General features: G+C 38.3%; 4 protein-coding genes across 9 annotated transcripts in view; 3 read left to right on the top strand and 1 right to left on the bottom strand.

Annotated features, from left to right (window-relative positions):
• The window catches only part of si:ch211-236l14.4 (SITS-binding protein), a 29,489-nt gene extending 5,958 nt beyond the window's left edge, over window positions 1-23,531 (top strand). The window contains exons 3-10 of one of the 2 annotated variants that reach the window (XM_057330479.1): window positions 4,039-4,246; window positions 5,441-5,591; window positions 10,996-11,190; window positions 11,272-11,537; window positions 12,442-12,578; window positions 18,293-18,414; window positions 21,288-21,467; window positions 21,690-23,531. In XM_057330479.1, coding sequence (XP_057186462.1) covers window positions 4,039-4,246; window positions 5,441-5,591; window positions 10,996-11,190; window positions 11,272-11,537; window positions 12,442-12,578; window positions 18,293-18,414; window positions 21,288-21,467; window positions 21,690-21,866 — 1,436 coding nt within the window. In that variant the 3' untranslated portion in view covers window positions 21,867-23,531. Of the gene's footprint in view, window positions 1-4,038; window positions 4,247-5,440; window positions 5,592-10,995; window positions 11,191-11,271; window positions 11,538-12,441; window positions 12,579-18,292; window positions 18,415-21,287; window positions 21,468-21,689 lie in introns of those variants that run through there. The other variant, XM_057330480.1, reaches the window with a different exon arrangement.
• Window positions 23,532-28,163: 4,632 nt separating this feature from the next.
• On the bottom strand, window positions 28,164-45,022 carry cpt1ab (carnitine palmitoyltransferase 1Ab (liver)). Of its 2 annotated transcripts, none has more exons than XM_057329215.1 (19): window positions 44,902-45,022; window positions 42,499-42,660; window positions 41,298-41,440; window positions 39,535-39,706; window positions 39,204-39,305; window positions 38,974-39,111; window positions 38,690-38,767; window positions 37,885-37,992; window positions 36,435-36,522; window positions 34,084-34,279; window positions 33,064-33,252; window positions 32,713-32,818; window positions 32,241-32,357; window positions 31,392-31,556; window positions 30,767-30,901; window positions 30,451-30,603; window positions 30,157-30,270; window positions 29,850-29,942; window positions 28,164-29,501 (listed from the first exon to the last, which is right to left on the bottom strand). In XM_057329215.1, exons 2-19 carry the CDS (start codon window positions 42,637-42,639, stop codon window positions 29,412-29,414), a joined length of 2,328 nt encoding a protein of 775 aa, XP_057185198.1. In that variant the 5' UTR covers window positions 42,640-42,660; window positions 44,902-45,022; the 3' UTR covers window positions 28,164-29,411. The 2 variants fall into 2 exon arrangements, with proteins under 2 accessions (XP_057185198.1, XP_057185199.1); XM_057329216.1 differs by lacking the exon at window positions 36,435-36,522 and adding an exon at window positions 35,132-35,216.
• A 1,364-nt stretch (window positions 45,023-46,386) lies between these two features.
• Window positions 46,387-59,534, top strand: nap1l4a (nucleosome assembly protein 1-like 4a). Of its 4 annotated transcripts, none has more exons than XR_008962627.1 (15): window positions 46,387-46,502; window positions 47,057-47,104; window positions 47,229-47,289; window positions 47,633-47,792; window positions 48,162-48,245; window positions 48,380-48,511; window positions 48,937-49,008; window positions 49,103-49,242; window positions 49,380-49,525; window positions 55,229-55,245; window positions 55,511-55,630; window positions 57,011-57,040; window positions 57,116-57,194; window positions 57,951-57,983; window positions 58,579-59,534. XR_008962627.1 is itself a non-coding variant. In XM_057329218.1 (15 exons), the coding sequence occupies exons 2-14, from the start codon at window positions 47,071-47,073 to the stop codon at window positions 57,954-57,956; spliced, it is 1,053 nt and encodes a 350-aa protein (XP_057185201.1). In that variant the 5' UTR covers window positions 46,387-46,502; window positions 47,057-47,070; the 3' UTR covers window positions 57,957-57,983; window positions 58,579-59,534. The 4 variants fall into 4 exon arrangements, 3 of the variants coding, with proteins under 3 accessions (XP_057185201.1, XP_057185200.1, XP_057185203.1); XM_057329218.1 differs by having other exon boundaries at window positions 57,144-57,194; XM_057329217.1 differs by lacking the exon at window positions 57,951-57,983 and having other exon boundaries at window positions 57,144-57,194.
• A 10,955-nt stretch (window positions 59,535-70,489) lies between these two features.
• Window positions 70,490-71,703, top strand: phlda2 (pleckstrin homology-like domain, family A, member 2). Its single transcript, XM_057329933.1, has 2 exons — window positions 70,490-71,051; window positions 71,392-71,703. Exon 1 carries the CDS (start codon window positions 70,525-70,527, stop codon window positions 71,026-71,028), a length of 504 nt encoding a protein of 167 aa, XP_057185916.1. The 5' UTR covers window positions 70,490-70,524; the 3' UTR covers window positions 71,029-71,051; window positions 71,392-71,703.
• Window positions 71,704-72,089: the final 386 nt, after the last annotated feature.

The raw sequence follows: 72,089 nt of genomic DNA, 5'->3' as shown, positions 1-72,089 counted from the left end.
ATATTTTTTTACAGTGTAGAGATTTTCCATGTTTTATCCATGAAATAGCCTCCAAACGCTATGCACATTTCATATATAAATTTAGTGTCATTTTATGCATCTGTGCTTTAAAAATATAATAGGTCCCCAACCGGAGTTCCCCTTGGTGAATGTCGGCTATTTCCATCACTGTTCATAATCATAAGGTTTTGTACAATTCACATAAATTCATAGAAAAAAGTTAGGCCTACAGATTCCTATGAAAGCAGGGGTAATTTTTTATAAAATGAAAAAAAAAACATGAATGCACATTTCTAAGCATGAACCTGTAAAAAAGGAACAATTCAATAAGTAATATAAGTAACATTTTAATAAATCATAGTAAGTGAATATTTTTGTACAATATATTGATTACTGTTTGCTTAATCCTGCAAATAAAGGAATGTTTGTACAGTGATACAAACATTACACAGTATTTCACCATTAATGTGCTGCTTACATTATTGTTGCCCTGCATTAATTTCTGTCGCAAAGAAATCACAAACTTGTATTTCAGGACGTTTTGATGTGTTTATATTTAAGTTTTGGAAAGTTTGCCAGTATTTTTCCAAAGTGTCAGCATGATTCTTCAGTGCACCTTATTTCAAGAAATAAAAGGTAATCATTTTCTTTTGCATTGTATATCAAGTTCTGCCTCCATTTTTGGGCTGTATACCCTATGTCAGCATTTCCCACCTGAAATTCTTTGAATAGTTTGAAATAAAAAAATTGGAACATTTAATAAAAAATAAAAACTGATGCCAATTAAAAATGTTTATTTACAACCTTACACATGACCAGAATTAGACAGAGATGTGCGATTGCTCTCCTTTAATTCCTCTCTCATCATGCTGATTAATAAAAATCAGCCCAAATTAAAATCCATATTTTATTAGATTTTTTTCTCCTGTCCGTGTTTATCTTTTCCCGTTTATAAATAAATATGTCATAATTTAGAGATTTTTTGTTTTCAATTGTAAGAAATTATTCTCTTTGCAGCCCATATTAGGTGAAAAGAATGAGATGGGATGCTGTTATTCATCTTTGCTTTAAAGACAGAGTGGAAAATATTTCAGGAAAGCTGGTAGTAGTTACTGTGGGGAATGATTCTAAAAATAAGAGTCCCCCCTCTTTAAACTTCTGTAGAACCCACCTTGCTCATAACTCAAGCCAAAGTCTCTTAAACTTCAGCAAATGACAGTTATTTATTTCCCCTTCTGCAGATTCCTGTATACACACCTTAACAAAGAGGCCTCTGAGCTTTTGAAAGCACATTGGGAAAAATCACAGAAGTGTTTGACCCAACAGATACTGCAAATTACCTTATTGTTCTGTTTTTTTTTTGTGATTTGTGGTTATATTACTATAATGCACCTTGCTCATTTTGCAAAATGTTTTTTTTTGTCTTTAACTATTGACCAGTTTTGGGTTAAAGTCAATGTAGTTTACTTTACATGGTATTATTTCCTAAATTTGATTAGCTTCTATTTTGATTCATAATACACTGAAATTTATGTTCGAAACATGACCCAACAGAACCTACCAGGCTTCATATTTTAAAATCTAGATTGAATTATTTGCAGTCATTCACTGAAGTATTTCAGCGGTTTGATGGTGATTTCCGTAATTTGGCCTGTGTAAGGGGACTTGTGTTTGAAGGTTTGTTAGGCCTAACACGATTCAGACAGAAAATCATGTTGACCTAACTTATCAGAAAAAGCCAAAATATGAATCTTTCACAATATGCTCAAAATATTGTATTTGTAAAGGCACACTCTTAAAAAACATAAAGGTGCTTAAAAAGGTTATTTACAGCGATGCCATTAAAGAACCTTTTTTTGGTTCCACAAAGAACCATTCAGTCAAAAGTTCTTTAAAGAACCATCTCTTTCCTACCTTTACCTTTATCTGAAGAACCTTTTTTTACCAAGAAGAACTTTTTGTGAAACAGAAAGGTTTTCGGATGTTAGAGGTTCTCTATAGAACCATTTTGACAAGAAAGGTTCTATGGCATCCTGAAGCACATTAATTTTTAAGAATGCAGGTCCAATGTGACAAAAAAGTCAAATGTTCGCTTTTAACAATTCTTGTATTCTTTGAATTTAGTGAATCGCATTTCAATTATATCATATTGAACTGACTTGAAGTGAATATTTTTAATTATCCGAAATGCAACTAGATTTTTAATTCAGGTTAATGTAAATTAATTTCACTTGACTTGTAAAGCCAATTTGATTTAACTTAAAATGTTAAGGCAGCTTCTGAATTTTAAAGTTATAAGTATATAAGTATGTAAATAAGTGATTCTTTTACAGTATATGTCAATGATGTGTTACACAGTATGAATGTGGCCATAGAGGTAGATTTAGGGGTTTGACTGTGAGTTATGTGAGAGGGGTTAGTTTAGTGGGAGTTGATGTGTGTGTCTGCACCGGGGTACACTGACACGCTGGTGAAATCCGAGAAGCAGGAAGAATTCCAGGGAGGGAAGCTACATCTGCGGACACAATTATCCCGTTCACATAATCTCAATTTTTCAGGTGCATAAAGACGCTAGACGCAGCAACCGAGTACCACACACTTTTCTTCTCTGACACTTACTGGGAACTATGTGAAATACAGAGATTCACATATGACCCTGTGGTTCCTCTTCCAGACGGTGCAGGCTTGGAATTTCCCTGATGCATCAGGCTGTAAAGGCTAGTTTACCGAAGCAGGTCGAAAGATGGTATTTGGTTTCCATCATGCTGTTTCTGCCATTCACACAGAGTCACTGTTGGAGTTAGCATGTGATCTGACGTGTGACTTCTCAGTAGCGGATGAGAAGATTAACATTTTGGCAATATGAAATTTCGCAATATAAAAAAACAGAACGAGACTTGATTTTAATTGGAGGTTCAGCTGGTGGTAGAAGGGGAGGGATTAAAAAGGGTTTGGTGATGTCAGCCAAAAAAATTTCGAAGGTGGTGAAAATGATAACATTTTGTAGAAGGATTATGAAGACAAACATTTCTTTTGGAATGTGTGTTGATGAATGCAAAGAGATTCATATACTGTATATATAGGGAGATATTCATCTGAGATTCAATTTTGCTAAATGCTTATCAGCTAAAATAGTTTTGTCAATCTTTAAAATTATTTGATGCGTTGTCGTAATTTTAACTGAAACGGAATCTCTAGGTGCGACATATTAAGTGGCCCCTCCCCCTTTTGAAATAGCCAATAGGGTTTACCTAACATCACAGTAAACATCACAGTATAGAATCTTATGAGAATTTGAAGTGCAGAATGATGTCATAAAAATCGTTGATCTGTATTGGTGGAAGTTAGGGACTGAACGGTTTGAATGTTTATATCTTCTAAATGTGAATTTTGTCATGTTTTGAAGCACAGTTAGTAGAAAGTCTAACCCTAACATATTTATTCCATTTAGATTGCAAGGGGAATTAAAAGCTAAAAGACATACGTCTAAAAACCACACAATTTCAAATATGATGTTAACAGAGCTGGGTAGATTACTTTGGAACTACATGGCAAAATTTGTAGTCAGTAACGTAATCCCTTATGTAAAACATTTCTTGTAACGTAATCTGACTACTTTTTGATTACATTTAGATTACATTTGTTGACATGTGTCTGTTTTATCTTTACCTGGTGTATCTATGTGTCCACAACACTTTTCTTGTACATAGCGAACATAAATGCTTGTAAACAAAAACATGTTAGTCTCGCTATTGTGGGTTGGTTGGTTGTTTTAATAAAATAAATAAATTTAAAAGTAATATGTAATGTAATGTATGTAATGTAATCTGTAACAATAAAATAGTAATTGTACTCTGATTACGAGTATTTTAAAATGTAACGTAATTCAGTTACAAGTACTTGATTTTTTGGAATCTGATTACGTAATCCAGATTACAAGTAATCAGTTACTACCCACAACTCTGGATGTTAATATGCTGTTTAAAACGTGCAGCCACGAGTAACCCAGTGGACGTTGTTGTTCTTCTGTTTTTAAAGGTGTGTCAGTTCTGGTGGCTCCTAACATCCCTCTACACGTAGGCATGGAAAGCAGACAGCAGTTCTGTTTGCAAACACCGCCCAGTATGGAGCGCATGCCTCTGCAGTACACCGTGTGTGTTGGACACAACATTAAAGCCGTCCATCAGGAGTCAATGCAGCAGCTCTCCAGAGCCACACGAGAACTGCCAAACATGGATGCCTTACGGTACACGGCAACAACTTTGTCTAAACAATTCCAATTTATAGGAATATATGATTTACTACACTGTATATTGGTCAGCATATTGACCAGGCTTAGTATTTGGTCCTTGTTGTGGGATATAGTTTCACATGAAGCATGTACATATTAGTGTTTGAAGTTTGTGAAAATTATTTATACCATATTATAAATATCCAGAACATTTAAAATATCGATTGTTGAACTTCTGAAAATTGGTTTGCTGGTCTTACCTGGTTTAGCTGATCTTCTGGCCTGACCATGGGTGCGTTTTCCGAACAACGACGTAACTCTTTGGTTAACCCATAGGACGATGCATCGTTTGGGAAATTAACAATGTAGTTACGTCTGTTTCCCAAAACCGTAGTAACTCTGTCGGAGATTAATTGTTTGAACCAAGTTGGTTCAGCAGTCTAGTTTATGAAGCCACACAGGTGGTGGAGTAATTTTGTCTACTAATAAATACGTTCAGATCTAATTAATGTCAAATTCTTGCTGTAAATAACATACATTGCATTTAAGGACTACTTTTGTTCTTCTATTTTTATTATCTGTTGTTTTATTTCACAATATTTCATTCATTTATAAGTGTCCTCCTATGTCAATTCGCCCAGGGCTTCCCCAGGGTCATAGTGCATGCAGGTCATGCGCATGTGCACATTTCAAACAACAGCGCTTCTATTTTCTTGACAAATAAAAAGATGTAAAATTGAATTTGTACATATTTAGAATGATGGATATGGAATGCACTGCATGTTACTTGCTTACTTTCATCAAAAACTTGCTGCATGCAAATCTACATATCATAATAATAAGGAACGATGCTTCTAACCACAGCTCTAGACCTGTAGTTCAACCATGCAACTTTGCGATGCTGCTTGCGATTGATCGTTGGAGTGATGGTTTTGGGAAACAATTAAATCGTTGAACTATGCTGGAAGGACGGAACTTGCGACCATAGTTGGCTAACGGTGCTTTTGGGAAACGCACTCCAGGTTGGTGGTTTCCCAACTTGACAAGCTGAAAAGTGCACCTTTAAAACCATCACTACTGAACTGCATAACCACTCTGGAAGACCACCAAACCAAATTGAGCTTTTATTTTTGTATGAATTCATTATTAGTGTTTTAGTTTGAGTCTATACAAGACCTCCATCCTAACAACTTCAACACTTTTGTTAAGGCTGCCTTTCTGGAAGCTTTTGGCAAATGTGGACTCTGGGGCCAAGCTGGAGCGAGAGCTGAGAACCTTCTCAAACCGGCTGAAGAGGCATCACTTAGGGGAGGGAGTTATCAGCCTCGATGAACATTCCACAGCTCTCCTCTCCAACATGGTGGGTGACACATTCCACTTTCTATCCTTATTGAAAATGATCCCCCTGTCTCTTTCCATACTAAACTCTGGCTTGAAGCAAGTGCAATTCTAGTCTGAAACTTTCCTATGCTTTCTTACAAGCAAATCAAGCAAAACAATAAATAATGACAAAAAAAAGTTTTGCCTTCCAACGTGTCTACACAAGACACGAAGACGCAATACATGAGAAAATGTTTTCCATTTATTTTAACACTCTTTTTCTGCAATTCTTAAATCTCATTCTCCCTCACGCATGTTAAAGTTAATGCACCTTGTTTACTTGTGTTTACACTTGTAAAAATAAAGGTGCTTAAAAGGTTCTTCACAGCCATGCCATAGAAGAACCATTTATGGTTCCTCAAAGAACCATTCAGTCGAAGGTTCTTTAAAGAACCATTCTCTTTCTCACAGTGTAATAGTACCTCAGAGGTACATACTGGTACAGAATGTATACACATCTGTATATAAAAAATGCATATTAGAACTTTTTTATCGCCACAAAGAACCTTTTGTGAAACAGAAAGGTTCTTCGGATGTTAAAGGTTCTTTATGGAACCATTAGATAAAAAAGTTTTTTTAACTCAGTGGCTCTTTCATATGATTGCTGTTTGTTCGAGAGACCCAATGTGTCAGACAAGTGTGAGTTGGGGTATGGGACTATTCAAGTTTTTGTAGGTACTCATTGTAATCTCTAACACAGGCTGAGATAGTGTTTTGATAGCGTGGTGCACATACCAGACGCAGTTACCGGAGGCCGCAGGAACACTGTGTCCGAGCAGAAGCGTCTCACGTTAAAAGCCACCAGCTGGGCTGTTAAGTTCAGTCTGACAGAACGAAACAGTCGGAGGTGGTGGCAGTGAAGACATGTAATACTTTTTCTAAGCGGATCTAGAGCGACCTCGGAGAGGTCAGAGAAGTGTCTGATCCCATGAGAGAAAGACACACTTCTCCGGTTCACTGAAACAGCAGGAAACAGAGTTTTTTTATCACATGATGCTTGGCTTGGTTTAGGACACTCAGATGGTGCAGCCAGTGTGTTACGTTAGGTATTAGACAACATATCATCCAACCCATTCAACATACGTATGTCATTTGTCCCTTCCTCAAATACGACAAACATGAGCGTTTACTAAACTTGCACCTCTCCCGGCTGCACGCATTTTGCAATGATAGCATGTGTTGTGGTTTGATTTTCATTTCAAAATGTGGTGATAACTGTATTTACATTACACATACACACATATTCAGGCATTTTGAGCAAGTAACGTAACACAACACATTTATTTATTAAATAACAAAAAACACACGATAAAGATGCAAACAGTTAAAATGTTTAAAAAGTACAAATATTCCAAGTGTACCGAGGTCGAACATTTATATGAGGATCAGCCGCTAAAGCGATCACCATCTGCTGTCTACCGGTTTCTGCTGTGTTTCCCGATTTACAAATCTGGCGCCAAGTTACGTCAGCCTTAATAGTGAAATATCATTGGCTTTCGTCTGACTCGTGACAGACAGCGTCATTGAGTCAACGTTGAGTGTGAAATGCTCTGATTACTGATTACGTCATTCTAATGTTCTGGTTTGTTTAAGATGTGTTGATGTCCTTTCCCGGAGTTCATCGTATAAAGTTATCGTATGGCTTCAGTTCGGAAGGTTTGCAACATGACTTGTTTTTAATATGTTTATACTGTTTTGTTCATTTTATGGAATAAATACATGTGACTGTATTTTTACTTGTGTGCTGTGCTGTGTTAGGGTGAGGGGTGGGATTGGAGTTAAGTGCTCTTAAAATTCTTTGAATCCATAAACATTTATTAAACCATTAATACTTTTACAAATGCAAAAATAAATGCGTCTATAGCCCTATTCGCATGGGATTAGTATTACCTGGGGACCTCTAGTCATTTGTAATAATTGCAGAGGTTGTCTGTAATTTGTAAAGAAGAAATTCCCCCACAGATTATCTCTGTGATTTGGCGGGCTCATATATCATTTTTCAAGGTTTTATCCACCGTTTGCTAATAATGGAGGCTGTTTTGAAGTGTTTTGGTATTTTTTCGGGTGCTGGGTCATATCCATAAGCTACCAGGAGTCTCCAGTTTGTTTATTTATCATGGAAACTCTCGTAACATTTGAGACCCGCGATCGCGGTGATCTTCTGTCCGGTTCGCAATCACAGGTTTTAAATGCTGACAGGTACGGATATCATTAAACACCATACAACTATAGGCTATACAAATTATACACAAAGCCTTGCCATCACATCCGGGAAATAAATCAGTAAATTTGAGTAAAATCTGTCATGAACAAGAACGAACTCAACTGCGGGGACAAACAACAAGCTTTACAGGTAAATATGGGACCTATGTGAGGATCCTGTTTGTACACTTCAGCTCCGCTTTCAACACCATCATCCCATCACTGCTCCAGACAAAGTTAACCCAGCTATCTGTTCCTGTTCTGTTCTATCTGTCAGTGGATCACCAGCTTTCTGACAGACAGGCAGCAGTTAGTGAGAATGGGGAAACTCACATCCAGCACCTGCACAATCAGCACTGGCACCCCCCAGGGGTGTGTTCTCTCCCCACTGCTCTTCTCCCTGTACACCAATGACTGCACTGCCCAGGACCCTTCTGTCAGACTTCTGAAGTTCGCAGATGACACCACACTCATTGGCCTCATTAAGGGGGTTGAGCAGCTGGCTGTCTGTTGCAGTCATAACAACTTGAGCTGAACACGCTTAAAACAGTGGAGACGATTGTGGACTTCAGGAGAAACCCCCCTGCACTCCCCCTCTCACCATCATGAACAGCACTGTGGCAGCAGTGGAGTCATTCAGGTTCCTGGGCACCACCATCTCTCAGAACCTGAAGTGGGACAATCACATTGGCTCCATTGCTAAAAAAGCCCAGCAGAGGTTGTACTTCTTACATCAGCTGAAGAAGTTCAACCTACCACAAACTCTGTTAAAACAGTTTATACTCAGCAGTCATAGAGTCTGTCCTCTGCACATCCATCACTGTCTGGTTTGGCTCAGCCACAAAGTCAGACATCAGAAGACTACAGAGGACGGTTCGGACTGCTGAGAAGATCATTGGTGCTCCCCTGCCCACCCTCCAAGAACTGTATACATCCAGAGTGAGGAAAAGGGCTCAGAAAATCACCCTGGACCTCTCACATCCAAGCCATCATCTCTTCACAATGCTGCCGTCTGGTCGGCGCTACAGAGCACTGAGCACCAAAACAACCAGACACAAAAACAGCTTCTTCCCTCAGGCCATCTACATCTTGAACAGTTAAATGTTTTTACACACCGTGCAATTAATAACTCTGTGTAATAATAATTAAGTGCAATATTAATTATATCCTCCAGATAATACACTGCAGCAGATGAGAGAAGGTGTGGGGAGGTAATTTCGAAATCACACGAGGTCCCCAGATAATACTAATCCCGTGCGAATAGGGCTTTTATCTGAGTGTCGTTTTCATAACAATCGCTAGAGGGCGCGTAAATTTAAAACGTGAACTTTTGTCGTAATAAGCTACGTGAACAAACGACCTTTTGAGTCGTTTTTAATTGGAAGACAGGCTGGTATTAAACGTTTTTAACAGTGTCATTATGGAAACAGAGACTGGGTATCAAATGAGAAAAATAGAGGGCGTGGCTTGTTTTATGTAAATGACTGGATTTAGAAAAGTAGGTGTTTTATTCTCAAATGTAGCTTGAAGCATTCAGTGAACAGCTAAATTCCTCCAGAAAGATTCGAGGCAGGTGAAGTTGAAGGAAAATAGAGTCCTTTCTGCCAGGAAGAGAATGTGCTCTATGCCTTAAGTACTTAAAAGGCTTATCAGAGCATTAATGTCAATGTTGTAATGCTAAGTACAGCTCTCTTGTTCAAATAACTCTTGACTCATGAGATGGAGCATTTACATGGCTCGGTTTACATATTTCCTGTACTTTTCTCTTAGTATGTTGTCTTATCTGGGTTTGGACATAATATGGGGTTTAAAAACGCTTAAAACCTAACTGTGTCTAGGCCAATTCCTGTGTAACTTTTACTTTATAAAATGCATTTAATGTTAAATTCAACAACAAAATTGCTGAAAAACAGGGACAGTTAGCTAAAAAATGAAAAAAGTCATAATTTTCTCACCCTTATGTCATTTCATGTCTGTATGACTTTCTTCACTGCAACACAAAAAAAGATTTGGGGAGAATATTGGAAAATTAATCTCATTAATTTTATGAGCATTCGTCAAAAATGTTGACATCTTTGAATGAGCTGAGACTGAATAAACAGAATTTTTCATTTTTGTGTGAAGTAACGCTGTGAAAAAATATCAGAACACCCACTGAGATGTCTAGTGTGCTATCTGATACGGGATCCACACTCTTCCAAGTCCCAACCAGAATAAATGTCCTACCATCCAATTGCAGTGGAAAACCTTCCTTTGTGTGACATTTACACACAGCTCCAATAGAAAAACAATTCTGATGCATTTTTTGCAAGTTTCCATTTAACACAGTCCTAAGCGGAACCAACAGCTTGACCTGGAATGAATTTGGTTATAAACACACTTGCCAGTATTTTCTACAGTATTTATTGCACAGATTCCTCATAAGCACAGCCGTCGACACACCACGCTAGAGCTGTACAGTATGATTAATAGAAATTACATTATTGTTTTATTTTCTCAGACATTGTGGCACTGTTGGCGACTGTCATGGTAAAAACATTAACGGAGGCTGAAGTATTATTTTCATGGATGGTTAATACAATAATATTTTCCAAACTGTTAAAGTTATCAACAAAATTAGAATTCTGAGGCGTCGACGCTGACTGCTGCTATCATCCGTAATACCGGACTCACAAAATGTTGAAAAATGTTTTGACCAAAATGTTGTTGTACCAAAATATAATATAATTTAAATATAAAATAATTTAAATTAAAAAAATACTTTGGCATAATCATTAAGAAGTCAGAGTCTTTCCAAACATTGATTCATATTATTAAAGGGCCAGTTTACCCAAAAATAAAATTCTGTCATCATTTTTCACTCTCATGTCATTCCAAACCTGTATGATTTAAGATATTTTGATAAATGTCTCAGTAATTTTGTGTCCAAGCAATGGAACTCAATGGGGTTCAATGTTGTTTGGTTACCATTGTCCTTCAAAATATCTTCTTTTGTGTTCTGCAGAAGAAAGAAAGTCATACTGGTTTGAAATGACATGAAGGTGAATAAATTATGAAATCATTTACACATTTAGATGAACTATCCCTTTGAGAACTGCGAACCAACTAAAAACTGTGATTGATTAAGAGATATTGCTGGATGGGCTTGAAAAATGGTTAATTTAGACTTATTGCTTTTTTAGGACCACAGCTACCTCAATAGCAAGAAAAGGACGTCTAAGAGACATACCAGGGACATCCCTTTTGTAAAGCTTCTAAACATTTCCATCACCCTCTCCCCGTACCTGAGCATAGACTCTCAGCAGTTCCAAACCTCCATGCAAGAAGGCATTGAAGACTACTGGCTGAGTCTGCCTTCAGGACCACAGGGTCGACCGGTAAAGCCATCTTTCTCCGGTTATGTGTAGATATGTCTGTGCATTCTGTATGTCCTACATTATTTCATATCTCTTTTTCAGGTGCCTCTGTTGACTCAATGGAAAGGAAAATACAGTGTGAAGCTCAACATCACCAACCCAGAAGCCACTAACTGGTTTCTGGACAAAGTGGACATCTTACGTAGCCATTTGGGTATGGAGTATGTTATCATGGAAGGCGGCGAGGGAAACCCTTTTGAGGAACACCTCAAAACACCTCTGGCATTGGTTGGTGACGAGTACATTGGACTCCTTGCTGACCTGGCGGAGAGGATAGAGGACAATGCCATTGTGACCTCGGGAACAAGGTATTTGATTGAATTCTCTAAGAAATACCAATTGTTTACTGTGGTTTTGCAATGAAGACATGTTCCTGGATCAATGTCCTTGTTGGCCACATTGCAAGGTTCTCTCTAATTTTACAAGCCTGCACTGTGAAAAAACTGTGCATTTACAGAATTTTACTGTAATTTTTTATTTAGATTTTTGAAATATGGTAAAAACTGCAAATTTACAAGGAAAATTGTTATTTTACTGGCATCCCAGCTGCGGAAAATTACAGGTTTTTTTTTACAGATTTTTTATTTTCGAAATACAGTAAAAAAACAACGAATGACTGTAAAAGTCTGCAAATTTACGAGAAAAATGTGAAAAACATACAATTTTATGTGAAAAACTGTTATTTTACTGAATTTTACTGGTGCCCAAGCTTGCTGAAAATTACATTTTTTTTAACACCATTTTTTTATACAGTGAATCCTTCTCTAAAATGTAACACAGGAGGTCATTTATTTAAGCAGCCTATCACGACCTATGATTAAGTCTTAAAAAGAAATGACTGTAACTCGTATGCATCATCGTATTCGCAGTTATAAGTTATAGTGAACTAAATAGCCAGTGTGAGTTAAGTGAGTTTGGCACTTCTGTACCTTGTTGAACAAGAGAAGAATTTCCAGTTTGTCATGCTTTCTTTCCACACTGTCAACTACTTAGTCGTAATATTGTATATGTATTTTGCCGAAGGCTGTGCCACTACCATAACAACTGACATTGATCAGATGTTGATTTTTGTCTAAACAAACAGATCCGATTTCATGAAATCCGAAAAACAAATTAGAATTGTGTGCAGTGTGAACAAAGCCAAAGTGTCCATTTACAATGATGAGAAGGTGATCTGAACCGTATTTGAACCGCACAATTTCCATCACACAGGTCCAGCCACAAGCCGCTCTTCATCTGTATGAGTGCACTAGAGTCCAACTGGAGTTACTCAGGCCTCAAGGGCATCATTCCATCCCTACTGCATCACAGTCTTCTGGGATATAATTTCTTCATTCCTGATGCAGTAGGTAATACCTACACACACTCACTCACACACACACTAGCTAGTACGCTACACTTATCTTTTATAAAAATGCATACCATAGATAACGTGATATCATTTAATCCACCGGCTTCTCAAATCGATTACAAAAACAAAGAGATGCTATTTGTAGCATCAAAAATATGATTGCATATTAATGAAGTAAATGTGTTTGTATGACCATTTTTAATTGATTTTTTTCATTACAAACATAACAACTGCAAAGCATGAAAATATTGAATTACTGTAATGATACATTAATTTGATTTATTTTTTATTTATCATATCTGCCTTTTTTATGCTCTAATGTAGGGTGACCATATGTGCCATTTTTCCCATACATATCAGGATTTCGGGTGCGTCCTCCGGAGGTCGCAATTTTCCACCATTTCACGAGTTCGCCTATGCAGATAATGGTGTAGGTTTGAGAGTAAGCGTATTTGGCGTGCTGTCGGGAAGAGGGCTCCGAGCTCGTTCGTTCTTCCGAGCTCAGAGCACAACCCCCCACCCCCCTGTCCGGGGTGAGGGCTCCGAATCCGGCGTTAGCCTGAACCCGGAACACTCGCTGCTGCGATGCTGGCCTCTAAGTGAGTGATGTCTGCTGCTGCAGAACGTAGATGGAGGCACGGGCCATTGTGGGGGGGGGGGGTCGCTGCTGCGATGCTGGCCTCTAGGGAGTGATGTCTGCTGCTGCAGAACATAGATGGAGGCACGGGCCCTTGTGGGGCGGTCGCTGCTGCGATGTTGGCCTCTAAGTGAGTCGTCTTAAATTAAGGTGTTCGGCCGGAGTTTACGGGATGAGGGTAGGTTGTTGCTAGATGATCTGGGAGATTAGGGTCCGGTGGGCTTCTTTGATGAGGGAGCGGTCCGACCGGATGTAGCTTTTGAAGGCCTCTGACGTCCAGCGGCCCAGTGCTTGGATCTGAGGCTGGGAAAGACCTTTTTGGGCGGCTGTGGTAGCTGCGCCGATGCGAAACGAATGGCTAGAGAAATGTTCTGCGGGGATGCCAGATTGGAGCAAGACGGTTTTGAGATGATTTTGGAACCCAAAACGTGAAGCTGGACGACTGGAGTCGTCTATGAAGAGAGGGTCGGATGGGGATTTTGCCTGTGATCTTCTGAAATGTAGGTAGGCAAGGAGGGTTTGGTAAGGCTGGATGGGTGATTGAAGGTTGAATATGTAGATGAAATGGCCTCTTTTGAATTGATCTGTCTTACTTTGCTTGATGTGGAAGGAGATTGTTTCTGCGTCAAGCACTGCTAAGTCAGAGATGGTGGGGTGGACTGAAGGGTTAAAGCTAGATATAGTGGTCATTTCAGAGCATCTGAGAAATCCAAAAAAGGCCAACGTGAACATGGCGTCGAGTGTGCGGGCGGTGTGCGTGGAGTGGTAGCCTTTGCGGAGGGTAGAAATGCATTTGGTCAATATATCCAAAGTTATAGGTTGTCTTGTGTCCGGGCGGGCGGGTTGAGCTCTTTGGATTCTTTTGATGAGCATGGAGGCTTGAGAACTGGCTATAGCTGGGCAGGTTGAGTTGAAAATTAGTTTGTGGAAAAATTTGATTCCGCTTAGGTACCCTTTAACTGAGCTGGCTTGAAGGTTTTTGTTGATATTCAGGAAGGATATGAATGAGGTGATGGTAAGCAGAGAGAACTCAGGAAAAGGCATGTTGTATGTTCGATGGAATGACTTAAAACTCCTCCACGCGGTTAGGTAAGACTGAAGGGTCCTGGGGGAGACGGCTTGGATGATAGAATTGAGGGAAGAGTCTAGGAGAGTTCTTAGTGGGAGATTTACGGGAATATCAGTTCCGAATAAGGAGGTACTGGTGTTGGTAGGGGGTCCGCATCTGGTGCCAGCCGCCTGAATTTCTGGAAGGCAAAACGGGAAAGAGCATCGGCTATTTGGTTTGCAGAACCAGGAACATATTTAGCAGTAAAAATGAATTGATCACAAGCCGAAATCCAGGTGAGGCGTCTAAGGAAAGGCATTAGTGTGGGAGAATGTGAACGGCCTTTATTGATGCAGTGCACTGTCGCTTCGTTGTCACAATGAACGGTAATGCTGGAGGCGGACCACTCCTTCCCCCACAAAAAAGCCGCGACTTCCAAAGGGTACAGCTCGAATAAGGCTGAGGACGAGAGTGTCTGTGATAATTCTAGGAGCGGGGGGGGGCCACGTGGAGGCGAACCAGCGTCGGTAAACAATTGAATGTCGACGGGGAGAGAGCGCATGTCATTGTAAAAGAAAGACAAACCGTTCCATTGATTGAGGAATTTTATCCACAAACTGAGCTTGTCGCGGCATGAGCTGGTTAGGGTTATTAAGTCCTCTAAGGCGTGAGCTGAGGAAGCGAGGGAGAGGAGGTGCGAAACGAACGGGCGGCCTTGGGGAATGATACGCATCGCGAAATTGAGGTGGCCGAGAACGAATAATAATTCGCGTTTGGAACAACGGGGGTTGTTTAGGAGAGTGGAAGCGATCAAAATTGATCTATCGATTTTTTCCTTGGGCAAGGATGCCTGAAAGTTCAGCGAATCCAAATTGATGCCCATGAATTCGATTGACGTGCTCGGACCCAAGGTTTTATCTTGGGCGAGTGGAATGCCGAGCTTGGCGAAGACTTTTTGGACTATCGAGAGATGCGCGGCTGGGATTGAGTCGGGGGGCGAGATAACTAGAAAATCGTCTAGAAGGTGAATGAGGTACGGAATGGAGTAGTTGTTAGAGAGAATCCAACAGATTGCCTCTGACAACATGTCGAAAATTTTCGGGCTGCTTCTGCAGCCGAAAGTGAGGCGGACGGAAAAATAGAATTGATTGCGCCAGCGAATGCCGAACAAATGCCAAAAGTCTGGGTGAATGGGCATTACTTTAAATGCGGAGGTGATTACTTTAAACCGCCGCGTCCGGCGGTTTTAATGAGTTTAATGGCTTGGTTGATGTCATGGTAGAGAAGGGAAAACTCCTCGAGCGGGATGAGGATGTTAATGCTCGGAAACAGAGAATTATGGGGGGACGACAGGTCGAATATGAGGCGTTTTTTGCCAGAAAATTTTCTGGTAGCTACGCCGATGGGGCTGATGCGGAAGGTTTTAAAGGGGGGAGCGGCAAAGGGGCCGATCATGAAGTTTGAGTCGATTTCGCTTTTAATTAGAAGATCAACCGTTTCGGGTTCGGCAAGCGCGGACTGAAGGTTGGGGCAGACTAGGTTGACGGAAGGTAAACTCTCGATACCGGGGTTGAAGCCGTTTGAGAGAACAGGACAGGACATAATCAGTAAAGCGAGTGTCTGGGTGAAGAGACAACTCAGCAGACAAACTTAAAACATTCACAGGAGTCGATAAATACTGTTTACGGTGTTTGCAGATTTAGAGACTCGACACACAATGTGGGCGTGCGCGCCACCGCAGAAGCTGCAAACGTGCAGGAAGCGGCACCGCTGTCGTGAGCAAGCGCCGATGTTGAACTTCCTGCAAGGTTCGAAGCTTGATGCCTGCCGGCGATCAGAATCGGGCAGAGGTGGGTTGGCGGGATATGTTGGGAAGCATGGGACGTAGCCTGTGGATTTGGTGTGAGGTGAGTCCGGGTGGGGGGGGGTGGATGAGTGAACTAAAGGGCAAGAAGTGGTGCTGTGGGCAACGGATCTGCAGACCGCGCATGAAATGTTCCTGCAACCAAGGAAAACTCGATTGTGAAGCTCAGTGTCCAGTGCCCCCCAGTAAGGACACTGGTTCCACTGAGCTACGCGGATGGCGCATTTTGCGGAAAATAAACGATGATACGTGTAGAAATGGGTTCCCCCATAAGAAAGCGCGAGCTCCGCGACTATGGCGAGGTAGTCGCTGAGCTCACGCCTCCTGTGAGGGAATGCCGTGCAGATTACTTCGAGGTAGCGTGAAAAAGCTACGGTAAACTCTGGAAATGTTAAGGTGCGTGAACTGCTATGTGTCGTGTTTTTTAGGGTGAGTGAGAGTAGGTGATTTGGCGATCTGCTGACGGAGGTGAGAGTGGGGATAAAAGAGAGAAGAGTTCTACGTCCGCACCTGCCAGTATCTGCGACCTGATGCTGGCTGAGACGGGAGGCGGCTCCAGGGCCGGGGCATTGGGCGGGACAGGCATCGCTGCTGCCGATGACAGGGAGAAGGAGGGACGTGCCTGGGGGAGAGACATGAGAGAGGGAATAATGGCCGCTGGGGCTGTTTGCGGGGCCAATCTCATGCTACTACCGTTGTCTGGGCCGGGGACTAGAGGGAAAGCGGGGAAGTCGTGAGCCTGAGCCCGCGTCGCCAGTGGAGGCAGCCTCGCACTAGAGTTCGACGGCGGGGCAGCGGGCCATTGACCTGGAAGGGGATTGGAGGAGGAGATCGGGAGGATGTGTGGGTGAGCCGACGCCGCTTGCAGAGCCATGCTCGCGCTGCTGGGGCGGCTCAAGGTGTGGTGGGCTTGGATGGTGCCCGGAGATGCTGCCTGATGGAGCTCGGCAGAACGGGGAAGAGGCTGCAGGCAGGCAAATTTGGCGTCCGGGGCGCAGCCCAATCTTGCAGAGGGACCACTGCGGCGGCTTTCGGACCAGAGGCCCCTCCTCGTTGGAGTTTGATCCGGCTGTAAATATGGGGAATTACGGACCTGCCTCGGCTTTCCTGTGGCCTTCGACGGAGTGGCAGGTTGTGCCGCCACGGAATCCGGTTGCAGGGAGGAATAAAAACCGTACAGTTTGGCCTTGTTCATCCGTCGAGCAAAGTGGACGTCTGCGTTGATTAGGGCTTGCCGTAATCCTAGGACAGTCCACATTTCGATAGGAGGGACGGAGGGGAGGATGGAAGCATAGGAGGAAGCTGGAGACCGCGACGGCTGCCTGGAAGACGGTGGTGACTGGGCCGACGGCCCCTTGGAGCAGCCGCGGGTTTGTCTGAGGTATCCTGGCGGGCGCTGCTGTGCTGGCCGTCGCTTGAGGATGCCGAAGGACCCTGATCGTTGACGGAGTTGTCAATAGGGATTATTTCGTTCTCTGACATCGCTGCAATTTGGATATACAAATGCTTGAGACTGAAGAGAGAGTGAAGGTAAGACGTCTTGACTATTTATAGAGGCTCTCTCTCTCTTGAACTGATAGGTCGGGTGCTGTGATTGCTAATAGCAGACCAGCCGAGTTAATTATCTGCTCCTTCTCCTCCCGAACTTAGTTAATAAAACATCATGTCATTGAAGTTCATACATTTAAGTTGAAAAACATTATAAAAATTAACATTATTTCTTTTCAGATGTATAATCATTGTAGTTTCAGTCTTACCTTGAAATATAATGGTTGCTTTTCTGAAATAAAACCTGAGATAATAAACCTTGATGATGTATGCGACCTCCGGAGGACGCACCCGAAATCCTGGCCAGGACGTGTCCAGGAAAAATGGCACATATGGTCACCCTACTCTAATGTAGTAAAAATAAAATGATGTTATATTAAAGTAATAAGAATAAAATAACCACAGAGGATAATGGCAAATACAAAAAAAACCATGGAAACTTCTTTCTCATTGGTTAGGGGTAGGTATACTTTGTGTCTTTTGAATAGTCATGAAAATTGTCACAAAGCAAAAAATGCAAGTATTTATACAGACTTTAGATTTTTATATAACAATATATAGTTTATTAGTGTAAAATGTGTTAAACAGCAAAAAAAAAAACTGTACCGCACACAGGAGGCTCCCTCTCTATCGAACCGGTCACAGACGACGAGCTTTTTGTCCGCTGGCTGGGGATTGCTGCCTTCCTTCCTGTCATCAGCTTCCAGACACCTCCATGGGTCTTTGAGAAGGAATGGGTCAGTGCCACAAGAACAAGTACCAATGCGTTATAAGAAATAATTGAAGAGTTCTTAACTCACTTTTTATACATTTTAATATGTCATGTTTTTTTCTTGTGCATATTGTCCATTACATGTCAGTGCAAATGAGTTGGTACCTCGCACTAACCTTGCGGTTTTACACTGCACAAAAGCTTTTTAAACAACTCACTTCATTAAAACACAGTTTCTTTTCACTTATAACATTGGGAATACAATATTATTTCACACCATGGAGCATCAGGGGAATGCCCTCCTCAAAATACTAGCTAAATAAACACCTGAGTATCTTGTCTGACACATTGATATGTTTGAGCCCTCGGAGTCTAGGACTGGCACAGAGGATCCTCCAGGTGGCTGTTTTTCTTGCGTTTCTGGGTGTAGCTTGGCTTTTTCCCAACATCACCTGCGGTTAAGGGTCCATCTGGTGTGCATTAGCGTCTCCTTCAAATTTATGACTCTCAATCTCAATAATAATGAGAACCACAGTACCAGGAATGATAATGAATCGCTGGACAAGAGGAAAAGGACATTTCCAGAGACAATTAAAGCTTTCATTTATAATTAGTGGTTCATGCTTAAACAAACATCACTACTACAGCGGACATACTTATTATATTTTCCACCCCAAGTTTTGGCACGTAATTCCCACCCGTTTGTGTTCAAACCCCATCCAATCTTGTGGTTAACTGAAGAGAAGCCATGTTAACTTTGGGGTAAGATTTACAAAGACAGCTAGTCTTCACATTAAAAAAAATTCTAAAGACATGTAGGCATTTGTACAAATGCGATTCGATGTGGCAAAAACTGTATGACTTTTATTGAAACAATTAACGTTATGAGAACGTTCATGGTTTTGATCTTGCGTCATGGATGAGATTACCTGGACATTCTTAATCCTCTCAAAAGGCTTAGCTTTTATTTTCCACTCTTGAGTTTTTGGCTTCTGTAACAGGCAGTGTGTGTGCATATACTTTCATTTGAATGATTGTCCACCACTCATTAGAGACTGTTAAATCAATGACTATGTTGAGTCTAAATAGCAGAAAAAAATGGGAACTAAAGCCACAAGCCTGTTTTCTCCATTTGAAATTAGGTTGAACTCAGGCAGTTATTCAAAATTCACAAACGTTTTTCTTAATCTAGAAAATACATTTTTATGAATGTGGTTTTGCTTTGTTTCCGTCACCAGACCCTGGTCACGATGTCAACTCGAGAATGTGACCTCTCAAGGAATGTTAGATCTAGAAGAAAACAGTGTGAAACTAAGACCAAAAACTTGCATGGCTCTAGCCTCTATTAATATCATCCGATATGGGTTTTTTAATGCTGATGCTGATGCTGATACCGATATTAAAAAGCACTGTGGACGCGTCAGAGCGGTAGCCACTCCCAAAGTGGTTAGCGCTCCAGACACATATACATGAGCTGTTAGCTCAAGCGGACCTGGGTCTAGTCCGACCCGGGTCATGTCCCGATTCCACACCCCGTCTCTTACCCACATGTTCCTGTCTGCCTCTACTATCCTATGGATAAACGTAAAAAGCCCCCCCCCAAAAAGCACTTTGGACGATTCACCGATTTAACATACAGAAAATTGGTGAAACTAAATAAGCAGTACAATGTATTACGTGGCAGGCTTGTAGCATGTAGCTACAAGCTAGCCGCTTTCCAGGGGTCACCCTTGGTCAGTCCGCAACTGACTTCAGGGTAGGGGTGGGAAAAAAATCAATATGGCGATTTATCGCGACATTTCAGCCCGCGAGACGTTTTTGATACTCCGGCACAAAATATCGATTTTTTTTCAAATACAAAAGATCTAAATTCATAACTACACTGTGCTTACCAGAACGGCAGTACCCACATATTTCTTGTGGTGACGCTCCCAGATTACAGATGGTCAGATGAATGGAAATTGTAATTCACAGCAGAGAAGAAATACGAGCATAATGGCGGACCAACAACAAATTAGAGATGCGCCAGTGTCTTTTAAATCAAAAGTTTGGGCGCACTTTGGATTTTGTAGTGAATGTAAATAAGTAGGCGTGGTTAACTCGGCACTCTGTAAATTGGGAATACTCTTTTGACCTTCTTTCAGTCTGTAGTTTCGTGATTCGCTCCAGTCCGGTGCTTTCTCTCTCACCCGCAGTGCTCGTGCAGGGGTGCAGGTATCTGCGCGTGCATATTAAAAAAGCTCATTCTCACGTATTTCAGAAGTCAGATTGTTTTGTAAAGCTTTAATAGTTTTTATAAAGTTCAACTTTAGGCGAGCCGAGGCGAAACTTGGGTTGAAATGCGCGATGATCCTCATAGAGCGAACGCTTTGACGTGACGCGCCGCAAACCCCCGTTTTGGGAGACGCGTGTGGAGTCACCAGAGACTCATAGTCCAAAGACAAGCGCAAGAATAAACAAACCTAAAGACAGAGAGTAGCAACACACTAAAAATGCTCATCTAATAGATCCTTTTTTCCCTTCATTTACAAATGTCGTGATGTATTGTTATAGAAATGCCAAGCGATATATCGATTATCGCAGAATCGGCGCATTGTGATATTATCGGTACCGTGAGCCCTGTATCGCGTATCGAATCGTATCGGGAGGTACCCTGTGATTCCCACCCCTACTTCAGGGAGGGGGATCCCCCTCTGTCTGTCCGCAGTCGGCCATCCATGCACTTGGCATGGGCCCTAAGAATCGTCCTAACCTTCCTCCCCCCCTTACGGCCCCTGTCGATCATTACAAAATTCCTAATATTGACCCAATATATCATTCATGCCTATATACCGGTCAATCACTAATTCACATCCTTCTTTTTTATGCATTGCTGATTGAGTTTTAATTTTCGTCTAGGTCCTAAACATCACCAGATTCTACATAGCCAAGCACCATGACTTCGTAGTTCCTCTGATACTGAAATACACAGAGGAATGGCAAAAAAATGGAACCCCCATCTACAGACCACTGTGGTGGCTTAGCCCAGACAACCCAATTACATTCACCATTGACGATGAGTTCCTCATAGGAGATGAGGTAAGCTGCTTCTAGCAAAGCTAAGACATGCCTGTAGATGTCTTGTTCTAGATGTCTTTCACAAACCCTAGACACCACCCCAGTTCTTTACTCCAATTTTGACTTGAGAAAAATCAATAGGTGACTTACATCAATGCAGTTACAGTAGCCATGATACTTTCGTCAGTCATCGAATCGCCATGACTTTACCCCAAAGTAATGGTAATTGTCTTGCTTTTCCAGGTTCTTGTTGCACCAGTGACTGAAAAGGGGGCTTTACAAAGAGACATTTATCTGCCAGAAAGTGACTTTCAGTGGCAGGACACTAACAATGCTCAAGTGTTTGACGGAGGGACGTTTTTGGAAAGTTACTCAGTTGGCCTCGGGGATGTGGCGGTTTTTATAAGGTGGAGATCCTGACGCTCGAGTACCACACTTTTTGTACCACTTTTCATGCTGTTCTCAAATTGCACTTTCCACAAAGACCATTATCTGTGTCTCGAGGTATCTTGAGATTTGGTAGAGAATAATTTTACATTTGCACTTTAAAAATCAAACTGATTTATATTTTCTCATGATTTTTAGAGCTTTCTTGTTTTTCTCTGCTATTTGTTTTGATAATCATGAGCTTTTTGGGCTTTTTTCTTTGGAAAGCAGTGGTTTACACTTGATACATTTTTTCGGCTTACAATACTTTCTCATGACCTGGAGCTGTAAATCGAATCTTTTTTTACTTAAAAACAATCAAAGGAATTAAACAAAGAAGACCAAAAAAATCGCTAATCGTCTCGGCAAAGACTGCAAGGAAAACCAATGCGCTACAATTGGATGAAGAAAAACGTAAACAATCACTCATCTTAACTCAGCTGGGTTTGTACTTCAACTTTGTTAAATATTTTACTATAGCTTTGTCAAGTTTTACTGTACCTCAACTTTGGAGAGATTTTTTGTGTAAAAAATGAATGAGATTACAAAAAGCACTTACTGATGTAGGACATTGAAATGAAGGGTGTTTAGAAAGTTTGTCTATATAAATAACATTGAATATCAATCAAAAGTAGAAGAATATGAGCCACTTGCAAACAAAACAAAGGAGATAACCTCTCCTCATTTTCATGTCTGTACAGTCTTAGTTTTAATGCAATACACAACAAATGATACATTAATATTTTGTAATGATTTTGATATTATGCTGATTTTAATTGTTTATATAGCTTTCTACAGTTGACCAGATGAAACCAGTATTTCTAAATCATAATTCGTAGTGATGGAATGAGGAATTACTAAGAAGTAGAAGTAGAGTTTTACATCAGTTCAGACTAAACTTGATAATTCAGACAATATTACATCTGCCTTAACCTTAGAAATTCTTTGATCATTATAGTGGCATTTGTACAGTTTGTGCTCACATTTTACAAATTTTTTATAAGCTGAATAGAAATACGTTCGGTTCTGATTTACGCAGCATTGGGTAAAATTCAAGTAAATTCTTGACAACTTTGCAGTCTAGTAATGCCGACTTCTAATAGAGGTGCTGCTACTGTCAAACCTCTTGTGCCTTGACAAGGAACGGGGATCGCCGGTCCTGTGTTAAAACACTAAATCACAAGCAACACCATATGAATCTACAGTGCAGCGAGAGAAGAAGAACTTGATCAGTATCACCTGATACATGTGGCCTACTGGGAATGTCCTCTTAATCCTCACTGTGAATGTTTACTGTAACTGCAGGTTTCTCAGGTCAAACATATCAAATCCAAAAGTAAAAAATGTCTTACGCCCCAGCACACTGTTAATGTCTTAATCTCTTGGTTCTTGATGCTCTTTTAATTTGAGCGTTTTTAGGAGAAAACTAGCGATAATCTTATATAGAGTGGAGTTTTGGGAGTCTCATTTTATATTAAAATGCTATGCTATGACAATGATTTGCTGTAATGTGAGCAACCATGACTTTTTTAGAATGTGTTTGTGCCGTAAGCCAATCAGCAGTTTGCATAAATCAATGACTGTGCCATTCAACTTTCTTCTGTAAATCTAAAAACTAGAGATGTCAATCTGAAATAAAGTTTACATTTTGTTACTGTATGAGCCTTTTGTTTCAGCTCTATGTGGGTGAGTCTCATGAAACCTGTTCAAGTTACATTTATACCAAAATTAAAATAAAAAGTAATAATTAAAAAAAGGCATTTTTTATATTTGTAACTAAATAAATACGATTTTTTTTTCATTTAATTGTAAATAATGTATGCATGGGAGTATGCAAAATTTTTAAAATGGGCTATAAATGGTCTGGGGGTCAGGGATTAATGTACCTAATATCACAAAAAAAATATGTTAATTTAAAAAAAACAGTGGCCATGAAATAGACTTTTAATTTCTTTATGCAATTTCCTTTTTTCTAGGGTGAAATATGACCTGGACGTGCTTTCATGACATTAACACAAATACCAATGTATATTCCTAAATGGAAGTAAATACACCAGAGACACTTGACTAGAACCAGAGCCACACATATGGTGTTTAAAGGGAGATTCTTTCTGAACTATTCGATAGTGTGTTGGAATTTCCACCCTGTGTCATTATCCAAAATGCCATTTGTAGCCGACACCATCTATAGCCCATGCCATGATCACATGAATCAGAATTAGCTTGCATCTGCGGAAATATTTAAGTACGTGTAAATTCACTCATAATATCAGTGGCTCTTTTGACGATGATGAAAACCATTACTAATTAATTAATAATATTAATCTAGAAAGTTTATTATGTTTAACTTTATAATAGTCCTTAAAAGAACAGTTAACAGAAAATATAAAATTATTTTATAGATTACATATTGTAGAACTAAGTCATACTACTGTATATAAGCGATGGCGTCAGGGTGAGTACATTTTAGGAGAATTTTCATATTTTGGTAAACCTGTAACTATAAATCTATATGACCAATGCTTGTGTCTTACCAATGTAAACCCCCCCTAAATGCAATTGTCTCTCCTAGCATGATTTTTGGCCGCATACAAAACACACAAGTTTCATAGCATACCGAATAGAATATGTGCATACTGCATACTATTATTTATGAAATAGGGTAAAGACACATTACAGAGATACAAACAGTGGCACTGTTATCGCATGACCTCTTTGCATGTTTTATGAATGCTTCACTATGTCTTCTGTGTACACAGCATACTAGTAGCCTATACAAACACTGCAAAAATAGCGTGATAGTCAGCGATTCTGACTGTTATTTAGTAAAACACGGCATCTATTTTTTCCCCATAACATCATTGTCATTTAATGTTTTGATTTAAATTAATTTAAGCCCTGATTTGTATCAAAGTACTTAAAGTATATAACGAATTAAGCCTTTATAAATGTGAATCACCCATTATCTTCAAGTTATAAGTGTTGAGGGGGGATCTTGACAGACAAGATAACATAAGCCGACCAGAGGAAATGGGTAAGTGAACTAATGCCTTCAATGGGAGCACCATTGTAGAGAAACCTCATGTGTGTGCTTCCTGTTTTGCCCTTCTGAGATATTTGTCACCTCGCAATGGCTTTAGAGGTCTGCCTGATTTATCTGATGACCAACAGAATCTCTCGTGACTCACAGCCGTTGGTGGGTTGCCAGTGTCCCCTGATGAAAGCTGCCCTCCGTGTAGATCTAAGGTGAGTTATCTAAATGCTTTTTATTTACCAAAAAAATATATAATTTGGAAATTTCCATTCATGTATTCTATATCCCACTTTTCCCTGTTGGGGTCATAAGGAGTGCTGGAGCCTATCCCAGCTATCTCAGTGAAGGCAGGGAAACACCCTGGACAGATGGCCAGTCCATCACAGGGCTAATGCACCAACACATTCACTCACTCACACCGTGTCTAAACCAGACGCGATGGCAATCCCTTAAAGGCAGGGTGGGTGATCCTGTCCAGAAACATTTTTTGTGATGTTGGTTGGAAATCTCTTTACATCCTGATAGCAATCAAGAAGTATAGTGATCAAATAATATTTTTATAATTATATATCATCTGTGAAAGGCGTAGGACCAAAAAACGTTTGCCCAATCAAAACGTTCTGGCCGAACGCTGTGACTGGTCATGTGAACATTTTCAGCCAACGTATTTTGCATACCACTGTGCACCCTGTTCACGCAGACTTCATACGTCATCAGCACGCTCACGTCCGCTGTGTGTAGAGAGAATGGCGGACAATCAGCAACAACCAAACTTTCCTGCGGAAACGACAACAAGTAAATCTACAAAACGAAAGTCCGTTTTTGAAAAAGCAGTGACGAAGAAACGTCTGGATCATGAAAGAGGAAAAACTCGAATTAATATCGGTTCAGCTTTTACACGATGGAGACAGCTCCAGCAAGCAAAGGGTCTGAAAGACGATACCATGGTTGCTCTCTTTCTTTTGGACAGGTATGTACATGCTTCGAGAAGAATCTAATGGATTTAGTTTGTAATTCGTTACGTGGATTTAAGAAATACATTCATGTTTTTGGAGGCGTGGCTTTGGACGGCGAATCGCATAGAGGGTGGGATTATAATTTCAGTGCTAGCAGGCTAAAGTTAGCACCTTTCCAAATCAACCACTCCACCTTTAAAGGAGTCATATTGCACGGCTAAAACAAATATTATTGTTTGTTTTAGATGTAACGCAATGTATATACACCATTTAAAGTTAAAAAAACGATGAATTTTCCACATACCGTGCATGTTTGTATCTCCTCTTTGCCCCGACTCTCTGAAACGCACTGATTGTTTACAAAGTTTTCTTTTCATCGCTCTGAAAAGCGAGGTGTGCTATGATTGGCCAGTTCACCAGTGCGTAGTGATTGGTCAAATAGCAAGCATTTCACGGAAATGTAACGCCTCTTACCATATTCGGAACATCAGGTTCCAAAGCATTTGTACAGACAGACGATACAATGAGATTTACAATTACGCCCACATTAACTACGTGTAGATTTGGGCGGTATTAGTCAAATCATGTTACGAAATTACGTAGATTTGTGGGGGTGTGGTTACACGAGGCGTTTCAGGCAAGTCTGGTTGAGCATTCGCTTTTAGATAGAACGCATCTTTTGTTCCCACACTTTCATTTGTGCAATTTTACGTGTCTAATACATGCATGGGCAACTTATAACACACCAAAAACACAGAAAAACTGTAAAATTATAATGGGTTCTAATGCGTTCTATTGTATTTTGTCCGCATCCGGTGTAGACATTGTGTCACACCTATGGACATCTATTGAACATTTGATTGTGAATATTATTATATTCTTAACATATTCTTGTAATAATACAGACCAAAGCAATGTAAATTCTAATTTTAACATAATAGGGCCTATGCGTATCCATAACGACCTGTTCGTCCCTCAAATTATCATGTTTTTTGTTGTTGTTATTGATAAGCTACGGTTATTGTGGTGTGACCAAAGTAAATTTGTGGTTAATTTTCATGAGGGAATACACCAGCCAAACCCCTCTAAAACCAGCCTGCCATACCAGCTACTTCACCCAAAAATGAAAATTCTGTCATCATTTACTCACCTTCGAGTTGTTCCAAATCTGTATAAATGGCTTTGTTCTGATAAACACAGCGAAAGATATTTTGAATAATGCTTATAACCAAACATATCTCAACACCTATTGACTCCCATAGTAGGAAAAATTACTTTATCGTTTTTTTGTTCTGTTGACAGCAAACAGTTCTGGGGCACTTTTGACTACCATTGTTTTTTTCCTACTATGGGAGTCAATGGGTGTAGAGATCTGTTTGATCAATATTCCAAATATCATTTTGTGTTCAACAGAACAAAAAAATGTATAAAGTAAATGATGACAGAACTTTTTTGGATGAAGTATCCCTTTAACCAGCCAAAACCAGACTGGTAGCGTTAGACCCAACCAAGTTTAGGCTGGTTTTAGCAGTAGTAGGGTTACAATGGGGTTAGGAAAAAAATTGGTTTCTCGGACAGGGATTGGTTTATGCCAGGACTAGGCCTTAGTTTAATTAGGAAATCTAAGTAGTTTTAACAAACATATCTTACTAAAAACATTAGGTACTTGTGTGCATTTTGAGACAAAGGCAGTGCAAGTTGTTTTCAGTTTGGAGAGCTCTTACATTTATTTTAGTCTAGTCCCTGTCCGAGAAACTGCCTAAATAAATGTTAAAATACAAAATGTTTTGATAGTAGGCCTATCCATACTAGTATGCTATAGACTAAGCATTACACCTGTTACCAAACTAGTGTAATATCGCTTACTAACCTTTTGTGTTCAAAGTTTTACCAATTTTTCAACTCCTGTCATGATCATGTAAACATTAACTTCGGCACAAAGATGACAGAAAGGGACGTGACGTAGTGAGTCGACCGTTAAAGTTAGGCTAATTTATCCGCATTGAAAAATAGTCCCAACGCCAAACGCTACCAATAGATTAAACAACACACATTTTTGTACGGTAGAATAATGGTTTAAATAAGAAACCGGGTTTTGTCATTTCTGCTTTTAATCTCAACTACTTATATAAATGTGCATTAAATAAATGGTCGCACAAAATTGCATGCATGTTCTTACAAACTGAGGGACCTCAGACGGGAACTTTGTTTGCATAAAACGACTTCACTGACAGCTTGGTTGAGTTTCGGCACAAGAGCAAGTGTATAGCTCCATCTAGTGGAAGTACACGATACTAACAATTAAGTAATTAAAAAATTAATCGAATTCTATACAAACACACATTTACATGTCTAAAGAGATATAGGTATGCTTACAATCCACGAGGAAATACAATTTCAACATACATTTCCAGTGCCCACTTCAGATAATAAACCAGAAAGCACCCTTTAAATTCACTTTCATTGTGTTGGAATATTTTTGAATACATTAGCAATGCCGAACAGATCCTACGTCTAACCATTTTCTGCAAACTGTGGAAAATAAGATACAAATAGTAGATGAAATGGCAGAACAACTTCTGTTTGTTTGCGTGTTTACATAGTCCATAACTTATATTGTTACACTCATTAATAATTATTGTTCAATTAAACAGTTTCAAAATGTTGTGATGAGAAAACAAACCGATCAATAAATAGCACACATTTTTGTCACTGACAAACAACATTTACAGAAATCTACCTCTTCATCTATTATGGGTTATACCCAATTTGTTATAGGCTATAAAAGGCAAAGGTTATTTAAAACAGTGCATGCCAATGCTGTTCAAAATAAACCATTGCCATGTTATTCTCATGTTGGTATTACAAGATTACATCCTACACAAGAAATACATTTAGCAAGTCAACTTCACAGACTAGCTAAATCATTTGGATTCGACTGGTGAGCCCAATGCAAAAAGAAAAGAAAAAAGTTGATCTCTGTTGTGGCACTTTGACTATGTGCAAATACAAAAGTGAAAGAAAAACAAACCTCTGTGTTTAATGTGTTAAATATATGTCCTCCCTTTATAAACTGACAGCGTGTTAGCAGCAATTCAAGCCACAGAAAGTTAATAAATTACAATTCTGAGAAAACCTATGAAAAAATGCAGTTTGAATAACACAATAGCAGAACCAAACCAAAGCTGTTTGAATACAGCACAAAAAGGCAACAGTCTTTCCTTGAATTTTTCAGGATCTCTTCTAGTCCCCCCAATGTCCCTTCCGTAAATATAAGGCAATACTTTATCAACACATCCCAGCACAAACAGTCGTAAAATCTGTGATATTCCCCAATCACAATGCCTGTCCATTCTTTACCCTCTAAAACAATACAGTATCATCAAATATGCCCTGAATCCATGCTCCACCCTATTGAAATAACCATTCTTTGGTTTTAAAAACAATTACTTTGTACATGCCAAAGGAGGCCATTCCCGTATTTAGAATATACTGTATAGAATAATGATTTCCCTTTTTAGCACAGAAAGAAAAACGAGAAGTGACAGATCATTTGTTGTTAGCTTTGTTGTCGAGCTGGAACAGATCCAGGATATCAAGCAGTGCCTGTTTGATGTTACATCCGAAACGATGAGAGTCCTTAAAAGAAAAATTGTATTAATAAATAAATACAAAAATTGTTCATAAATAAATTATTATTATTAGTTCATATTATTATTATTGAATTTAAATGATGTAATTATATGTAGCCTACAGATGTAAACCACTGATCCAGAAGCACTTTTTTACATCAAACGTTTACAATTAAATCTAAAAGATATTCCTTCAAACATTTTGATTTGGTTATAATGGTTTGATTGGTTGGATTCTGTTCAAACATTTGTGTAGTGATGGAAACAGGAAGTTCTTCTGGACCAGCATTCTTTACGTTTTCTGAAGTGGTCTATACTGTGCGCAATTGTTAGAAAGGGTGTAAAATAAACTCACAGTCTCCAGGCTGGAGTGTTTGCTGGATATATGGAAGTTGATAAGGTCCTCTCCAAGAACAATGTATGACACACCATAACCATCATCAGCCACCTGACAATAATAATAGCATAAGTCACAAAATTTCCACAATTATATATAACTATTTTACAAACGCTGGTCTTTACAATCACAATAATGATACTTTATTCAGTGGGACTACCCAAAAATATTAACCAATCATCTGTAAAATGTCATCGATCACAACAGTTAAAACAAGGATGGTGTTAGACACCTTTCACTGTTAGAAACAAGCTGTTTAACTTACAGGTCCGAATCCACCTCCGCTAGTCACGTACTCGGGATGCCTCTTTAAGTCAAACAGCTCCACCTGCTGGAGTGGAGTCTGACTGGTGGACAGTCTCCAGGGTTCGGACAACACCTGAAACCATGAAACATTAAACACATGCACAATAAACGAGACTAGTATTAAGTATTTTGACATAAATAATCACATACTTCACTTTAAAGCTGCAATCTGTAATCTAAAACATGTTTTATGGACTGCAGCTTTAAACTTCAATCCAAAACTTTTCATTTCAGATGGTGTGGGATCTCAGACCTCTTTAAGGAAGGCTGAATCTTCACCCAGGTACTTTGACACCAAGTAGAGGCAAAAAAGATGGCGGTCGATGCCGCTCCCCGTCATAGCCAATCGGTACAACTCCTGATGCTTTTCCGCTGCCAATTTAAGCAGCTTTAACTTCTCGTCTTTCTAATCGGTGTGAAAAAAAGAATACATCAACACAGAAACTCAAACTCTTTCACCGAAACTACTGTAACAGTATACGATATGTATTACAGTATATACCGTATTCAATTCCAGAAGAACTCTTTGTACAACAGATTTCAACACTTTGGGTCGTTGTAAATCTCACCGTTGTATTATCGTTCATCAAGGCACGGACAAAATCGCAGGTTTGAACAGTGCAGGAGCGCACAGTCTCAGTGCGGCCCTCTCTGAACAGACGTGTCATTGATGCTTCATATGTCAGACAGAACTTTCCTTTATCCTGTAAGAGAAATACTTATAGCTCATTTGGTAGAGTGCGACACAAGTGATGTAAATATCATGTGACAATATGTATTTTTATTTGCAAACAATGTCATATCTTATTTCTTATTTTCATGTTTGTTTTGCTTGGCCCTTAGTTCTTGATCAAAGTGTGTGTGCATGTGTGTGCATATTTGTCTAAAAATAAAACGCATCACATCTTAACTTAGTAACATGTCAGTAAACAGCAGCACTAGAGTATGTGAATATGTAGGCTACGTGTGTTTACTAGATATACTATACAAAGAAAACAATGTCTGCAAATCCTAACAAAACTCTCTCATGTCATTCTGACAACCCAGGAATATAAAGGCATAATAAACACTAACAAAAAAAAAATGCTTTATTGAGAAAAAAAGAGATATATTTAAGGGATAGGAAATGTCATTAAAAAACAATGTGTATGCGCAAATAGTTGTACAGTATGACTGCTTTGCTCTCTCTCTTACCCTGAAGTGTGCCAGCTGGAGGGCGATCTGAATAAAAGCATCAGGGCTGGTCTTGCATTTTTTGATCAGGCCTTTGCCGAAGTTGTTGAAGGGGAAGATGTGCATGTCGACATCATCCGCCAGAGTTTTGGCTAATGTTAGGGAGTTGTTGATCACCGTCTGACACTAAAAGAAACAAGTTATTCCCTTTGTTACATGAATTTAAAGACCCCCTTTGGTCAATTATGTTATACCTTAAAACTAATCGTTGACCACCCAAATGACATAGTTAAACGTTTTTTTTTTCCTGTGAAAATATTTTTTTCATGCCTTTAAATAGCTTGAATGTAACTCTACACGCTGCTAAAATTGAAAGTGAAACCGAGAGCTGACACAGCATTGCACTGATTATTTCAGCCCTGAATTTATGCGCCCGTTGGCATTTATTTTTTGTTTGTTTAAAGCAAAAACTCACTTCATTTTGACTTTTTTCCAGACAACCAAGACATAATAGGCAAACATACTAAGTAAAAATTGTAGTGTAGTGTACCACTTATACAACTCATTTCCACAGATAAGGAAGCTATCTTATATTTATCTTTTTTGTTTGTTTTTAACATTTTTAATGTCATTGTATTACAGTATGCGTTCTTATACTAATATAAGTGTAGTAGTATCAGCTTTAAATAACACATTTTTGACCATCCGTTATTTAAATCCATTCTACACAAAGCCATCGCGTTTGCCCCAAAATCAGCAGAAAATGTCAAATATCTTTCTGTCTTTCTCCGAGTATGGCTTTACTGAATATAAAATATGCCCATCATGAAATAAGAGGAGTGTCTGAGAGGCAGGGACATTGTTCTGTACCTCCTCTGGGATGTCCCACTGCAATCTCTGAGGTCCTGGCATGTTGGGGTGGAGGTTTCCTTTACAGTGACCGTCCTCAGAATAGCCCAATTTTACTGGATCCGACGACAAGACATGCTACACACACATATTTTTATGACTTTAATAAAGTTGGAATATAACACCATAAAGGTTTGAAAGAAGCAGAAGGTTTAGAGAGTAACAGAATATTCATAATTGAGTAAACTAAACTGATATTTCATATGTGGATTTCTTGAAGGTAAACGATGTCTACATATTTGCGACATAAAACAAGTTAAAACATATATGAAACAGATATGAAAACATTTCATAAAGTAATATAATGATACTGTATTACAAAGGTTATATATCAAATTTCAAATGAACATGAAATCTGAAAAATCTTTATCTAACTTTGCTCTTTAAGCAGTTGTTAGTTAATAAATAAGTATAACACAAATGAGTTTCTCACCTCCCACAGGTGACCAATGACGGGTGCATCAGCCCAGGAGTGTTCTGCATTCAATCCCATAGTGCCATTCTTATACACAATCAGGTTAAAGGACTTATCAAACCATCTAAAGCATAAAAGACCAACACATAGTGAACAGTTATAAATAAGTGACTTAAAGGCGAAGCGTTTTATTTCAGACAATCAAATACTTCCGCTCTCAACTCCCGCCACTGGTCAGTCAAAGTTGTTGGCCCAGTCAACAATTCTGTTTGATATTTAGATTTAGTTTAACGTTCTCAAGAAAAATGTAACGTGTCACATTTCATAATCAAAAGTGCTAATTATAAGCGAGAGACATAACACTGGCACCTGTCGTAGCATTTTCCATGAAGCAGAGATTTGCCGTAGCTGTCCAGAGACCGAACTGGATTGTCGGGTTCGTAACGCTGTTCTGAATCATCCAGAGTTACAAAGAAAGCAGCTTTTTCCACAGCGTCCAGGGACTGCTTATTCTTCCCTCTACTGAAGAACTGTGAGCGGGCTTTGGCCCAAGGCACTCTGGGTAAGGGAGAACAAGAAATGATCAGTTCTTCATATGCGTGCTTTTTAATAAGTATAGTATCTTACTATTACTTGGGGCGGAGCACAGTATGCAAACTTAGATAAACTGCTATTTTGGCCAAAATGTAAATTTATCCCACAATGCAATGCACCGAACCTTAAAAATATTAAAAATAGACATTTTTATATTTCATTTGATACTTGGAAACTAAAAATATTCAATCATTTCAGTTAATTGAAACAAATAAAATATTGCCCTAAATATTATTAGAAAAACTTAAACTTATTTCAGATTATTGCCAAGGCAACATTTTTTTTACGTTCAGGCACTAAAATGATTTTAATAATAATTTTTATAATAAATAAAAACTAAACTAAAACCAAAATAAAATAAATACAAATTAAAATCACATATCAACATAAATAAAACAACATAAAAATAAATAAAAAAATACATATCAAACTAAAATTTACAGGAAAATAACAAAATCTAAAAATAAAAGCTAATCAAAATATTAATAATATTGAAACCAAAACTATAATGGACACCAACTAAATGTGTAGTAAGATCATGTGACAACAATTTAATGCAATACAGCTTTAAATGTTTAGCTTTATATTTTCTGTACTGTCTTTACACTACATACAAACCATGTCTATATCTGTTTATCTTTGCCTGTTTAAATGACAAAAATCCAAAACAGACCAAGCTGGTTCTTACATAAACAGGAATATCCCACTTGGCTTTAGACTGGTCACATCTGTCTTGGAAACAACCCAAAAGTATTTCTTTCCCAGCTAGTGAGAACCGGTAACCGGGTGTCTCACCTTTCTCCAGCGGTCAGGGCAGGTAGCAGCTCCTCCCCTGGCTGAGGTTCAGATTTGTCAGCCAGGATCCTTTCCATCTGCTGCTCGATCTCCCGTGGCAACAGCAACCGTCCGTCATAAAACATCCACACCTTGTAAATGCGGCCCTTGTGGTATACAGCGATGTGCTTGCTCTCATTTACATGTTGAAGAATATCTGTCGAAGCAACGTGGACGTGAGGGACCGAAACTCAAGCAATGTAATAATTTCCCCAAAATATTATTCGTGCATTCCAAATCGTGCAAAATGTGTCGTAAAAATAGATTGATAGTTTTTTGAGGGTTAAATGATTTATGGTGGTCAGTAGAGAATGAGTGGCACAAGACATGTGAAAAAGTATGAGAAAGAAAATATACCAAACGGTTGTTTCTCTACGCTAGATTTACATTATAATAAACAATCAGGTGGTCATGAAATTCGTTGCCTATACATTTAATCGGTCCTTTTATTTAAATGTTGTAATATATAGTTTAATAAGTTGTTAGTTATATTGTAATATATTATTTTGTTTTAAAATGTATATTATATTGCAAAGGGATGCCTAATAACAAAAATACTGTATGTCTGTTTTTACAACCAGTCTCATTCCAAGAAATATGATAGGATGAGCTTTTAAACAAGCACTTGGTCATAATCTTTATTCAGGAGATTACAAAACGTACTGAACATCTTGGGTTCACTACACTATAAATGATTGGCAATAAAAAAACTGGATTATAGACTCTTTCATTGGAAATCCATATAGGCACATGCGTAAATCCTTACGACATTTCCTGCTCTCCATTCACCTATCAGTTAACAGGTTAATCATTAAATAATATGTGTACGTGCTTCTTCAATTTCAATTACTGTACACTTCCTCAATAAACATCAGTGATAGCGTGAACTATTAAAAGCAAACCCAAATCACAAACACAGACCAAACACTACACACTACGGTTACAAGCAGCTATTTCAATTAGTTGTGAAATAAGCAGGCGCAAAAAGCAGGCGAGAGGTCTGCTATACCTTCTTCAACACCTGGAACTCGACTGGTGTTGAACATACGCTCGTACTGAGATGAGCACATGGGGATAGTGTTAAGAACCATGAGCTGTGAAGCAGAAGGGAGAGTCAGGTATACGGAAAGAAAACAAGGAATGAACCCAAAATACCACTATAGGGAAACCTGTAGAAGAACACAGAGCAATGGAAAACTAGACAGAAGTGGAAACATAAAGAAGGATGAAGTGGGGAACCGTCAGGAGAGATGAATTCAACGTCGAGACTGGCCTCAGTCTAACAGCACAGTTACATAATGGTGTACAAGGCTAGAATTCAAGTTTGACTTGGTATTCAAATATAAATCAAACTGCTTGCTATGTTCTGTTAACAGTATAGCTGTTGATAAATATAACATAAAAAAACATTGTATTTGGCATAACATGGGTTTTTCAGAGATCTAGAGATCAGGGTGGTCGATATACTACAAATAAACAAAAACAGTATTCATATAAACTATGTACGTGAAATTAAGAAAAGCAAAAAGTAAGATAAACGTGAAACTGTGCTTTTGCTGACATTTGCTGAAATTCAATTTTAATTCCATAACTTTTTGGGGTTAAAAAGAGAATTATTGAGCAAGTACATAAAAATCCCATATAAGAAAATAACATTAAAAAATATTTAAATTAAATTGCAACACCCCATTATTTTGTTTACATTGACTTGAATAAGAATTTGTAATACATTAATAGTATCATATTTTTCCTAATGTTTTGTTAAAATAAAAATGTATTTTCTGCTTATGAAGTCATTTACCGTTTTTTTGTTAAGATCTTCTGGAATCGCAACAAAAAATTGCCAACAACAACAAATGGGGGCTCATGGTGGCTTATCTTAAACTTCCTTTTTTTCGCATGTAAATTTGACTTATTTTTTGGATTTGGAATTGCAATAGGTTTGAACTGTATTTTTACCCAAACCATTTTGGGAGACTAGCCTAAAACTAATTAATAAATGGATGTATGAATCAAGAAAACTTGAATGTTTGGTTGAACTATTCCTTTAAAATACAACGAGTAACATCAGTGGATTGACCCTGCGAATACATCTATCAGATAACACTATATTAGTCTCATATCTGCTACTGTCCACCCTGCAATCTAGATATTACAAAACCCATATCGGTCAAATGCTACTGTAAATCAATAAGCACAATAGTTTCACGGTCTCCTGTGCTGTAGTCTTGAGGTCGAGTCTTCATGACGCTGCTGGAGTTGATGGAGCGTAGGAAAGGTTCGGGTCGTGGCACACAAGCTCCTCCTCTTACCTGTCTCAAGCCCGGGAACGCGTGACGTGTTATACATCCGTTCCCACTGTGCCGAACACAGCGGCACACAATCCTTCAGCAAGAATATCTGCACGTGTCATGTGAGAACACATAGCAAACGCAGCAACGTCCGGGTGCAAGGAACAAAACAGAAGATTGTTTAGTGGACGGGGGCTCTTTCGCAAACATGAGGGTTAGAGAAAATTAAAGAGGGAGAGAGAGAGAGACTACGACGACATTATACAAATGACAAACAGCCTTTTTCAACATACATCTACTGTGTTGAATTAGTTAATTATAAAGTAGGAATTAAAAATGCAGCAAACATGCATTCAACACATTATTTTCCGTGACTGGAAAATAAACCATACAGGTCGTATAAAACAGAGAAGTTTTGAAAATGTTAATATAGGTGTAAATTTCAAAGCTGCAACAGGTTAGGGGAAAATAAAAATAATATGAAAAAAACTAAAAATGGCTGCAAATAAAACGAGAAAGTTTTTAAACAATCAACTCACAATTTTCTGACGGTGTGAGTTGTAATATAAATTTGATATTTATTGGAATCACTTCCATTTTGTTTCTTTCATTTTATCTCTAAATTCCCACATGAATTTTAATTCTGCTTCCTGTTTGCTACATTTGAATAGACATAATATCGCATTAGACATTAGAAGGGGCACAGCCCTGTTATAGTCCATGACTCTTAACCTGTTTCTATAGTGTCGCAGAGTCCTCTTGATAATATTAACTTCAGCTTTCAGAGGACGTTAATGTTCAAACTGAAGTTCCAAGTAATCCAATTACTTCACAGTCACTGAACCATATATAACACCGACCAAACGGACGAACAGAGCACATGTTTAAAGGAATGGAAAATTCTGTGACTCATGTGACTAAAAACGTGACTGACTATCTTTCACAGAGCAAAGGAGATATTTTGCAGCATGTCAAAAAAAAAGCACCATTAAAATGGCCATAAGACTCATGGATGTTTGACGTCATGATGTCATTGTCATGAGATTTGAGAGCTTCCTCACACAAAGCTTTCATACGGCTGTAGAAGACGTGAAATATATTGTATTCCACACAACTTCAGTGTATGATGAATAAAGTAGTTTGGGCTACTTGTACTTATGCACTTTTGTTTGTCTTTCATGTTCACGACAGCTCCAACAACCATTCACAGTTTTAACAATTCTACAAAATATCTTAATTGGTGTTCCACAAAAAAAAATGGATCTGGTCATATGAGTTTAGACCCAAGGCATGAGCGTAAACAATGACAGAATTATGATTTTTTTTACTGAACTGTCCCTTTAAATTTAAGACCAACATTCTGTTCAGACACCTGTTTGCAGTGCTAAAACTAGGCCGTTAGCCTTTAACAGGTTGAAGGTAGAAATTGTTAAGTGAAAATAAATAAATATAAACGAGACTCAAGACTTACTGGTTTGATTTGCGCTCTGTCCAGTTTTCTTCTATACATCATGAGGGAGTGGATGGCATTACCAGCACGAGCGGCTTGAAGATGAGTGGGGAACACATACAGAAAATCCTAAAAAGACAGAAAGAAAGAAGAAATAATGATAGTGATGGCAACTTTAAAGTCACCCCCCCAAAAAGAAAAAAATAGGTTAAACGTCTTGATCAGGTTCATAATTTAAACATCTCCCAACTTGTGGAGATCGAACCAGCAACCTGCCAACCACCACTCGCATGCCTTAACCACAACAGCAAACTACTATCACCCTCAAAAAACAGTGCCGTGACCCGCTATTTGGTTGTTAAGTGGTGACGTAAAGAATACCGTTTCCAGGTCCAAGCATCTATTCATTTCAAGCGGGGCTACAGCTTAAACAGCTGTTTATGAGCACTGTTGTGTTTACTCACACCACATATTTAAGCGGAGCATTTATCAACTCACGGTATACACAACAGTCTCCAAGCTTACGGAATCTCCAACATCCATTTTTGAAAAATGAATCACTGACTGGCCATGTGGGATTTCGTTATAAAGATAAAGGTTAGGATCGTGGTTTTCCGATAGTTTTACAGCTCGCCATTAGCGTATATTAGCCTTTTTTGTTGTTTGCCTATAGCATCTTATTGAGCGTTTGGACCCGGAAACAGTATATGACCTTCCATAAATGATGCTGCGTGACGTCAGACTTAACAACCGAATAGAGGTGTACGGTTGTTCAAATGCTAAACATTCTGGATTATCTTCAGTATCAAAATTGATGTAGCCTCACCATTGCATAGTAATTGCTGTTGACCATGATGGGTGAGTGACCTCTGAGGTAAATATACTCTTCCCACCAATCACTGACCTGAAAAGATGAGTTGAAAAAAAACACGTAAAAAGTATAAAAGGAATCTCAAACAAAGGAACATTAAGCTTTATGTTTCCTATCTTAATTTCAAAGTAAATTTGGTTGCTAAGAGTTTTTTATAATCAGACTATAAATCCTCTATGGCTCTTCAGATTTTCCCACAAGCCATTCGAAGTGTATGAATATAATATTAGTAAACTTACGTAATTGGAGGCCCACCAGGATTTAAGTTTGAGATACCACTGAAGTCTGGGGCCCAGGTTCTTCTCAAAGTCTTTTGCTAGACCCTCCATACGTTTGTATTGCTCATCGTCCATCAGGGGACGGGCTGAGTCAAGATACTGCAAAAAAAGAAGACCCGAGAGAGATTTACAATTTTAATTCTTCTTTTATTGTATTTGATATTTGTCTAGACCGTCAACGTTTGACTCACTCTCCTAACGGTGTCTTTTATGGGAGGCACGGGTAACCGTGGCAACGAACTCTGGAAGCTGTACAGCATCGGCTTTCGCCCAGAAAATACCTTCACCAAAACCTAAATGGATAAAAGTGAGGTCAAGCGTCAACCATCTGATATGAAAACAAATACTTTATAGTAAATAGTTTTTATGCACAATTTATAGCCCAAACCTCCAAAATAACAAACAATAACTAAACAGTGTTGAAATAATGCTGTGTCATTAACACAAATCAATATTTGACTTAGTGACAAAACCTCTGTCTGAGCTGTTAGCTGATAGATTCTGATTCAGCGACACACGTACCAACCAAACTTTCGTCTTAAAAGACAAAGACCCATGTTGACCGAACATCCAGCCGTGCCAGGACAGCAGGCACTTGAGGACGCTCCTCATAACAAAAATAACAGTGACCCACAGTCCTGTTCCAACCAGAACCCCGCCGGCGATACGTTGCCCTTCTTCTGTTATGTACTTACTGCAGGGAAACAAAACTATTGGTTATGATATTTATTGAAAGTTCACAATAAACTACTCATGTTAACACAATTTGAGCAAACATACTAATGTTGTATTTCATGTTGCTAAAATAACTATTAAATGGATATTTCTATCTATAAATTGAGTGGATGGGCTGCATTCACGGTCTTTGTAAACTAGATGAATACACACACCTGTGACCTCCATCAATAAAAAATCTATAAACAGCCTACAAGCTATGAACTATATTATCTAGTAGAAGAATTGTGCATTCTCTATATACTATTTGTAGTTGTTGTCATTTTAATCTCAACATTGTGTGGTGCTAAATAACAACTACTGTATGTTAAGTTCATCTTGTAAACACCATGCACTGTTTAGTGAAAGCAATTAAATGATTTATATGTGGTTTATAAACGGGCGTAAATCTATCTAGGGATATCCAGTTCTACGGAAACAAGATGTTTTATGTTTTGTTTGACAAGTCATAAATAATGCCAAACCTTTATCTTTGTGTATGGACTTTGAATTGCTTTGACAACAATACTCAGTATTTGTTGTGCCAGCTTCTTCCGGCAAGCGGTAAAATTCAATTAATCTTCAATGTCTAAGTTTGTCTTTGGCAACTCCCACTTGGTGGAAAAACTACAAACACGCATATACCGCACATTGAATTTATTTTACTATGTATTGCCGTGTTGATTTACAGTATATACTCTCCGAACACATATACAAAGAACCCCGTCTACAAAGACTTGTATGCCTTAATAAATGAACACTGGCATTGCTATAGAAATGTGAAATAAAAAACTGTGCTATGATTGGCCAGTTAAGCAGTGCGTAGTGATTGGTCGAATACTGCAAGCGTGTGACGGAAATGTGACGCCTCTTACCATATTTGGAACATCAGGTTCCAAAGCAATTGTACTGACAGGTACGCCCACCTTACTTGCGTATACATTTGGGCGGTCTTAGTCAAATCATACCACGAACTGACGTAGATTTGTGGGGGTGTGGTTACACGAGGTGTTTCAGGCAGGTCTGGGTGAGCATTCGCTTTTAGATAGAATGCATCTTTTGTTCCCACACTTTCATTTTTTCAATTTTACGTGTCTAATACATGCACGGGCAACTTATAACACACCAAAGACAAACACGTATTCGCGCCATATGACCCCTTTAAACTTCTGTGTATTTGTGTAGGCCTATATATTTATGTATTATTTCTGTCCAATGAGATTAAAATGTATAAAAGTACAACAAACTGCATGTTTATTATTTATTTTGTAGCATCATTTTTCACATGTATTTTATTACAGCACCTAACATCTACAGGTGTAGGTGAAGTAAATATAGTTTTTGTATTAATATAATATTTGAGTTCAGCTCAAATACGCTGTGCGTATAACTGACTGATGTCATCGAAAAACAATTTGGTGGCCTCCGTAGGTTAAAATTAGTGTTACAGTAAGTAAGGAAAATATTCAATGTGTTTCTAACGACAAACTTTAGAAGTAGAAGGCAATTATAACGTATTAAGGCATGCAAGTCTATAGACGGGGATCCATTCAGGATCAAAGGTGGTTTACCTGACTGGTAAATGTGTTGACAGTTTAGTGAACAGCCCAAGGGAAGGATCTATTTTGGCGTATTTGGTGGCTGACATGTAACCAGTCAAAACAACGAGGAGTCCAGAGGGACTTCCTGGATAGACCCCGGTCATGACACCATTCTGCAGAAACACAAATTGTAATACTATAATTATCACACAGATAATACACATATATTAAAGTCGCAGTGAAATTAAAAATGACAATTCTTATTTTTCATGAAATATTGCAGTGCTTATAGTAAATAGCTTATCAATGTGGGTAATTTCTTTTTAAAATTTATGTACCCTCATAATTTTCAGTTAAAATCTGAAAATGCGCTTCCGCCCTGAAATGACTATCCATCTCAAATGACGTAAATTACACGGCTTGGCCGGAGCATCCGTTAACTCCTCCCCTTCAACTGTCAGTCTGCTGCCAGTTCCATTTCCAAATCAATGCAACAGCTGTTTTTACACGTCCAATCAATTCGCAGTGAAAAACGCAAGCCACACCCACTAATTTTCTCTTTTGAAATTCCTTTTCACTCGGAAATGTGTCAGAATAAGGAAGTAAAAACACAACCTCCGGTTCACGGGGACTGTCAATCAACTAAAAATTTCATCCAAAATACTACATGCTGATCTTATTAAAATAATTGCACATACACTCTTTGTCACGATCACCAGATGGAGTGCCCTGCAGATCCACAAGAGGGCACTCTCCCCATCACCCGGACTGCCATTACACATTACACACCACTTCCCATAATCCATTGCTGGACTCATAATATTGATCACTCTCACCTGTGTCTAGTTTAGCTTGTTACTTCTGTCTACATAAGCCTGGTTTGTTTTTTCATTCATTGCAAAGTCTTGTTTTGTGTTACACTGCATTTCATGAGTTTCCCTGTTATTTATTTATTTTGTGTTTTATCGGTTTTTCCTGTTTGCTGGCTGCCCTGACCCTTGCTTGTACTGTTTTGGATTATTAAAGCTGCATTTAGATCTTCGAGTCTCGGAGCAGTTCGTAACAGTATTTATATTAGAACCAGCCCAAATAAAAATAATTGAAAGACATTAGTGTGTAACATAAATAAATCAGATTAAATATTAAAATAAATAACTAATAGTAAATAATTGTTAAGTCTGGTTGTGTCCCTCTTTGCTCTGTCTGATATGAAGGTCAAGTGGGCAGTCACCTTGAAGCGGACGAACCTCTTCTTCCAGGAGTGAAGTCCAGACAGGTAGATTTGGCGCAGGGCCTCGTGACACAGTTGTAGGTCAATGCCATCTGGAGTGACAGTGAACTGAAAGGCCACCGCCTGGTGAGCTTCTGCCATTTTGACTGGACCCTCTCACTGCTGTGAGGACAAGAAAAGAAAGTAGGTATACTTATAAATGTGGAACCAACTTCAGTAACTGACATTCAGGAACAGAGTCTTTGTTTGTCTGTACTTTGTTAGAACCCTTACAAAAACACTGTTGCAGTACACCGTGGTAAAGTGAGGTATCAGATTTATGCAATGTGGTCACAGACTTTTGGACCCCAGAAGTATACTTAATGATTACTATAGTATTTATATGGAAAACCGAGGTGTTGCAAAGATTACATCATGCATTATTAAGTCAAGGCATAATATGGTAAATGTCCAAACAAACATGCCAAAACCATGGTACTTAAATGTAATGCAAAATATAAGTTTCATAATATGTTGTTGTAATAAAGCAGTGATTGTAGTCTATTCAGATTTGATCTACTGTTCAATATGACCTCCAGACTTAACAGAGAACTGTTGATGAAATGTATGACCTTAATACTGTAACAAGTGTTTATATTGTAAATATCACCTTGTGGAAATAAAACCATGCTTGGTAGGACGAGATGATGTAAACATTCAGAGCAAGTGCATTTGGAAATGAATATCATTGTAAATACCTTCTACAGTAAAGCGTTATCCGGAATAAAAATGCACTTAAAGAATGCAGTTACAATTGTGTCTAAATTAAAAATGACCATATTATTAACAACCACAAATGTTTATTTGTGTGTGTATGTCAGCCATGGCAGTATGTATTTCCTTGGCACTCTCTCATCTGATCTGAAGGACAGACTGTTCTTGTCCCCAAACTCGCTAGGCAACTTTATGTAAGATCTGAACAACGGTTGCGCTACAAAACCACACATTTCAATTACAACCAACACAAATACTATTGGGAGATTTCCAAAGTGTGCAGTACTAAGTCAACCACAGGCACCCATGTGGTTTGAACTTGAAAACAAATATGAAGCAAGCCACTAATCTGTATAGCCAACTAAACAGATTCCTTTATACCACAACAAAAACCACTCCTCTACGGTGTATTTCCATCATCAATGTTATTATTTTAACATACATCAATGGACCATTCTGAATCCAGTACTGTACACATCCAAGGCCAAGGTCACCTAAAGACATTGTTATTTGTATATATATATATTTTTTAAGTTATTAAGTTATATCAGGTTATTAGCACGTTATTACAAAGTATGTCAGCTCCTAAACCCTTCACACTTGTCCCAACTTCCCCAATTAGGAGCACAATTAGTTACATTTACAAAAGTGCGTCATTATAAATATTTATAAAACTTTAATCATCATATAACAAGCGTGTAATAAACATATAGTATAGCTCGTGAAGGTCATGTTTTGGAAATAAAGCGCTATGTTTTCGCACTCAAGTTTCACCACCCTTATCGGCGGCGGTCACGTGACGCGCCGGTGCACATAAAAACTAGGGAAAAGGTCACGCGCTCAAGCACGCGCCTCTAATGATAATACACAGCGCTGAACGCCATTACGCATCAAAAAATTACAACATAAGGTAATATGAAATATTATTGTAATAAAAGGCAGTGTGTTAGTAGAAACGCATAGGATAGAAATAGGAAATATCGAGTGTTACTATGTTTTTATGCATTTGCCTAATGATGAACACGACAGCTTGTTGCACCTGACACAGTATAACTTCAACAAAACAACACATTTCTAGATCAATAAATATGCTAGAAAATGTTTTTTTTATATAACTTGAATTTGAAATATTATTTGATACGTTATTCTGTGAACTGAACACGGTTAAACAATATGTATAAAACAATAAATTGTCGGTATCACTTTGAAAAGGCGAGCTATTGTTACAATCAATCAGTAGCTGTTGTAAACACAAATATAGTGAATAACAATATCTGATCACCTTTCTCAATTGACCTCTACTTGGAAAGATGCCCTCGCATACCCGGGCACCTACTGACCCCGTTGTGCAACATACACCAGGTGCTGTTGGAGGTCAGCATGTCAACACACGTGCGATTATGAACGCAACGCCTATTGCACACCATATATAATACAATTTTGCAAAGAGAAACCGCATTGCTTTCCTGTATCATCTTGGTTTTGTACGTCTGTCACACCAGAACAACTATAGCTACAGCGTGGGGGTGCGCCGGTGCACTTTCACCTACTTACTTACCGGTGAACGAGCTCCACAATCTGAAGCTATACATTAGTTATATCTGCACAGCATACAAAGCAACAGATGACTTTATTTATTTATATTCTTACCTCAACGTCTCTTCCCGACGGCGCTTCAGGTCCGCCGCCGCTTGAAAGATATGAATGAATGCGCTTGAGGGTTGTTAGCCCCGCCCATTGATGTGAGGTCACGGCAGACAGACGGAGTGCTTTCATGTGCTCAGTTGAGTTGTTCACGGGTTCTGTTGAAAGAGAGGAAGGAAGTTATGGAAACAAGTTAATCCGGTGTGAATATCAATTTTCTACCGAGCCTCAGCTCAAAAGAAAAAATGTCATCACTTGCTATTAATTATTTGAACACAACGTACCCTTTATTATCCCCAATCAAGTGCAATTATCAACGTGTCTCGTGTGCGTGATATTTGCAGAGAGGGATGCTGTCATTGTACCCTAAAGCAGTTTTACGTATAGTGCATATATGCTGAGCTACGTGACAAGAAATATTTATAGTGTGTCAAATGCGAGAATGACAGCTGAGGTCGCAGGCGTGCACACCTGTTCCTGTAGATAGTTCTTGAGTTCGATTTACAGGGACACACATACGCTTTGGGAAAACAAGTGTCAGCCATGAATGTATGCACGTAAGACTGTCAATGCACTAGCTAGCAATGTTAATGAGAAAACATGAATGTCCCTATGTTTTACTCGTGGGTATAAACTGCTCCCAAATGTGTCGAATGCGCAAGAGAGAAGCCAAACAACAACAAAAACAAAACATGATCATGGTCAGCTTTGTCCAGGTGAGAGCACTGTAACACTTTGTAAAGAACAAAGCCAACACGTGTCATCCCTACATTAACAAATAGCATTCCTAATATCACTACAATAAACTTACTTTTATTCTTATCTTTAATTAGCATCTCAAAGCTAAATCGCAGTGTAAGTGCTAAAACATGCAACGTGAGAATTAAGTTTAACATAAAGGAGAATACAGTGTTCACTTTTAAGTAAACTTTTTAAGTTTGTAAAAGTTAAAAGAAAATCTGTTTACTACGGTAACTATAATTTAAACTACGGTATTTCTAGTAAATGTATTAAATTTCGTAGTTTTTGCCAAAGAGCAAACGCTTTAGTTACTCTTAAGCTAAAAATTTCTCTTACTAGAAAGCAGTTTTATTATACAAATACGGCCACATAAGGTACATTTAGTTAAAATAAAAGATGAAAACACGTTGTATTTATTGAAATAAGTCACTTAAATGAGGGTCTTGGCGCTATACTCTTAAGGCTAAAATACACTAAGACTTTTAATTGCTCAGATTTTCAGTCTGGACTTGTTGCAGAAAGTCTGCGCCAGTCTGCAGATTTTAGTAGTTAGTGTGTTTCTATGTGAAACTTTCAAAAAGTCTTCAAGTGTATCATGTCTAGTTTAAAAACGAATACACTTGTAGTGTATTCCAGCCATTAGTAAACACGAGTACGCCACAGAGTGCGCAGTGACACATGCGCTCTTCTAACTCCATGAGACTCGAAACCAATGAGGCTTTGCGATACAAACGCTCGTCTCCCATTGGCCCTCCAGCGTGACCTGTGACAGTCAGTTGTCCAATGAGAGACGAAGATGTTGGGACACGCCGTAACACTTCTCCGTCTGCTACAAGCGTGAGGACGGTGTGGCTCGTAACGTGGAGGTAAGTGAAAGAAAAGCCTTATTTTCATCGTAAATGGGGTGTTTTTTTTAAATAATGTTTTTAAAATGTTTAACGTGATGTTAGTATGCTATAGCAACTTAATTTAAATGTTAAACGCTGGAATAGTCGGGGTGTTGACAGATTGTCCATGTGCACGGGGCATTTAAATGTAACTCATGCATGACAGCACAGTGACAGCAATAAGCGGTGAGACTGGTGTAGTTTACAAGATTTCTTCTTTTCGTCTGAGTTTTTCTTTAGGATTCTTAAACCCACACGTTAATACTTGTCTGTTTTAAACTCATAAGTTGACATGCTGGTGCATAGTAATGTGATTCATACCAACATGTCAGATATGATTGACAGGTCCAATTATCAGAAATGTGCTTCCTATGCAAACTACTAATATGCTTTAGGATTTGAACCCACACTGATATTAATTATACTTGCATATTATGACTGTATTATTGCACACTGGAAGAATAACATTTATTGAAGAGGAAAAAGTAAATGAATGTGAGCATGACATGTGCCATTTTGTCTTTGCAAAATAGCTGAGGAGAGGAAAATGGAAAGGAAAAATGAAAAGAATGAAGACAAAGGTTTGTTCTTTTAGACTGGAAAGTGATTTACATTATATTTCATTGGCATTTCAATCTATATTTAGTTAATTTTTAGGAGATCCTCCAAAGATAATTGATGTAATTGTTCTCTTTTCATGTTAAGGCAAAGGGGGAAATAAACTTTCACTGCCTGACAAACCAGACGCTTTAGTACAAGACGAAAGGTAGGAAGCCGTGTATCAGTTTGCTCAAACAGAACAGAATTTAAATTCATATTGAATCTAAATAAAAAATTTAATTAAAATAAAAAAGAATATAGAATTTAAATTGTTAAAAATTTTTATTGCATTCAAATTTCAGATGTTTATTCTAAACATTATAGTGCTCAATTGTGGCATGCAGTTTTCGTGCCATTGTTGTGTTTTCTAAACATCAGTAAAGTTGTAAACTTTCATCGACCACACTGTAAAACTTTGTAAATGCTCTGAACTCGTTGCGTTTTGTAAACATAAACTTTGTCGAATGCTGTTTTAACACTTGATATTGTTCCTTAACTTGGTTTTCCAGAGTACCGAATTTCAGCCTTCTGCCCAAGACTGTGAAGCGAAGAGTTTATGCCCTTAAGAGACTCCAGCTCCAGAGTGCCAACATGGAGGCAAAGTTCTACGAGGAAGTCCATGAGCTGGAGAGAAAGTACGCCGCACTCTACAAGCCCATCTTTGACAAGGTATGCAAATTGTTTTGTGTAATAGCAAACAGTCTGTTTGAACATGCTCGGCATATCAGCGTTTAACCCCTCAAGAACCTGTAACATCTAAACCGAGCTTTTCAGTAAGACAATGCGTTAAAATAGTTGCTGGTGCTATATTTGATGTTTTCTCTAGCACGACTGTTGACTGTCAAGGTCTGTGTTGGCCTCTATGGCGGTCATCATAGCAGTGCTAAATTCAATCCACCAGAACAAATAACCGGCTGCGCTCGCTCAAGTCTGGTTATTTCCATGGTTGGGGACATGCTGTTATCTCAGCTTACCCAAACTTAAGTGGTTTACTCTTCAAATGTTGTTGCCTTAATGATGTGACGCTTCTTTGTTCAGAGACGAGTGATTGTGACCGGTGCCGTTGAACCCACAGATGAGGAATGCGAGTGGCAAAGTGACAGAGAGGACGAGGAGCTGGCTGTAAGTGGATGTTAAACACAAATTCAAATATTGAAGTTTTGGAACCCTCCGATGGAGAGTTGATTAAGGTTTGCTAAGCATCTCATTGTGAGTGCTGGGATAAGTGTGCAATCAATAAGCCCATTCATCTTCAGGAGGATTTGCAGAAGAAAGCCGCTCTGGAGGAGAAGCAGGCGGATTCAGCCAGTGCCGTCGATCCGAAAGGTATCCCAGAATTCTGGTTAACCATCTTTAAACACGTGGATATACTGAGTGAAATGCTGCAGGTGAGCTTGCATATTAAATTATAATGTATTTTCCCCTAAAACTTGTGCAAATATATATATATTTTTTTAAATAAACTGGTTATGAATGTATTATTATTATACTGGGGTGTATATGCAGTATTTGTGTAAAAGTAAAGCAAGCTTGGTGTGTTAGTGTATAGTTCAGTTGTGCTGGTGTAGATGTGCGTTTATCAGCTTTTTTATTTTGTATCTCATATAATCATATTAATGGTGGAACAATGTGTTTTATGAAGGATTTCAAAGGATTGATTGTATCTCAGTTCGGTCTGTAATTTATAGAAAGTTCCAGCTTTGGTCCGGTGCATTAAAGGTTGTTGTGGGTAGCACAGGATGTGGTTTTTGTAACAGGAAGCAGTTTGATTATTTGACCAAGATCCTCAACCAGACTTTTTTGTTTCTCTCAGGAGCACGATGAGCCAATCCTGAAACACTTGCAGGACATCACTGTGAAATTTTCTGAACCTGGACAGCCAATGGTTTGTACTCTAGTCACCATTTACTTGCAGCGTTTTTGAACAAATGTGCCTGAGTCTAATTTCAATGTTTGTTCAATTGTTCGTCTGAAAACAGAGTTTCACGTTAGAGTTCCGCTTTGAGCACAACAGCTACTTCAGTAACACTGTCCTCACTAAAGTCTACAAGATGAAGTCAGAGCCAGACGCAGCCGATCCCTTCTCTTTTGAGGGCCCGGAGATCGTGGACTGTGAAGGGTGAGAGGGATTTAAAGTCATTTGGCAACCACCTAGAACACCCTAGTTACCACGTAGAAACACCCTGACAACCACCACTCAGTGTATCGCTTCATTCAGATCGGGTGTTTCTAAATGCATTGTGCTGTTTGTTTCAGTTGTAAAATCGATTGGCATAAAGGTAAAGACGTGACAGTCAAGGTCATCAAAAAGAAACAGAAGCACAAAGGAAGAGGAACCATCCGGACGGTCAGCAAAGAGATTTCACAGGACTCTTTCTTCAACTTCTTCAACCCTGTTAAAGGTAAGTTACACGGCACTAATAAAGATAATGATGAATTTGCAGTTTACAGAACAAAAACATCTAGGTTAGCAAAAGAACACAAACAGCTGTTTAATGTTACTATTATAATGCTGTGACACAGACTGAGTCATCATCATTATTATTTTATTGAATTTAATTAGTAGTTTGTAGGACATTAAGATATTTGTCTTTTAAACTGGTTTAATGTTCATTTTTAAGTGATGTAAATGTTAGCTTGTTAACATGGCTATATATCTGTTTATAAGAAGCAAAAGAATGACTAATAATATAATAAAAAATAAATATAAAAAATATAAGATTATTTCTTTGTGAACTCGAGAGAATTTTGATAACCAATCCCCAGTTAAGCATCTTGTGTGAAAATATCTCATGGTGTCAGTAGAGGGCATCACAAACTTATTTTTTGTAAGGACACCACAAACATGCCAGCCAATCGCTTTTAAATGAGACACAAAGTCTCATCCTGTAGGGGGAGCTTAGGAGCTCAGAAAGCAAAATCCTGCAGTGCTACATACTTGCATTTAAAAGAATGTCTCTATTTTTTTATTTTGGCTGCATACATTTTCGTACAAAATATAACTTTAAAAATAAGATTTTCCCAATTTTATAATATTTGGTTGACAGATCTAAATTCAGGTTCGATGAGAATTTGAAGTGATGAATAGGTTTTTTTATCTGTATGATGCTTACAGAAAATGGCCAAAAATGCTCATGTATTAGGGTTGCGCGGTAAACCGGTTCTGGAAATTTACCAGTACATGTTAAATTTCAAACGGTTCAATACCAGAATTTTGCTTGTTTCGGTACTTGAAACGCTGCTGTTCCAAAGTTCACCGCTATGTGGCAGTATGCCACAGAACTGAAGGAGAACCGGCAACATAGAAGAACAAGATGAATCGATCTACAAGCACTTTTGCGACCTTTTAAACTGAGACACTGTAAGTGATTTATTACAAATTCGGCTCTTTCTACTTTTGCAGAGCGATCTTTAGATTGTTTTACAGTGTAACGTATATTCTACGACGCGTCTGTACATCCCCATTCAACGGCACACATAGCATATATAACTTTATCTCTGTTCCAGACATCTCAGTTAACCTACTAATCATAATGAAGTTCTCTTTCGCGTCTTGTATATGTTCTGATACTGTCAAATACACACACTGTTATGTAAAAAACACAAAAGGTTCACGTAAGCACAGTCCGCTGTGTTTTAAATATACAGTGGCTTGAAAAAGTGTTCACACCCCCTTCATTTTATTCACATTTAGTTATGCTGCTGCCTTATCTTAAACTACTTTAAATGATTATTTTTTTACATTAATCTACACTCCATGCACAATAATGACAAAACAAAAAACTGATTTTTGACAGCTTTGCAAATTTATTAAAAATAAAAAACATAAATAAGTACATTGCATAAGTATTCACACCCTTTTCTGGGACACTTGAAATTTAGCTCAGAAGCATTAGTTTTGCTTGTTGATGTTTATACACTTCGAGTGGAGTTAACCTGTGCCAAATTCAATTGAATAAGTATGATTTGGAGCGGCACATACCTCTCTATAAAGGGTGCAACAGCTGAAAATGCATATCAAAGTAAAAACCAAGACATGAGGTCAAAAGAACTGCCAGTAGAGCTATGAGACAGGATTGTATCAAGGCACAGATCTGGGGAAGACTTCTGAAAAACATCTGCTGTATTGAAGGTTCACAGAAGCATGTAGCCTCCATTTATCCTCAATGAAAGAGGTTTGGAACCACCAGATATCTTACTTGAACTGACCTCCTGTCCAAACTGAGCCATCGATGGAGAAGGGTCTTGGTTAGAGCGGTGACCAAGAAGCTGATGATTACTCTGGTTGAGCTCCATGATCATATATGGAGATGGGAGAAACTTACAGAAGGACAAACATCACTGCAACACTCCACCAATCTGGGCTTTATGGCTGAGTGGCCAGACTCAAGCCTTTGCTCAGTGAAGACACATGGAAACTTGAAATATGCAAAAACATACTTCAACGAATCTTTCAAACTGTCAGAAACAAGATATTCTGGTCTGATGAATCTCAGATTCATGCATCATGTCTGGAGAACACCAAGCACTGCTCAACACCTGTACAATACCGTCTTAACAGTAAAGTGTAGTGGAAACAGCATCATGATGTGGGGGTGTTTTTCAGCTTCAGGGACTGTACACAAAATACGGAGATAATGATCATGAAAACCTAGCCCAGAACATTCAGAACCTCGGACAGGGCAGAAGGTTCATTCTCCAACATGACAATGATCCTAAGCACACAACTAAAACAATGCAAGAGTGGCTTATGGACAACTCTGTCTATGTCCTTGAGTGGCCCAGCTAGTGCTTGAACCCAACTGAACATCTCTGTAGAAACCTGAAAATGTCTGTCTACTGATGATCTCCATCCAACCTGACAAGAGTTTGAGAGGATCTGAGGAGAAGAATGACAGAAAATTGCCAAATGCAGATGTGTAAAGCTTTTCACATCATACCCAAAAAGATTTGAGTCTGTAAAGGTGCTTTAACCATTTTCTGAGTTGAGGGTGTGAATACTAATGCAATGTACTTATTTATGTTTTTTATTTTTAATAAATTTGCAAAGCTGTCAAAAATCAGTTTTTTGTTTTGTCATTATTGTGCATGGAGTGTAGATTAATGTAAAAAAAATTTTTTTTTTAAAGTAGTTTAAGATAAGGCAGCAGCATAACAAAATGTGAATAAAATGAAGGGGGTGTGAACACTTTTTCAAGCCACTGTATATCCGCATCAAAAAAGAATTTGCCTTAAAGTGACAGTAACCTAATAAATCTGCGTCACTTATTAAAGAGAAAATGAAACTTTTGTAGCTTTATTTAGAGTCATAGCATATTTATTTATACAGTGAAGACTGTTCAGTGTTTTATTTTTATTGTTGAATTTGTAGGATTATGATGATAAGTCTATATAACCAAAGCATTTTTCAGTTATGCAGTGTAAAAGTGTAAAAAGTAAATTTGTGCAGTATAAAATATAAAAATAATATGTAAAATATGCATTAAAGCAGTTTCATGCAGTCTTAATATTTTTTCAAATAATTTATATCGGGGCTTGTTATTGATCACCTATGGATATTACCGGTATTACCGATTCTGGTACCGTACCGTAGCCAAAATTTTGGTATCAAGCCAACCCTATCATGTATACTAGTGTGGGTACAAGTATGTCTTTAAAGGTATACATTTATAGCACAGGTCAAATAAAGTTTAACATTTTAAAAAGGAGGATCTGCATACATAGAGGTTAATGACCTGTGCTGTGATTGGCTGGTATTGTTGAAAGTGTGTGGTTAAAGACAGATCTGCGTCATCAATTCAACCTGTCAAAAGGCATTAACAACTTGTGCGCAAAGGTTCTCATTCATGTCTAGACCATTGGAAAATACCAGTGTTGGGTGTAATTAGTAACTAATAATTAATTACTTTTTGAGAGTAACTTGCCCAACACTGGAAAATACATTCACAAAAACAATAAAACTTGTTCTTGAAAGACGTCTTAGCACTGCTCTGAATTGCTTCTTCAGTTTTTACTAACCAGACCTTACCGAGACACATATGAGTTTGTCCATTCACAGTAAGAAGTCCGTCTAAGCACAGCTAATAAACACTTAGACATGTCAGTTATTGCATAGATGACGAAATTCAGTTTAGTCTGTGTACTATAACAATACATATAGTCGCAAAACTTGTATTTGACTTGACTTATTTTTAATGTTATTAATATTATAAAGGAGTATACAGTATATCAGATAACTTTTTTTTGCTATGTTGTTCTCTTTGGCATTTACTTGTCAATTAGGGGTCAAGCCACGAAGTGGCGTAGACACCTATTGGATCCGTTAGTGTTATTATTATTATTCTGCTGCTTCTTCTTCTGCCATGGAAGTCTATGGCAGCCTATAGAACCGTACATGTGAAAGTCGTTAAATTTGACACACATAGAGGACAGACTGAACTGTGTGTTCAAAGTGCATTTCCCTTTTTTTAAACTTGATTTTCAAAAATCTGACATGTCCAAAATATTTGTCTTTGGGCAATTCTTGGGCTTGACCCTGTTATTGCTGCTTGCAGCTATAATTTCATTTGTCTTCTTGCTTAATGTTGTCAAAAATATCTATATTTCGATACGTATCGATATACTGGGAAATCTGAAACTGTTCCTATACCCAGGTCCCACGTATCGATACCAGCTGCGCGTAGTCGACACACACTGGACGTGAACGCAGTGACAACAAAGCCCCGCCTCCTCTCACAGTCTTGACTGAAGTATTTATTAATTTATTTTAAATGTTAGTTCTATTTATGACCATTTACAACTATTTATGTAAGCTCCAGTCCATTAATACTGACAAATACAACTTTGATTTTAAAGGGGTCATATGGCGCGAATACGTGTTTTTCTGTGTCTTTGGTGTGTTATAAGTTGCCCATATGCGTGTATTAGACACGTAAAATTGCAAAAATTAAATTGTCAGAAGAAAAGATGCATTCTATTTAGAAGCTGATGGCTTTTACTTCCAAATTTTATTTTTATATGTGTAAATATTTTTATTTTATATGTGTAAACGCCTCGTGTAACCACACCCCCTGGTAAAACCCAGACCTGCCTGAAACGCCTCGTGTAACCACACGCCCACAAATCTACGTCAGTTCGTGGTGTGATTTGACTAAGACTGCCCAAATGTATTCGCAAGTAAGGTGGGCGTACCTGTCAGTACAATTGCTTTGGAACCTGATGTTCCAAATATGGTAAGAGGAGTTACTTTCCATCTCTCGCTTGCAGTATTCGACCAATCACTACGCACTGGTTAACTGGCCAATCATAGCACACCTCGCTTTTCAGAGCCATGAGCTTATATATCGATATATTTTTAGGTATCGAATCGAAGTTAGAAATTCCAGTATGGTGACAACACTACTGTATGTGACGTATAAACTCTTGTGTCGATATATACACATTGTCACATTGTAGACTTCTTGAATGTGTGTCAAGTATCCAATTATTATCCCCCGTTCCTTTATCTTTGTTTTCTCACCCCTGCAAAGGAATGTCACTAGACAGTGTCTTCAACCGTCATATCATTGTATTTCCTTCATCGCACTCGACCTTTGCTACGTTGAATGCTTCAAATTTTTTAAAACTGCATCGCACCATTTCTTGTTAAACGCTTGATAGACCCAAAGGAATGTCGCACTGCTTGCATGCAGTCTGTGGGAAAGTGGGTCTCTTATGGTAAAAAGGCTGTGTCACCGGATGTGTGTGTAACTTATCAGTAATCAAGGGGACTGCAGCATTGCTTTCTAAGGTGTGTCACTATAAATGATAGCAGTGAGGCAAGCTGAGCCGTAACGAATGATGTAATGCTTTACGTTGAAATTAATAACCAAGAAGACATATCAGCCCTTACAAGATCAAGTTCCTTAAAAAAAATGACTGATGTAAAACCACTTTCTTTCTGGATTCATTATAATGATGCGATTTGAGGTAAAAAATATTCTGTCATTAATATGCAAAAACAATTAGTGTTTGATTGTTCATTACAGTTTAGACCTGAACTGTTTACCTTGTATGTAACTATTTTGCATGCCCATATTCATTTTTTGTCTTTTTCTTTTTTCTAGCAACACCTGATGGAGTGGTAAGTGCATTTTTGCGTTTGTAAACATTTGAGTCATCATTACAGCACACGACTCGCAGCATCCCACACAAACACACAGCAAATCACTCTTTTCTGAGTTTACGTAACACGTCACGTACGAGAAACGTACGTCAAGTTCCCGCGTCAGTAACGGGAAATGCTTCATATAATAACATGTCTTACATTGCAAATGTGTTTGGTATTTTTTGCATTGAATTAGTCATTGAGTAATTTACTAACATCATTGTGTGTATGTTGTGTCCAGGATGAAGATTTGGACTTCACTCTAGCTACAGATTTTGAGACGGGACACTTCTTCAGAGAGAGGATCATCCCCAGAGCAGTGCTTTATTTCACAGGAGAAGCCTTGGAGGACGACGAGAGTGTGCGTATATTTTCTAAATTAACAGCCATATTTGACTTTATTTGGCAAAAAATAAAGTACCGTGTAATTCAGGTAGCATTTAAAAAAAGGACACAAACTGTATATTTAGGGTTTTGAACAATTCATGAAAATGATTTGAGAGAATTCCATCGGTGAAATGAATTCAACCTCCCAATATTTTGATAATGAAATCAGTGACGCAGTCATATATATTGTAAGTAACATATAAAACGTTAATGTAAAATCACTCTAATATTTATGATGTTGGTTAATTTTATACTGGTAAAATCATTAATTCAATAATACAGCTATTCTAAAACTGTAGAGACAATGGAGAGGCTCAGAGATGACGTATTTTTGTAGGCAAACCCGGAAGTAGTGCCACGCTGGTTCCCTCGACCGAAAGCCAGTTCATTTTTCCCATAGACTTGGAAGATCGCAAAAAATGAGCTCTGTGATTAACAAAAGTTTATGATGTTTACACGTTTTGTCTATCAATATAATCTTCACAAATTAACACCACATTTGTTACTTTTGAAGCCTAAATACAATCGGCAGAAGAAAAAAGCTAAAACGATGCTATAAACAGACTACACTACGATCGCTCGAAATCAACGTCACCACCACCAAGCCTCCGACAACTCTTTCAAACTTTATTAAAAATGTGTTCCCTGGTAAGTAATTACTCTGTGAATGAATCCACATCTACAATTTGTGCCCACGTTGCATTATTTGTGAGCTTTATATGCACGATGACGTCTAACGTCCCCGCCAGAGAAAGTTATCGCTTTTAGCAACTTGTTAGAAACCGCCATTTTTAAGATGCAATAAGGCTTTAAAAAATCATACGAGGGTTAAAATTGGTTTGTTTTATGTCATAGAGGTTTTGTTAACCACAGACCTTATTTCGGGCGATTTACCAAAAACCCATTCATAAAAGCCATAGACTTTGGGGCGATGGAACCTGAAGTCCTAAAATGCTACGTCATCTCTGAGCCTCTCCATTACAGAAATTCTAATGGTTTACATTAAAAAACCATTATCTTTTCCATTAAAACTTTAAAATATATATTTTGTAGTGTGTTTTGGGTGTTATTCCAATAGGATTAATCTGCAAGATAACAACCCACCAATCGAATCCATCACATACCAGTAAACACCATTATAGCTTCCATTACAGCCAATACAATTCCCATTATAACCCTTAAATCCATTACATTTTCTATTGTTTTATGTCAGCAGGGATATGTATCCTAAATATTCTACATATCGCCAACACCTATTAAAATCCAGAAACGAACAACAGAAAAGATATGTGAATGTACATGTGATTTACATAATATGTGATTATTTGTATTGTGACCGTGTTGTTTTGTGCAGTTTGAAGAGGAGGATCTTGAAGAGGAGGAGGTGAGAATACTGACAATTCATTATCAACCTACAGCGGAACGTTATAGACGATCAAATAAAAAATGTGTATTACAGTTAGAAAAGATAAGCATGTCTTGTTCAGGACCTGGATGAGGAAGGTGAAGAAGAGGATGAGGGAGATGTCGGCCCCATGGTGAGCTTTGCCATTTAAACCTTATGTATCTTCGTCATGCATTTTGCTCAGCTGTCATTTAATGACTTGCCCCCAATTAATCTGAATGACCACTGAGTATAAGATCTTAAAGGATATTTCACTCAAAAATGAAAATTCTGTCATCATTCACTCACCTTCATGTTGTTCCGAATGTGTATAAATGTCTTTGTTCTGATGAACACAGAGAAAGATATTTAGAAGAATGCTTATAACCAAACAGATCTCAACCCCCATTGACTCCCATAGTAGGAAAAAAACAATGGTAGTCAAAAATGCCCCAGAACTGTTTGCTGTCCTACATGCTTCAAAATGTCTTCTTTTGTGTTCAACAGAACAAAAAAATGATAAGGTAATTTTTCCTACTATGGGACTCAATGGGGGTTGAGATCTGTTTGGTTATAAGCATTCTTCCAAATATCTTTGTCTGTGTTCATCAGAACAAAGAAATTTATACACATTTGGAACAACTTGAAGGTGAGTAAATGATGACAGAATTTTCATTTTTGGGTGAAGTATCCCTTCAATAGATGCTTTTCAGTCTCTGAGGCACACAAGGCAGCATGTACAGTAAATGTCTATTTCCTGATAGATTCAATTATTGGCCTTTTGTAGCAAATCTGGATTTGATTTTGGATGTCTGGATTGAAATCATTAACTTGTATGGTGCTTCGTAATGAGTGGCATGCCCTGATGTGTAAATCTGTGTTGTCCACTTTCCCTTTGTCCCTTTTACAGGCTTAATTCATTTCTCACTTCATGCATTTGTAGGTAAGAGACACCAGAAGGAATGTGGCCCCATTTCCCCATCTGTCTTTTCTGTTATTTCTCAATTTTCCATTGATTTTATGCCACTTTCACACAGGAGGTTTATCCAAGGTTTGCTGAATAATATTGTAGTAATAGTGGTACTTCTATTGGTAGCATCTATTAAACACATCAGAGTTCAGAAACAACATAGGACTATGAAAAACAGACTGATAATAAATGAGTTGTCTCGTCTAATTTGGATTTCGAATCCAATAAACATTTCCAGTGTGAAAATGACATTATCGTAGTCTCTCACGGGCATTAAAGACTAACCCTTCCCACTCTCTCTCACTAAATCAGCCATAAAGGTGAAGTGTCAAAATACTTGTATTCTAGTTTTACACATTGAAAAATGTAAAGGGGTTTGACCAAACAATGGGAGACTGGCTGCCAGATTTGTCGAAGCATTATTTTTGTACGTAGTTCCTCTAGTGGCTCATAAATGACACACTTCACCTTTACACAGAGCATGTTTTATGAACCAGAACATCACCATATTGTATCCCAGGACCTGATGATATTCTTCCCCTCTGTCCATCTCTTGTTGTTCCTACAGACGGACCCTCCTCCTGAAGAGTGTAAACAGCAGTAAGAATGGTCAACGGGCAGTCACGGCACAACTCGGCTGCCTGTCAGACGATAAAAGTGACAACAAGGCCTAACCTCCTCATGGACTCTGAACTAATGCAATAGAAACCAAACGCTGTTTAGAAAACGATGCATGTTCTACTGTTTACTTTGAAAGAGATGACCTCTGCTCTCCAGTTTAGTGTTCTTATTTCTTCATGTGATACATAGCCTCAGTTCTCCGCAATATGGGATTAACAGATAAAAACGATTTCTTTTGGGCTGAGGCAATGTTTCTTGTCAAAATGTTTGCCTGTAGCTGGTGTGTAAATGCAAGCTAGCGAAGATGCCACGTGTTTTGAATTCCTTGTGTCCATGCTCAACCTTTGCCAGTTTTGCAGTAGAGCTGAATCTTGGACACAGCCCAGGTCATATGAACTCGCAGCCGTTGTCCACAGTAGCGTCACTCAGGGTTTTTATGCCAACAAAATCATGATCATCTAAAGTAGATGACTGACACAACTGATTCTTTTTGGTTTTGCTGTTACGAAATATTTACAAAGGTGTCAGCGGGTTTTTGTAAAAGTGGACGTGGCTGGTTCTACTCACTGGTAGCCAAACAATGTGAATTGTGGTAAAGGAGTAGCTATGATTTGTCACCAGGGTTGGGCTTCATCAAATTCCCATTCCTGCGTGTGACGTGTTGCCATGCTGTGAACTCCGTATTTAATTTGGTGTTAAGTTGCTTGCATTCATGCATAGAATTGATGAAATTACAGTATTGAGAATGTTAACAAGCAGATACTATAGCCATTGCAGGTCTACTCTCCGTATTAACTGTGTGCAAGCCATAGCCTTATCTGAAACTTCTTGGTTCGTAATGCAGCATTGTTTCCATTTTGTACAAAATAGACAAAATATTCTATTAAATGTTGTGCGACACGATTCCACAGACTTTTTCATTACTGTTACACTTGTTTATGAATGATACATCAGATCATGGGGCTTGTTAAGAATATTTGGGCTCCCATACAGTTACAGTAGCAGTGGTCCTAAAACATGGGGGGCCCCAAGATGGATCCCAGGGGGGAACCGTTTATATTTTTTCTTGAAATATAGAAATTTTTATAGAAAAATAAAATAATTGGTTAATTAATTAAAATTCTAAGTTCTTGATAGTAAATCTTTATTTGTGGGGGGGTCACAAAGTGATGCAGCGTCCACAAGGTGGGCCCTACAATGAAAATGTTTGTAACCCACCTTAAAGAAATGAGTCAGTTCATATCAGGAGCCTAAGAAAGGTGTTTTGTAGATGTTGGACTCTATTCACTTTAGCAAGTAAACAAACATCTAACAACAATCCAGAACACTTAAAAGGACAGTTCACCCCAAAATGATGCCAGAGTGTTCATTTTCGAAAAGGCATTCAATCCTTACTACTTCAAGGCATTCAATCCTTACTCCTTTTTAATCCTTACTCCTTCAAGGCATTTAATGGCAACACCCCTGTGGTGGCAAGTTTCTGTGGGCAACACCACTTAGGTTTTCTTCAGAAACTGAAAAGTTGTTTTCTTTTTTCATGCTTTCCACACCTCATTAAGCTCATTTCACAACATATTTTGTTCCATTTAGAGAAACACAATGCTTGAAATGATTAGTAACCGTGCTATAATGATCCAGTCACCATAATTAGGTGGAAATTTGAGAGGGAAACTGATCTCCCACCAAACCAGATTGCAGAAACTTTCAGCTATGTGAGGAATCTAAACACTGACGGCTCTGGTCGAGCAGTCGTGAACGCATGGCTCACAACTACTTCAACATGAACTGAGACGGCTTTGTGTGAAATGCTTCCCGGCATTCTCTCTGTACTTTCTCGAGTGTGTAATCTGCTGGTCGGGATTCCATAAAACGGGATCGGTTCTGTGGGATATCACTCCCACTTTCACACCTCTCCTTCTGGTTTCTGTACGCGGTTCTGAGATGTTGCATTATCACAAAAATCCTTCTGTACTTCCAGTGGTATGAGCACGATTCATCACCTTGGTGGACTTACGCTTTTTATCAGCAAGGCACGGTTGGAATGACATTATTGTCATTCTGGCTCACTGCAGTTCCAAAAAACTTCTCACGGTGCAGAAGCCAACACATCACTTAATATGTACAACAACTAAGACATATGTTTAAAACAGAAGTACATTCATGTGAAATTGAGATGTGCATGTTTCTTCTAAATAGCAGGTATCTTTAATGCTGGGAGCTATTTTGGGATCAGGTGATCAGCTAAGTTTTATCCACTCATACATTCTTTAACATTTTTTGAAATGCAGTATTATCAAACACAAGATCGAAGATTGAATTCTCAAAGATGACCGATATGACTATGAAAATTTCATTTCTACAATGATGTTGGTAACGGAAAACATTCAGTTAACAGATGTTAGTGTAAAGTCAACTGGCCAAAACAACAACTTCATTAAAACAGTGAGGCCTCTTGAAGGGTGTTGGAGGGACTTGAAGGCCATTTCATGCAAAGTTAACCTTTGGGGTGTACACAAAAACATTTTACACCTTGTATGAGAAGTTGTATTTTTGCCCTTATAGTAATAAATGTTTCATATAATGATAGAACAATGACTCTGTTATGCATTGTATTGTATGTTGCTGGGTAAAGTTCCTACACCCCCACAGTTTCAAATGGCATGTCCAATGTTGTCTCTTTTTACAGTTTTCACACACATACTGTAAAAGCTTTGTTTTGTTCTGTTCCCACCCGCTTACTTTTGTTCAATTTGTAATGTAAATATCTCTGTTACTGAATTTGCACATGGTAGAAACAGCTTTAGAAAGTTTTATTCTATTCGATTCTATTCTACATTTATTCTATTTTATCAACAGTTGTTCAGTAGAAAGGTGCTTAACTATCATCAAATGTTGCATGTGGAACGTAAACTAAATGTTATATTAACCACGCATTTTTTGAGGTGGCTAATCCATATAAATCATACAAAAATGCATGTTTACTACACAAAAGCAAATCGTACAAAAATGGACGAATAAGATCATAAATGTACGAATTAGCCACGTCATAAAATACGTACAAATTCACGTGATATTGTGTTGAATTTATTTGTTTCATTGCCATGTTGTAGAAGTAATGTAGTTTAAGGTAATCTTTCAGTAACGGTTGATTTTAACCCTTTTTTTGTTGGCTACAGTCAAGAGAGTCAATACAACTAGCTTTTAGTACAAATGAGATTTTTTTTCATTCAATCAACCAATTTCACTTTATTGTTGGAATTTCTTCCAAAATTTGTCTCGCGTCCTACAGCGCTTACTGTCTTACAATAATTCATGTCCACACATTAATACACATCCACATAACAACACAATAACATTTACAATACCCATAGACCCCCATACATTTGTCATTCATTTAGAATCCCAAGATCTACTTTGATCCCCAACTCTTGATTTATAAATTTTATCGACTGATACACAAAGGATTTACATAGCCTAGTCGGCCTAGCGTATGGCACTCTCAATCTTTTGTTTGAAGGCAGAAGTTGGTATTCCTCGTACAGAACATGGGAAGGATCAGCCACGATTTTGTCTCAGAGACAAAACATTTTTCTCATACTTAATAAAACTTGGCTCCAACATTTGACCCACAATTTTAGAACACATAGATATCAATCTGACCTGTCTAGTTTTAGTTTGAACAGAAAGACAACTATACCATGCACATATTCCATATTGTATGACACTTTGTATCACCGAAAAAAAAAACGAGAGGGACATGTTTGCTTGCACCAAAGTATCTCAACCTCCTAAGACAGTATATACGTTGTTGAACTTTACAGGAAACTTAGTCGATATGAACACTCCGTGATAAAACAGCATCCACACCTAAATACTTATACGATGACACAATCATTGGTGTATTATGTATAGTTACTTGTGTTTGATGCGCATATTCTGGAAAACCAAAGATAATTTCCTTTGTTTTCTTTCAATTTATAACAAGTGAATTCATGTCACACCACTCCACTAGTCTGTTTGTGCAACACTGATGCTTACTGGAGTCATCTTCAATCCCCACTAAAGACAACAATCATTTGAAAATGTCAATATATATGTTTTTACACTGTCAGTTTGACAATCATCTGTATACAGAGTAAAAAGAAAGGGCGAACTCACACAGCCCTGGGGAGCTCCCGAATATGTGACAATATTGGCTTTCACAATCTGTGTTCTACCTATCAAAATCGAGTGGTACCATTGAATCAAATAAGGGTTAATTTCCATTTTCATCTTTTTTGTCAATATAAGCTCCGGTTGTATCGTATTGAACGCAGAGGTCAAATCCAAAAAAGGGCCCGAGCTATGGTTTTAGGACTGTCTTAATGTTTCTGGATCAGATGTGACAATGTTACCACTGCATCTTCAGTACTTCGATTCTGCCTGTGTGCGAACTGATATGTATCCAATGTATTCTTACTATGTGCATGTGCGAGGATTAGCACCACTTTACAAACAAAACCAAACGATTCAATTCTAAAGTCTTAAATCCTCACACTCGACAGGGACCCTTACACAGCTGGCCCTGTGATCACGGGGTGACCACACTTCAGATGAACCCCAGAAATCTCTCTTGTGAGGTCCTTTAATGTTGCACAGCAGAAACAGCCGTCCCCAAGAGCTCAACACAGAGGGCTTTGTGTTCTGTCTCAGATGGGCGGCACTTTAAAAAGAGATGTATTGTAGTGTGTAGATGTCTGATAACGCATGGAGGCGTCATCTTTACAAATGGACTTTAACTAACACGCAATGATTGTACTGTATGCTGGAGTGCAGGAAGCAAATGAGTCCTTTTAATATTTTAGTTATATGAAGTGGATGGAGATTCATTCAGGGAGTCATTAGTTATCCGGAAACAGGTTTTTAAGTTAGGGATAATGTACAGGCAGCCGGTTGTTTTCTCAGAAATAATCCCTGACAGTGTGAACAGTCTTGTATCACACTAAAGGGGCTTATTTTGCCATAACAGCCTGCAGCTTGTACATTGTCCTCCTTATTACACGGCTACTTGCCACGTGAGAGAAAAAACTGGACATGAAATGTGAATTAGAAATAATTAATTAGCTCATTTTTACCGAATGCGAGGAAAAGCTGTTTACTTCGGTTTTAAGGTAAGAAACGACATTCACGAACAGGCAATTTGGTTTAATCATTTGTAAATATAATGTCATATACAGTATGTTATTAAAATACATATTTATATTTAATTTGTCGAAAAAGCCTGTCAAATTTATTTGCTGCATGCGGGTTACCATGTGTTATTAGTTTTGAGAGGTTGTTATCTGGGAATAACGAACCTGCAAATGTCATGACTGGCCAATCAGAATCAAGCATTCTAACGAGCCGTGTAATAATAAAGTTTAAAAGAGTTGTTGAAGGCTTGTTGGTGGTGACGTTGATATTGAGCGACCTTAGTCTCTTTATAGCCTCATGTTAGCGTTTTGCTTCTGGAGATTGTATTTAGGCTTCAAAATTCATAAATGTTTTTGTAAAGATTATCTTGAAAGACAAAACGTTTAAGAATCATAAACGTTGGTTAATCACAGATCTTATTTTGTGCATTTTTTCAAAAGTCTATAGGAAAAATACAGTACATACATAGCCTTTGGTCGAGGGAACCAGTGTGGCGCTAACTTCAAGTTGCCGTACAAAAATACGTCATCTCTGCAGCAATCTGTTCTGACAAAATGATAAACGTCTGAACAGGTAATGTTTTTAAAAAATACACCCCACCAGGTTGTCAGATGTCAGTCTACTGTTTTATAGCAACTGAACTCATGACATTGGCCTTGACCTTGCTAATGCCATGCCATGAGATGAGTAGAGCACGTTTGACTTGTCAGATATGATTTCGCAGGAAATGTACTGTATGTTGGACAGCATGTAAAGATAAGTAGATACAGTAAGATGCAGTTTCGTGGTTCAAACAGAGATAGCGATATAGAAACAAAAGTTAGGTATTGCCAAGTACAAAATATCAGAATATAACTAATGACTAACCTACAGTTATTTACAGGGAAACAGGAAAACCTTAAACAAGAATATGAGTCTTTAAGCTGATTTGAGTTACCTCATTCGTGAAAATGTCATTGGCTTATTACAGGAGACTTTTCTAGAATTCCTATACTGAAAAAATGCTGTAGGATTAGTTGCTTGCATGTCAAATGCTTTTATGCACAAAGTAACATACAATACAGTGATCACGGACAGTCCTTCTAGATACTTAACTAGAGATTAAGTGTTTTTGACAAGCTGACAAAGGTATTGCTGATCTCATCAACTGTCTGGTTCATAAGTCACTCTTGCCTGGGAACAAAATAAGAACCTCATAGGTATGAATCTTAGTCGCTAATTTATGTTTGTTGCACTTTTATTCTATCTTCAACATTCAGTGTTGCTTTATGTTGTTAGAAGAATTCAAAGCTTGTGTGGCTTATAAAAAAGTCCTAGATAGACATCACGAGTAATATAAAGTAGCAGAAATATGCAATAACATGCTATAAATGCTTAAGAAATCACTTAACCCCATACCAATGATTAAAGTACTGCAACTGATTTCAGTTCATTTACTGTAAATGTATGGAGGGTTCTGTTTTTTATTTTTGGAAGGCGAACACACCCACGCAACTCTTTATGAACGTTACAGTGAGCGTGCATAAAATATGAATGGGACTTTTTTGTATGAAGGGTGTAGCAGATTTCTTTAACCGGAGATGCACGCCTGAGAAACGCTTGGTTGCAAACTAAGAATGACATTTCCTTCGTTATTCTGCACACTGAGAAAAGAGTGCTTATATAATTCAACAACAATTTAGCACATGCACGCGAATAGTGTTATTTCTACAATGACGTTGGTAACTGAAAACGTGTTGTGCTCAGTTGCATGCAAGCTCATACTGCACAAGCATCTCTGCTGTGGGTCACAAGGCAGCAGGACGTTTCTAATCTAGTTAGAAATTGGATAAAGATGATTAGGACTAGTTAGGATGGATTGAAACTAACTTAACTTTAGTTTTAGACCTTCTCTGACTGGTTAAAAAAGCACAGGCCCACTGGACCATTTTGGTTGCTGTTTATTCCTATAAGTGTACACTATCCTTAATAAACATTATAATAAAACTAAAAATCTTCCAAGTAGGCCTAATTTATTAGCCTAATTCAGGGATACAAACAACATATTCTTAATTCCAAGAACACAAAGAACAGTCTTGAGTTCTCGTGGAGTCTTACCAGGCAACCTTGGAAAAATGAACTCGGATGGACGCACCGCAGTGACTTCTGGGACTTCAAGCGGGTTCGGTACACGCAATTCGAGGCATCCTTGATGTCAAGAACACATCCGGGTACTTTCACGCGTTCTCTGTACTTGTTGACTTTGACGGTTGGTGACTACGACGTAGAGCGAGAAACATGAGGATGCAAGACCACTATAGAAACAGCCTGTCATGAGATAGCAGGTGACAGACTCAATTGCGGGGGGGAACAGAATTTTATTAACAAGGTAGATAGACAAGACAGTCAATAGGCACCACCAGTAGCACGGAGATCGGAACACCAGACACCCTCGTACGATAGAACTAGAATCCCAGAAGTCCTGGAGCGGGGAGAATGCTCGACCCGAAGATGCTCAGAGAAAGAGAGAACTGCTTCCGCAGAGATTGTCGGGTATTTTTGCTTCTGGTTTACACATTTCGATTTCAAAAGAAATCCTACAAAATATGTTATCTCTGAAAAACGATGTCCTTTTTTGTCACGTCCATAACCAGTGTTGTGTAAGTTACTCTGAAAAAGTAATTAATTACTAGTTACTAATTACATATTCAATAGTGTAATTAGATTACTGTACAAACTACTCTCTCCAAAAAGTATTTAGTTACTTATTACTACTTACTTTCTATATCCTACATCAACCTTGATTAGTTAAGTGATTCAAGGATAGACATGAAATGGCTCTTTTAATTCATTCAAATAAATAATATAAAACTACATAAAGTACTCTTATTAACTGACCAAAGTATTACAAATGTGAGAATTATACATTAAAGCACAGATTCTAAAGTTAGACTTTGAATTTTTATGTCAATTCCACTATTGCACACACATATACAGTATTACACACAGTATTTAGTTTAATTACATCAGAAGTAACTGTAATTAAATTACAGAAAAAACAAGAGTAATCCCTTACTTTACTTTTTCGAGGGAAAAGTAATTAAATTACAGTAACTAAGTACTTGGTAACTAGTTACACCCAACACTGTCCATAACGCAAATTTATTTTCCTTTTTAAAACAGAAAACTCGTGCATGGACTGATATTTTTCTGATGTTTAAACAGATGGTTCAGTATACAATTGTTTATATGTCACGTTGATAACACTGGAATTGCCCCAATAATTATAGAGGAACAAAAACATTGTTGAGTTCACTTTATCCAGCTGTTAAAACAATGACAGTCAATCAAAATCTATTAAAGATTTGAAGGGTTTGCACAATTACTGTAAAAAGTCAAACAGCAGCACACATTAAGCCTAGAATTAACAATGTTGATCTAGTTTTTGTTCACAGATTTGTGTGTGTTTGTGAAGGGACCTTCAGAGTCAGAACGGTTATAGCATAATAAAAGAGTTATGATTATTATTATGACGTAAAACAAGTTAGACTTGTGAAAAACTTGTCAGATTGGATGTACATTCGCTATGATTTAAAAAATGGTTTTAATTACTCCAAGACAATCATCTTTTAATAATGGACTGTTAGCAATTAATGCATCTTCATTGTGAACAGGACTGCCCTCATACTTCACAATTATTATATAAGTTTAGGAATTCTGTGGTCTTACGTAAGTTTCTGTGTGTCATTAGCCCTGTCTGAGTGTTAATTGAGTTTCTTGAACTTGTATGGCCACGTATGTGGAGTCGTGTTTATATCAAGAGGTCCAAGGCTTTGTTATGGCAGTTATGGCCTCTCTGGACCTGTATGTGTCAGCACTTCACTTCCCCTCTGCATTGTTCCTCAATGGTTTCTCATGCCTCTGTCGAACCTTAACGCCATTTGTTCTTTTTCCCACGATATGGTTGCACTTGCTCTTGGCTTATTTGAACAATGCTTCAAATAACTATGAGGACTCATCACTGGGCATTCTGGTCGAGAGGGCAGCTTGCGTTCATGAGTGCGCGGAAGGCCAGGGGTTCGTGGGGAGATCAAACCCGGAGATCAAGGTGCCAAAAATAGGTCTCGCCGACAATTGGAGGAGACAGGTCTTCTCTGGGATAGGGCTTTTGACAGGCGTGGATTCCTGCCGGAGAACTGTCAGGTGACAGCTGCTGTGCTGTGCTCGGACCTTTCGTCGCAGCCTTGTGTCTTAGTAAACATTGTTTTCATATGAATGAATCCTACTTACTGTCATTTCTGCTTATTGAGCCTGGTGGTGAATTGGGGCAATGGGTTAGTTTTGTGATGATCTGGCAACCCTGACTACTGTAAGCTTGTAATGCAAATAAAATAAGTAAAAACATATGGCATATCTGATTAATGATTCTTATGAGATCTCTGTCTGTCACATATATACTAGAGTGTACATTCGAGGTCAAATTTGCCATTGACCTCTTTTTATACACGTGCCTCAAATATTGAGGACTGGGTGACCAAAAGGATTCAATTTTAATGCTGGCTCAATGAAAACCAATACTGGTCAGTTGACCAGTGTCCATTTAATGTTTTTGCTGGTTTTGGACGTGGGATAATAACATTATGTTGTTATGAAAATAATAATAAAGCTGCAGTCGTTCTACAGTTATACATATGGTAATAGCTTAAATTGCGTGAGAAACCCAAGTCTGTTTTCTTTTTGCGATTTTATTAACCAGTGGTCATTCTTAAGTTATTTTTAGGACTGGCATGTTTTGAGTTTTGGTATTTGTGCTGGAGTCATGGGGATAGTTTTAGGATGATCTGGCAACCCAGACTAAAACAGGCTGGTAATGCAAAAAATATCAACTATAAAACACATATGATTTATTATCTGTTCAGTTACATATTCTGAGTTGATTAATTGAACGTTTTTGTTTATCGTGCATACTCCAAACACATATTTCAATGTATTCAGTTACATAGTTATGTAACAATGGTTAAACCTTTTTAAGAGAGCAGATTAAGAATAAGATTGTGAAGTGATCTCACAAGGTGGAGATGGATTACGTTATGAATCATTATATTAATTGTGACAGTTCACACGCTGGACAACACATTCTGCTGTAATGAGGCCGCAAGGAATGTTGGGAAAGTGCATCTGACGTTTGTTTGGAAACTGACTCACTCAACCCAATTTGCTGTAACTTGCTTCTTCAAAACCAGTCTAAACTTCCGTCCTCAGAACCCAACCATCAGCCCACTCGTGTACTCATCAGCCCAAGACATATTTTGTTTTGGCTTCCCACAGATAATGCACTCAATGCCAGATCTGCCCACCAACAGTCATGTAAGATTTTGGAGGACAAAACACTCTTTGGAGAACATTAGATTTGTCAGTAAACCAGGAGAAATGCAGCAATAAGCTTGTCCTCCAGGAGTACACATTACTTCTGATCTAAAATCAGTTTTGCATCCAGAAGTGTATATAATCGACCTCTTGCCTTTGTTTGGCATGTCTCCTCCCTCCTTGATCAGTTAAACCAGCTGTGAGTCATACGCCAGACATACCCTTATTTCTTTGCTCTTTTTTATGATGACGCTGCATACACACAATAGTACACGCCAACGGTAACCATAATAAATTCCCGTTTAACCTAACAGAGGAAATGAAAAGAAAAGCCGGGATGGTTCATAAAATCATCTGATAACACTTTATGATGCTGTCGGTTATAGGGGATAAAGTCCATTACACCATTTTGGGTTTTTAAACGGCTCTTGACAAAAAAAGAAAAAATCATTTTTTTACTGTACATGACATTACAGTAAACAGACAGAATTATTGTTTTATACATATTGCAGTGGGTGTTCTACTGTACATTTTAGTAGAGGTTTGCTCGGGTCAGCTTAAATTTTCACACCCACGCACAGATAATGTAGGGCAGATGAATCAGTGTATCAGAGAGCAAATCTTTTGACTCACTTTTAACCTGTCCACTCATTATAAAAACCAGGTCATTCTGTCACTTATGACACCTCATCTTTAGTCTAGAATTATTAATGATTAATTCTTATAAGATCTCTGTCTGCGTCTCATATATTAGAAAAAATATCATATTTAGTATATATACAATTTAGCGAGTACCACTTTTATTATACATCTGCTTTTCATACATATGTTGCCAAGTATTCATAACTGTAATTGGGGTGACCATCAGTATTGAATTTAAATGATTTCTCAATGAAAACTAATATTGGTCAACCAATGCCTGTTTAATGTTATGGTGGTTTTGTCCTCCATCTATTCTTCAAACCCAATTGTTGTATGTTGTACAAAAATACTGTGTATTAGCTATAGCAGCTATAGGTTTTTGTTATTTGTGGTAAAACCATAGTAACCATTATAAACTGTTCAATGCATACCCCGATGTGAAAACCAGGCTAAAGTCTCAAACTTTTTGACATGGCCTTACTAAGCCAATATTAATGCTATCACGGTTGCTAGACTTTTAATATAAAAAGCACGGCTGGCTAATTTTTCTGAGAAGAGTTCTGGCATGTTAGAGGTGTTAAAGTTTCCCTCACGAACATCCGCCCACTCCTCCATAAATCACTCAAACCACACTTTATTTGACATGACGTCAAGCGGGGCGGGCGCCGCGCGCATCTTATAACTCTGCCCTCGCCGCGCGTCAGATAAGTTCGGTCTGGATTTTTACGCACGCATGAAGAAGCGCGGTATCACCCGGAGACTCCAAACGAGATTATACGAAGCTCTCGGACACTCGCGTTCTTGTTTTTCCCCACACAAAGCCAACATGACGGGCTCAGATATTTCCCAAATCCTGAAGGAAGGAGAGCTTGAGAAGAGAAGCGACAATCTCCTCCAGTTCTGGAAGAGAAAGACGTGCGTCCTCACCACGGACAGCCTGAACATCTACGCCGATAACCAGAAGAAAAGCAAGAGCAAAGAGCTCAAGCTTCAGTCCATTAAGAAGGTGGATTGCGTGGAGCGCACTGGAAAGTTCGTGTACTTCACCATCGTGACCACGGACAATAAGGAGATTGACTTCAGGTGCTCTGGAGAGGAGAACTGCTGGAATGCGGTCATTACTATGGCTCTTATTGACTTCCAGAACAGAAAAGCCATTCAGGACTTTAAAACACGACAGGAAATTGAGAACACATCTTTGGGAAAGCAGGACAGATGCAAAGCCAGAGCACCGTGAGAAGTTCATCCAAGCCATACATGGTAAGAAATGTGAAAATGAAACGTGGTTTAACTATAACAGTAACCAAGATTTTTACAACAATAACCATAGTTTAACCACTGTAAACTAAAAAAAAGAAAAAATAATATGAATAATAATAAAAACTATTTACTATGGTAATAAAATCTGCCAGAAAAAATGTGGTTACTACACTTAGCCTACATTTCTGACATCAAATTTAACCTTATAATAAATAGGTTCAATTCATGCTTTTTGACAAATGTTTGTGAAAATATTGTCTATTAATGCCATATACATTTGGTATATGATGGAAATATAAAAATCCAAAGACTTATTCGGATTCTCTTTTGATCTGCTCAGAGATAAAGCTGACTGAATGTGGAGAGAAGCTTGGACCAAAGCAAGGACAATGACGGCATGTCTGGAAACGGCCCATGGGCTGGAGGAATGGATCAGTCCTTAAAACGCTCCCTGAAGCTCTTTGGAAACCTGAAATGATTTCAATGAGAAACCCATGAAAAGGACTGAATTCTTGAACTTGCTTAACCGCGAGGCTTTGGATACATACTTGTAAATTTCTCTATTTATTTTTCCAAAGGAATGCTGCGAATACCGATGTTGTATTAAGTTATTTCATTATGTATTTATTTAAATAAATTTTCATAAAACTAAGCTTAAGTGGTTGTCTTCATTTTGATGTTGTCATCAAAATTGCTTGGATATAATTTGATTGTGCTGTTTGAAGTTTGAAGAATGTAGCCTGACATTTTCAGGATGGTTTCAGTAGCATACTTCTGAAATGAGGCCCAGCATTTCTTGAGGGAGTGGAAAGTCCCTTCTTGTGGAAGTGACTTCATTGAAAAATGTGGCATCATTGTGTCAGGAGATAAAAGCTGAATGGAGCTGTTGTATGCCGTGGAGCTAGTGTTGCGTGAATGCCACGCCCGTCACCTGCAAATGCCTAAAGAAATTTATCATATAATTTATTATTTTGAAATATGGTGGGAGAAGGATAATGTTGCGTCGGCTCCTTTTGTTGAACTTTTTACTGAGGTTTT

The sequence above is a fragment of the Triplophysa rosa genome, linkage group LG3, assembly GCF_024868665.1.
Source record: "Triplophysa rosa linkage group LG3, Trosa_1v2, whole genome shotgun sequence".
Taxonomy (NCBI): Eukaryota; Metazoa; Chordata; class Actinopteri; order Cypriniformes; family Nemacheilidae; genus Triplophysa; species Triplophysa rosa.
The sequence above is the reverse complement of the archived record's forward strand: the minus strand, read 5'-3'. Positions and strand labels throughout refer to the sequence as shown.

What these genes read in the sequence shown, in the direction of transcription:
- cpt1ab (XM_057329215.1), bottom strand. Translation starts at nt 42,639, where the DNA reads ATGGCAGAAGCTCACCAGGCGGTGGCCTTTCAGTTCACTGTCACTCCA. An exon ending in TCAACACATTTACCAGTCAG is followed by an intron (nt 39,707 to 41,297) that starts GTAAACCACCTT and finishes GTTTCCCTGCAG; the next exon opens with TAAGTACATAACAGAAGAAG. An exon ending in CGTTCCCGGGCTTGAGACAG is followed by an intron (nt 34,280 to 36,434) that starts GTAAGAGGAGGA and finishes TTGCTTCGACAG; the next exon opens with ATATTCTTCAACATGTAAAT.
- nap1l4a (XM_057329217.1), top strand. Translation starts at nt 47,071, where the DNA reads ATGGAAAGGAAAAATGAAAAGAATGAAGACAAAG. An exon ending in TGAAAAGAATGAAGACAAAG is followed by an intron (nt 47,105 to 47,228) that starts GTTTGTTCTTTT and finishes TTTCATGTTAAG; the next exon opens with GCAAAGGGGGAAATAAACTT. An exon ending in CTGAACCTGGACAGCCAATG is followed by an intron (nt 49,009 to 49,102) that starts GTTTGTACTCTA and finishes GTCTGAAAACAG; the next exon opens with AGTTTCACGTTAGAGTTCCG.
- phlda2 (XM_057329933.1), top strand. Translation starts at nt 70,525, where the DNA reads ATGAAGAAGCGCGGTATCACCCGGAGACTCCAAACGAGATTATACGAA.